Source organism: Notolepis coatsorum, assembly GCF_963971535.1.
Source record: "Notolepis coatsorum genome assembly, chromosome: 7".
Taxonomy (NCBI): Eukaryota; Metazoa; Chordata; class Actinopteri; order Aulopiformes; family Paralepididae; genus Notolepis; species Notolepis coatsorum.
Window position 1 is genome coordinate 80,574,838 of NC_140171.1, and position 72,089 is coordinate 80,646,926.

The following is a 72,089-nucleotide window of genomic DNA, read 5'->3' on the forward strand; positions in this document are numbered from 1 at the left end:
GGGACGGTCAGGTTGATGGAGGAGGCAGACCTGAGGGACCGGGTGGGAATGTTGATGTGAAGGAGGTCGGACAGGTATGGAGCGGCGAGGTTGTGGATGGCCTTGAATGTATGGAGGAGGATCTTGTAGTCTATGCTGTGTTTAATGGGAAGCCAGTGTAGTTGGCGTAGGACGGGGGTGATGTGACTGATGACAGGGGTTCTGGTGATTATACGGGCAGCACTGTCAATCACACCATTCTGATTGACAAGCTAAAAGCAATTGGTTTTGATTATCAGTGAGCTGGATACAATCCTACCTGGAGGGGAGGGAACAGATGGTGGAAGTAAACGGTACCCTATCCCCCCCCCTCACAGTGAGCTGTGGTGTTCCACAAGGAAGCATACTAGGACCGCTACTATTCCTAATTTATGCAAATGACATGTCGTCAGCTTGTGACTGCAACTTGTTCCTGTTTGCGGACGACTCAGCCCTGCTGGTCTCTGACAAGAACAAGTTACAGGTTGAAAAAGCCCTCAGCTCGGAACTAGGCAAAATCTGCATATGGCTCGCCGACAACAAACTATCATTACACATGGGCAAAACAGAGTCCATTCTCTTCGGTTCAAATAACAAACTCAGCAAGACCGACGGCTTCTCGGTTGCAGTGGGTGACAATATTATCACAAGGAAAGATGAAATTACCTACCTGGGTTCCATCCTAGAGGCTAATCTTTCCTGTGACAAAATGGCATCCAATGTAATAAAAAAAGTCAACCAACGAACGCGATTCTTGTACCGGATCTCCTCTCTGGTAAACAAGAATACCCTGAAGACTCTAGCAGGAGCACTCATTCAAGGGTACTACGACTATGCTTGCACCTCATGGTACCAAAGCACCTCAAAGGCACTAAAAAACAAATTACAAACATCTCAAAACAAGCTAGTCAGACTACTGCTTGACCTAACTCCTAGAACCCACCTCACCCCTGCCCACTTTGACAACCTAGGATGGCTTAGAGTAGACGACAGAGTATAGCAACTTGCAATGGGCCTGGTCTACAAGATACACTACGCGACCAAGGTACCCATGTACATGTCAAAATACTTCCCAAAGGTCAGTGAATACCATGATCACAACACCAGAGGGAGCTCCACAAATCATGTAAAACCCAGATTCGGCTCAAACAAGGGACTAAACACGTTTCGCAATTATGCCACATCAATGTGGAACGCCCTACCTAAAGCTGTAAAGGAATGTGAATCACTACCCACTTTCAAAAACACTCTCAAAAAACACCTACGTGAGACTGCAATTCGAAACTGGCCCCTACAAATGTCCTAACCTAGTTGTACAGTAAATGACCAAGTAAGGCTTTGTCAGTATTCCAATGTACAGTGTAAAATGTGTGTGTGTCCCCTACCCAACCCCCCCCCCCCCACCTCCTATGTACAGCCCTCACCCAACCCCACCCCACCCACCCAACCTCCTCCAATGTACAGTTTCTACGCCAAATGTATATACACTCTTTTTCTGGACACTTTTGTATCACAAACAGTACTGTATTTGCAAATCTGATATGTCATAAATGTATAGATGTAGCAGTACTGTCTATGTATGTCATATATGTTACCCTCCCTCATCTTTCTCTGCCGAAGACTTTGCGATCTTCTTTGAGGAAAAAGTGGAGAACATCCGCAGCTCCTTCTCCCAACCCCCACCCATTCCAAATGCTGAATCGAGAACCTCATCCTTCACTCTGTCATCTTTCTCTCCCATTACAGAAGCCGAGACCCTGACACTGGTAACGTCGAACCGTCCGACTACATGCCAGCTGGACCGGCTACCTTCCCCACTCCTCCAGTCCATAGCACCAGACATCCTCCCATTCCTAACTGCAACCATCAACTCCTCACTCAACTCGGGGGTGGTCCCCACCTCCCTAAAACAAGCCAGAGTCACGCCCCTCATAAAAAAACCATCCCTGAACCCTACCGTCATAGGCAACTACCGTCCTGTCTCTCTTCTCTCCTTCCTTTCTAAAACACTTGAACGTGCTGTATCCAACCAACTTACTGCTTATCTCTTACAGAATGACCTCCTAGACCCTAATCAGTCAGGCTTCAGGACTGGTCACTCCACAGAGACAGCCCTCATTGCGGTCACAGAGGCACTTCACTTAGCAAAAGCGAAAGGCCTCTCCTCTGTCCTGATTCTCCTAGATCTATCTGCAGCCTTCGACACAGTCAACCACCAGATCCTCCTCGCGGCCCTCGCAGGAATGGGAGTGGCTGGCTCTGCGCTGACATGGTTGTCATCATACCTCAATGACCGCTCCTACCAAGTGTCATGGAGAGGGACCCTGTCGGCCACCCGCCCCCTGCGGACGGGTGTCCCCCAGGGCTCGGTTTTAGGACCCCTTCTCTTCTCCCTCTACACTAAATCACTGGGTAACATTATCACGTCTCATGGCTTCTCCTACCACTGTTATGCCGACGATACTCAACTCTTCCTCTCCTTCCCTCCCTCAGATATCCACGTCTCTGAGCGGATCTCGGCCTGTCTGTCCGACATCTCCGCCTGGATGACGACCAACCACCTCAAACTGAACCTAAGCAAAACAGAATTGCTCCACCTGCCGGCCAAATCCTCCCCCCTGACCGACCTTTCCATCACAGTCGAGAATGCAGCTGTGACCGCGTCCCCGACCGCCAAGAACCTTGGTGTTGTCCTCGACGACCAGTTGAACTTCTCTGCTCACATCGCAGCGACTACCAGAACCTGCCGATTCCTCCTGAGCAACGTCAGAAGGATACGCCCCTTCCTGACAAAAGAAGCCACCCAACTCCTCGTCCAATCAACAGTCATCTCCCGCCTCGACTACTGCAACGCACTGCTCGCTGGCCTCCCGGCCACTGCCACTAAGCCTCTTCAACTCATTCAGAACGCAGCGGCCCGCCTGATCTCAAACCTACCGAAGTCGGCCCATGTCACCCCACTTCTTAGGGACCTGCACTGGCTCCCCATTGCTGCACGAATCCGCTTCAAGGCCCTTGACCTAGCATACCGTGCGGCAAATGGAACTGCTCCCGCCTACCTCCGGTCAATGGTCTCTAACTACACACCCTCAAGACCCCTACGCTCTGCATCTTCTGGCCGCCTCAGACCTACTCCTATCCAAGCTCCGGGAGGGTCATCAAAGAGAAGTCGCCTATTCTCAGTCCTTGCCCCACAATGGTGGAATGAACTACCCACCCCAGTTAGGACAGCCGAAACACGTCCAATCTTTCGCCGTCGACTAAAGACTCACTTCTTCAACCATTATCTGAATTAAAAAAAAAAAAAAAAAAAAAAAAAATCTAACCCTAACTAACCATACTGTCATGCACTTGTCCTAATAAACTAACCTACACTGTAGCACTCAACACTTTGATGAACATTGTTACTCAGCTGATAGAGTTGTGCTCTTCCTGATGGCTTGTCGTACAGAACTTGTAAGTCGCTTTGGATAAAAGCGTCAGCTAAATGACTAAATGTAAATGTAAATGTAAATGATGAATTGAAAATGGGGGACCCTGATGTAAACAAGACGAAAGTCTTTCTCTGGTCTGCATCCCCTTAACAATTGTATGTATTGAGCTGTACTGTACTGTACCCATTCTGCAATCTGTTAATAAACTTTTCAATCAATCAATCAATCAAGCGTTCTGGACCAGTTGGAGCTCATGGAGGAGTTTGTGGGGGAGACCAAAGAGAAGGGAGTTGCAGTAATCCAAGCGGGAAGTGATGAGGGAGTGGACCAGGATTGCTGCGCTGTTGGGAGTGAGTGAAGGGCGGAGGCGGTTGATGTTGCGAAGGTGGAAGTAGGCGGACCGGATGATGTTATTGATGTGGGAATGGAATGATAGGGTGCTATCGAGGACGACACCCAGACTCTTGACCTGGGGGGAAGGGGAAACCAAGGAGTTGTCTATGGTGAGGGTGAAACTGGGGTGCTTGGTGAGTGTGGACTTGGAGCCTCTGTTTTATCACTGTTTAGTTTGAGGAAATTTGAAGTGAACCAGGATTTGATTTCCTGTAAACAGGCACAGAGGGAAGAGGGAGGGAGGGTGGAAGTGGGTTTGGAGGAAACATAGAGCTGGGTGTCGTCCGCGTAACAGTGGAAATTGATGTTGTATTTACGGAAAATCCGACCAAGTGGGAGGAGGTAGATGATGAAGAGGATAGGGCCAAGGACAGAGCCCTGGGGAACACCGGAGGAGAGGGGGGATGGATGGGATGTGAATGATTTTAACTGAATGAACTGAGTACGACCAGAGAGATATGAATGGAACCAGTCTAGGGATGTGTGGGAGATTCCAATGGAGGCTAGTCAGTTAAGGAGGGTGGAGTGAGATATGGTGTCAAATGCGGCGCTTAGATCGAGGAGGATGAGGATGGATAATAGTCCGGAGTCAGCTGCCATCAGTAGGTCATTTGTGATTTTGAGGAGGGCTGTTTCTGTGCTGTGACGGGGGCGAAAACCAGATTGGAACTGTTCATAGAGGTTATTGTTGGAGAGGTGAGCATGAATCTGAGAAGCCACTACTTTTTCCAGAATTTTTTAGAGAAATGGCAGGTTGGAGATGGGGCGGAGGTTATTGAAAATGTTGGGGTCTAAACCAGGTTTCTTTAGAATCGGTGTTACAGCAGCGGATTTGAGAGATGATGGGACAGAACCAGAGGTGAGGGAGGAATGGATGATTGCAGTTATAAGGGGCAGGAGAGAGGGGAGGGAGGCTATGACCAGGGAGGAGGGCAGGGGGTCAAGTTGGCAGGTGGATGGCTTGGATTTACGGATGTGTTTTGATATATCGGCAGCAGAGGGGAGATGGAAGCAGGAGAGAGGTGCAGAGAGGGTGGGGTGTGGAGCTAGGGGATATGGACAACTGGACATGTGTAGAATAACTACTTTCCAAAAGAATAGATTGTCCAATACGTCGGATTCCAATAGGCTGTACTTTATATAGAACCTTCAGCGCACGTTACATTACAGTTGAGTTCTCATCAGTTTCATTCATAAAACGCCCTCTCCCGTCGGCAACTCAATCACCTAAAAGGACGCAGCTGTTAGCAGGTGCAATGCATCCTGGGACTTGTATTTCTACTAACGTGGCGACTAATAATAGTATAAATAATAGTATCTCTGACTAGAATAAACAAACACTCTTCCACTTCCACTTCTTCTTTCAAAGGTAAACAATAATCGATATTAACATATATGAAATATAACTCATAATCATTAACCTGGCCTATTAAGTTACAACATTCTCCCCCCTGATAAGGCTGAGCCCAAACGTTCTGACATTCGGATTTTAATTAATGGGTTCGAACGTTCGGTGAAAAAAAAATAAAGGAGGCGTACGGGGTTGAGGCGATGTGAAGCGGCGCGTCTCCCGCGGCGCTCGGCTCAACCAGTATGGTCTGCCGGGCTGTAGCTGGATACTATTGTCTCAACCAGAGCTCTCAACCAATACAATAGAACAATTTTGATTGACAGGCGATTCTGCCAATTACGTCACACCGCTTGCACCCGCCTCTGCTGTTACCACCAATCGGCAAGCGTTTATTCGTTTTTTACTTCCGGCAATGCCGCCATTGATCTGCTTGCGAGAAGCACAACAGACTTACCGTAGCTAATACGTTAGCTCCCCGCCGAGGAAGTAAAAGTCGTAACAAGGTTTACGTAGGTGAACCTGCGGAAGGATCATTAATGAATACCAGCCTTTTTCGGCCACGGAGCGCGAGCTTCATGGCGGGAGGTGGTTGCGTTGGAAACAACTCTGGCCGAGGGCGGACGGGCGGCAGGCGTGTTGGGAGCCCGGGGGGACTCCGCCAGTGTCTCTCTGTCTCTCTGCCGTCCCCCGTTCCGAGGTAGACGGTGGACAGATCTGTTGAGGAGCTGAGGTGCGCGCCTCTCTCCCCTTCCCGTCGACCAAGAGTGAATACCTGTTATTGAACGTGTAACACTAACTATATAACGTTAATGCCACAAAACGAATGCCTTTGTTTATCTAGCCCCTTACGTGACTGCGGTGTGCAAGGGCTATTGTTTATCATAAGTAGTAACTTTGATGCAGTAGCTTGTTTATTTTCTTCTGAGTGCTTTGTTTAATTACATGTTTACATGAACAGCCACCACTGTAAACAACATGTTTTTCACCAATAGACTATGCAATGCCGCCATCCGTAGGGTCTATAATAATAAAAGAAAAAGAAAAAAAGTATTATAAAAAAAAGAAAAAAAAATTATTAGAAAAAAGAAGAAAAAAAACGTTTGAACGTTCGTTCGATAAACCCTGGCGAACGTTCGAACCCTAAAAACAGGGTTCGGGGACAGCCTTACCCCCCGATGAACTGCTAGTTCATCCTAGACCTCTAAACAATATAATAACTGAATAGGTCTCCTCAACAAAGTTCCTGAGGTAGTGCGAACTGTGCACAACCTCACAAGTCCATCTCGGCCTGGGAACAGTTCCTTGATTCTTCCCAGCTTCCAGGTTTGTCTGGGAGTGTTATCTTCTCCGATGAGTACAATGTCACCCTCTTTCAGAGGGGTGGGTGACGGCGTGTCACAGCGATGTGCTGATTTCAGATCCAGCAAGTAATCCTTACGCCATCTATTCCAGAAGCTGGTTGCGAGTCTCTGCCTGTACTTCCATCTTCGGTTGAGCTCTTTACACTTAGGATTTGAGCGTTGTGCGTCAACTGGGAATGTCTTGGGCGGCAGAGACGTGAGTCTTTTACCCACCAGGAAGTGGGCTGGGGTCAGCGGCTGTGGTTCATCCACTTCATTGTGCACAAAGATCAGAGGCCTAGAGTTCAGGATAGCCTCAACCTCCGTTAGGACTGTGCACATCTCTTCAAAGTTGAGTGAAGCTCTTCCAAGCACCTTCCTTAGGCATGTTTTTACGGATCTGACGAGCCTCTCCCAGAATCCGCCCCACCATGCAGCTCGCTCGGCTATGAACTTCCAGGTGATGCCCTTTTCTGAGAAGAACTCCAACAGCTGTGGGTCTTTGATGGCCTTCCACAGCTCCTTCAAGTCCAGCTCAGCTCTCTTGAATGTTCTTGCGTTGTCCGAGTAGATAACTTTACATATTCCTCTTCTGGCAATGAATCTTTTCAGAGCTAACAGGAATTTCTCTGTCGACTGATCTGAGACCAGTTCCAGGTTTACCGCCCTGGTCACAGCACAGGTGAACAGTGCAATGTATGACTTCGTCACCGATCCATTTGCCTTCACATAAAGCGGTCCTGCAAAATCCACACCTGTGACTTCGAAGGGTGGGGATTCAGTTATTCTGTCTCTTGGTAAAGGTGCAGTGATCTGACATCCAGCCTTTGCCTTGAATCTCTTGCAGACAGTGCATCTTGCTAAAACACGCTTGACTAGCTGTCTAGCACGCAAGATCCAGTATCTTTCTCTTAGTTGTACTAAGGTGTCCCTCACTCCTGAATGCATTATCTTTTCATGACAGGACTGTATCAGCATTTCTGAGTATCTTTGTTTTCCGGGCAGAATCCACGGGTGCTGCTCTCGGAAGGTGAAGTTGGACTGTTGCAGTCTTCCTCCCACGCTGAGCAGTTCATATTCATCCAGGAATGGTTGGAGTTCCTTTATTTTACAGTCATTCGTCAGATTCTTTCCTGTCTTCAGTAATTTGATCTCCTGACTGAAACTTTGTTGTTGTCTTGTCTTGATCCAGTACCTTTCTGCCTCAAAGAGCTCGTCAGCAGTCAGCTCTCCTTGTGTCTTTGTCTTCTTTTAAGCATTGGTTATGAATCTCTTGATCCAGGCCGTCACTCTTAAGACCCTTCTCAGTTTGCTATATCTTGCCAGCTCCAATACTGGTTCAGAGAGATCTGCGTCATTTGCAGTAAGCTGTACTGTGACCTAGTGATGGCACTTGAGTTCTGTGTGAACTTCTTCTGGAACCTGGCCCTCATCAGTCTCCTCTGACTGATCAGGTGACTGGTCAGGTGTTGTCAGAACTTCAGGTCTGTACCACCATAGCTTGTTCTGTATCAGGTTTCCCACAGTCTGTCCTCTGGTAGGGAGGTCAGCTGGATTTACCTTCCCTTTTATGTGTGACCATGACTCTGGGTTGGTCAAGGACTGGATCTCTGTCACTCTGTTTGAGACAAACTGTTTCCACTTGTGAGCGGAGCTGCAAATCCAGTGCAGCGTAATCATAGAGTCTGTCCACATTGTGATCTGTTTGTGTTCCATTTTCAAAGTCTTCATCAAGTGGCTGGCTAGTCTTGCCCCAATTACAGCTCCCATGAGCTCCAGGCGCGGCAGTGTCATTTTCTTGAGAGGGGCTACCCTGGACTTGGATGCCACTAAGCTCGTTCTAAGTTCTCCATCTTGGTTTTCGCCCTGCAGGTAGGCCACAGCACTGTAAGCCCTTTCACTGGCGTCACAGAACACATGTAGTTTCAGTAGGTGGCTGTTCTCTGTCTGCAGGTCTATTCTGTACCATGTTGGGATAGCGAGCTGGTGTAGCTGGGGGAGCTCCGAACACCACTGTTGCCATTCTCGAGTCAGATCAGGTGGTAGCTCCTCATCCCAGGAGAGTCCTCTCTCCCACATTTCTTGAAACATGCACTTGACTCGGACTGTGAAAGGAGTCAGACCGGTGGGGGTCTCTTTGTGTTCTCCTTCTGTTTTAGAATGCTCACCAGTGGCCTTAAGTCAAATGTGAAGTCATCAGTTTCTGGCCTCCATACCAAGCTGAGCACTTTCAGTACTGCTCCGTGTGTCTCTGGCGCCACCGTGAGGTCAGTTTTGCTCTTCTCCCATTTTCCATCAATTCAGGAGAGTTTGTCATCCACTTGCAGAGGTCCATGCCTGCGGTCAACAGCATTTGTTTAGCAGTTGTCGTCACAGTGTAAGCTTCTTCAACGTTGTGTGAACTTGCAATAAAATCATAGACATAAAGTGATTCTCTCAATGTCTCTACAACGGATGGATGTTCTGTCTCATACTGTTTCAGGTGTTTCCTGATTGTAGCAGCGAGTAAGAATGGACTTGGGGAAGCGCCAAAGACCACTCTGGTCATCCTTAACACTCGTGGCTCTTCCTCCTCTTCTCCCTTTGGTGGGCCAGTGAGCCACAAGAACCTCACAGCATCTCTGTCCCTTTCTGCGAGGGATATTTGCAGGAAGGCCTTCTTGATGTCTGCCATGAAGGCGATCGCATGTTGCCTGAACTTAATCAGGACGTTGAGGAGGTCTGGGTTCAGGTTGGGTCCTGTGAATAAGCAGTCATTGAGGGATGGATGGCCATTTTCATGAGATGAAGCATCAAACACTACTCTCAGTTACGTTGTCACCTTGTCCTCTCTGAGTACTGCGTGGTGAGGTAAGTAGTATTTCACACTGTCTGTCCATGCATCATCCTTCGGCACGTCCTCTGCTATGTTCTGTTGTAAATAGTCCTCCACTACTTCATGATACCTGCTGTAAAAGGTAACATCTTTCTTTAGTCTTTTCTTCAGACCATCAAACCTTTTCTTAGCGATTCTGTAATTGTCTTGGAGTTCTGTTCCTTCTGCCTTCCATGGCAACTCCACTTGGTATCGCCCATCTTTAAAGGTTGTTGTTCTCTCGAACATCTGTTGAGCTTCTTCTTCTGCTGGGTTCTGTGTTTTCTCGCCTGTTATACCCAGAGACTCAATTTCCCAGAATGCCTTTAGTTGATTGGAGACAAGTGTGTCTTCATCAATGGGGATGAACATGCATGCTGCCTCAGCTACACTTGACATGGACACCGGCCCCTGCACAGACCATCCAAAGGTGCTCTCCACTGCAACCAAAGTCTCTGTCAGCCTCTCCACTTTGCCTGATACTATTTGCCAATAATAGTATGCTCCTATCAGGATGGAGAGCTCTGGATCACTTTAATTTCCTGGGAAGTCTGCCAGTCTCAGACCCTTTTTCTTGAGCTCATGTTGAACCTGGTCACCAGGCACCTTCATCACTGCTGAGCACAACTATGGGGTCTCTATAGCCTCTATTTCGATTTTTTGCTGGGTGTCCCAGACATTCCTCAAGGTGACCTTCACTGTGTTGTACTGTGACATTGTAGGGACAGAGGATCCAAACGTGTGAAGAGTGAGTTTCTCTTGTCTCATTACTGGTAACTTTAGGCTCTTCACAAGGTTTTCATGGATGAAGCTCCTCTGACTCCCTTCATCTAGTAAGCAACAAGCTATTACCCTGCCTCCTGGGCCTTCCACCCATGCCCTGGCAGTTTGTAACAGCACAGTGTTCTGTCCATCTGGTTTCATCTTCACTGAATGAGGAATGACTGAGGAAACAACAGCCTCTTCCGAAACAGGGGGTTTCTGCTCCTCGCTTTTCTTGCCAGTGCACACAGCAATGTGATGTCTTCTTCCACAGGTTGCCAGGAGACCTGCTTTTTACAGAATTTGGCTATGTGTTTCTGTCCTAAACACACAAAACATGTTCCCATTCGCATTAGCCTGTCTTTACGTTCAATAACGTTGTTGTCTGGCCAATGTTCTGCTTTGTGATCAGCACTGTCACAGAACAAACAGTTGTACACCTGGCTGGCTGTATGCAGTGTAGCAGTAGATTGCATGCTGGGTCTTTTTGATCTCACTTCACTGAATGAGTAGGCCTGTTTCCATGGCTTGCTCTCTTCTTTCTGATGGTTGGATGTTGTTGTCATTTGCAGTGCTCTTTCTCTGCTCTGAACCTCCCTCTGTAGGAATGTGACTATTTCAGAAACTTTCCATTCGTCATCTACTCCCCTCTGACGACTATATTCAAGAGCTATGCTATCTGGAATCATCTGCAGTAAAATTGGGCATAGCAGGCTTCCGTAGGTTTCTGACACTACACCCAGTGACTCCAAGCTCCTCATTTGAATTTCACATTCATCATATAGCTGCCTCAATGCATTCACGTCAGAGGCTTTCTTCACAGGAGTAAGATTCAGTAGTTTTGACATGTGAGCACTGATCAGTTGATCTTTCCTTCCAAATCTATTTTGCAATAAAGTGACCGCATTGTCATAGTTATCATCTGTTAATGTCAGTCCTGCTATTGCCTTTGCAGCTGGTCCAGTGAGATAGGTTTTCAGGTAAGTAAACTTCTCTCTTTTACACAGTCCATCATTATTGTGAATAGCAGTTTCATACTGGCTCCAGAATTCCTGCCATTTACTGACATCTCCATTATATTTCTCAATTACCAATCTTGGTAGCTTTACTGACTGTCTCTGTGATCTTGCTTCAGTATCACTCACCCGCCGGGCCTCTGCTGTCAGTTCCTTTTGGTTCCTTATTACCCGTTGGATAATGATGCGCTCCTTGCACGTCTCCGTTGATTCAATCTCCGCGTCCAAATCAAAGTTAGCTGCTCTATTTCCCGGTTTATTTCAAGCAAACTGTCCTCCTTCGATGCCAGTACATCCAACATAGTTGTCAAGTCTTCAACACTCGGAGCCTCCTTTCCAATCTCAGCGTCAATCTGATTTAAAATACGTGTAGTACCACCTCTGATGGCACCGCGCTTCCGTTTCTGTCTCTCTATTTCACTCCGACGTTCTATTTCTCGTTCATCCATTCTATTGTTATTATATCCAAATGATCTAAATGATCTAAAGGTCCCTGGTTTCGGCACCAAAAATGTAGAATAACTACTTTCCAAAAGAATAGATTGTCGGATTCCAATAGGCTGTACTTTATATAGAACCTTCAGCGCACGTTACATTACAGTTGAGTTCTCATCAGTTTCATTCATAAAACGCCCTCTCCCATCAGCAACTCAATCACTTAAAAGGACGCAGCTGTTAGCAGGTGCAATGCATCCTGGGACTTGTATTTCTACTAACGTGGCGACTAATGTAAATAATAGTATCTCTGACTAGAATAAACACTCTTCCACTTCCACTTCTTCTTTCAAAGGTAAACAATAATCGATATTAACATATATGAAATATAACTCATAATCATTAACCTGGCCTATTAAGTTACAACAACATGAGAGAGGTCAGTTGCTGGTGGATATTGGCTATTTTTAAATTAAAAAATTACATCAGGGAGTTACAATGTTCAGTGGAGTAGAAGTGTGAGGGAAGGGAGTCAGGGGGGCGGAGTGAGTTGTTGGCCACTGACAACAGGGCCCTGGTGTTCCCAGCACCAACAGTGATTTTGTCTGCAAAATATTGCGATTTGGCTGAGGAGAGGGCGTCTTTGTAGTGGAGGATATGGGTATGGTGCATCTGTTTGTGAACAGTGAGTCTGGTTTTTCTGGAAAGCCGCTCCAGCTGACGTCCTTTGGCTTTCAGCAGACGTAGGTGAGGGGAGAACCAGGGGGCAGAGTGGGGGAATGACACAGTCCTGGTTTTGAGGGGGGCAAGTGAGCAGTGGCGTCGCGTGGGTAAAATAACAGGGGAAGCCAAAAAAAAATTATTAAAAAAAGAATTATTAAATATTTTTATTATTATCTTTTTTTCTTTTTTTCTTTTCTTTTTTAAGTCAAGCAAGTCAAGTCAAGTCAAGAGTTTTAATTGTCACGGCATACAAATATACAATGAAATGCGGGTGGTCTTGCCCGCGTCGATGTGCAATACAGTGGTACAACATATAATAGAATCCAATAAAAATACAGTGGTACAACATATAATAGAATCCAATAAAAAAACAACATTGTGCAATAAACAGGTAACAGGTAACATGGTGTGACATCTCGGTATCTGTACATAGTATTTACAGAGCATATCACCATGTACACTACAGTATAGCTCAGCGGCCAGTCAAACTTTATTTTTATTTATTTAACAGATTGCAGAATGGGTACAGTACAGTACGGCTCAATACACACAATTGTATAAGGGGATGCAGACCAGGGAAAGACGTTTGTCTTGTTTACATCAGGGTCATTAATACTGCTGGAGCATCGGTTAATTTTTGGTCCGATTTTTCCTTGCACGATTTTGCGCGCCGCGTGGGAGCAAATTCGAGACACATATTCGGTTGCAAAAAGGTGTCCCACGGTCTCCTCTATGGCCAGTGGTGCAGTGCTGGGCAACCGCGGTCAAACGGCGTTTGGGCTTCGAAGTGCGCGCATCCTATTATTATGCAAAGTCTAGGTGATAAGTGCCTAGACTTTGCATAATAATAGGATACCGTTTGGCCTCCGCCCATATTACGACTGCACCCCTGTCTATGGCCGTGAATATCTTCACGCGGATCGGAATCACGGCGCTCCCGTGGGACACTTTTCCGTTTTGGCGAGTTTATTCCACACTTTCGGCTTTCCTTTTCTAAGCATTTTCGGGGCTACATGTGAATGAGTAAAAGTTGCGGGACGCCCCGATGTTTCCACGATAGAAAGCTCGCATGGATCCCATAATAGGCTCACTTAATACAGCGTTTTTAAAATCACGCGACATTTTCAGGGTCGCGAGCCGACTTTTTCCCCTCGTTTTCGATGATGGAAGTGATTTAGGAAAAGCTTCGGCACGCCGAGAGGTACCCGTTGATGGAGGATCGGGGCAATATTCGGCCCGTGGGAGCAGTCACGGGTTAATACAATTTTCAGAGTGCAGAGGGGAGGTGTGCAGAGGGGATGCCAGACTAATTATTCTGCTCACAGCCCCGTTTTAAACTTTTAAGGTGTGGCAGTCAGCTCGAATCTGATTGGCTAGTATCGGTTTTGGACTCTACATACATGAATCACATGGTTGAGGCTGGAGAAAGACACCTACCCCCTGCCTCTCCTCTAGCTGCAGTGAGCATAGTGAGTCTGACAGTGTGTTAGAGACAGTGAGAAGGAGAAGAGGGAGACATTTAAAAAAAAAAATTAAAAAAAAATTATAACACATATGCACAGATGACAAATAATGTAAACTATATTAAAAAAAATTATATATATATATATATATTTTTATTTTTTTCATATTTCATATTTGCTATTAATTCATATTTTGATAGGGAGGCCTGGCTTCCGTTGGCTTCCATAAGGATTCGCCACTGCAAGTGAGTCCAGCAGAGTTTGGAGACTGTCGTTGTAGTGGGAGACAAGCTGATCCGGGGTGCATGGGGGGATGGTGATGGGGAAACTGTCGATGCCTGTGGTGAGATCTGCTAAATTAATGTTTTTGATGTTGCGGAAGGACATAATACGTGACTGTTTGGTTTGGGATAGTGTCAGACTTAAATTAAATGAAACAACCATGTGGTCAGAGATGGGGAGATCGACAGCAGAACAGTTGAGAGGGGTGACACCTGAGCAACAGACCAAGTCCAAAATATGACCTTTAGAATGGGTTGGGAAATCTATGTGTTGTTTGAGACCAAAACTGTCCAGGCAAGAGATGAAGTCCTTAGTGACAGCATGATTCGTGTTGTCCATGTGAATATTTAAATCACCCAACAGAATTATGTTGGATGAGAGTGAACAGATGTGGGTGAGAAATGTGTTGAATTCATCAATGAAATCTTTGTTTGGTTTGGGTGGGCGGTAGATATTTACTAAAATAGTTGGTGTAGGTCCATTTAACTGTAGAGCTACAGACTCAAATAAATGAGACACTGGTAGTGTAACAGATGAGACCTTCCAAGTCTCGCGGTAGATTAGCACGAGACCTCCCCCTCTGCCGGTGAGACGGGGTTGGCAGGTGTAAACAAACCCAGGTGGAGTAGACTCGTTCAGCTGAGAGAAGTCATTGGGATGTTGCCAAACAGAAAAAGTCATACTTGCGGTCGAGGAGGAGGTCCTGCAGTAATTGTCCCTTGCCAGTGAGGGAGCGGATGTTAAATAATCCAAGTTTGACGTCAGAGTGCTGGTTGGAGAAGCTAACGTTAGCCGACCTGGCTAGGCTAGCTAACGCGCTGTGGTCCACCTTCCTGCGAGTGTTTCTCAGAGGGTGGCGGCGGGTGGAGGTCCAGATGGAGTTTATTGCAGTGGAGTCATCGATGTGGTAGCTTCGTCCGGCACTGCGATGGATGTACCTCCGACGAGGAGAGTGAGCAATGTCCGGGAAATGGTACAGTATCGGCGGGGGAGCAGACCGGTGTAATCGGAGTTGGTGGAGCTCCGTACTCAGGGTTGACGCTGGATATATTAAGAAGGACAGGACAGTCCACAAGAGCACAGAGCTCACAGCGAGGTTGTAAATCAACATGATGAACAGGCAGATGTTACGTTCCGAACAGCAGTAGCAGTGACCGGGTGAGTAGAACGCCAACACGCTTTTGGTAACGTTTGAGCAGTCTAACACACAATACTGACAAACGGATCAATTTGACAGTAATTCCAGAGTAGAGACCAATGGTACCACGTTCGCCAATAATAGGTGATCTGTTGCAAACTATGCAGATAATCATAAAAACATTAAAAATATAGTCGTATTTAATATCATTATAATTATTTAATTTCGAGGATGTCTGTAGAATCGAAGTGAACACAATCCCCAAGGATTTCTCCCAAATGAAGCTGTTAAAAACATGTGCAAACACCTGTCTGTCTGACTTACGACTGCCTTTTCGAGTTCGTAAATCCTGTTTGTAGCTACGATCGAATTTACAAAAAGAAGCCGTTCGAGAATGCCAAAAAAGTTTGTAAAATCGAGTTACGAAGAAATGTATTAATTTTCTCGTAAGTCCGTTCAAGAATGAGGTCCATTGTCTTCATCAGACTCTGCAATATGGAGGATTTGACAATTTACCTATCTCAAACCCTGCCCTCTTTTTTATCCTCCAATCACAACTGTCATAACAAAGTTGTGGAAGGAAGGAAGCAACAGTTGTGATTGGAAGATCAGGAAAATAAGGCAGGGCTTGATATAGGACAACAAGGGTCGTTTCACTTGCTCAAGGGCACCTCGACTGTAGTGCCCCTCAATGAATCAGAATCACTTTTATTCGCCAGTGTATATAGATACACATATACTATACAGAAGAGACACTAGGATTTGACATGGTCATCTCAGCGCAGAGACACTCTGTCAGAACGACACCCGGCATATACAGACGATACGGCACAAGACTATAGCATAATACAACGCAATCTAACCATGACAAATGCACTGAAAAGGCGGCTGGGTGACGCAGCAGACTAAGCGCTCGTCACCAACGCGAGAGACACTGGTATCGAATCCGGCTGTCAGCGTTGCCTCCGGCTTGGCCGGCCGTCATACTGGCTCAATTGGCAGATGCAGCGGGAGGGAAGCCGGTGGGGTGGTATTCTGGTCGTTGTAAACAGAGAGGGAGGAAGATGGTGAGGGTAGTGTGACCTCCCACACGTTACACCTCACCAATGAGAGTCCGCGCTGGCAGGTGAAAAGATGCTGCTGGCTGTCTCCTATGTCTCGGAGGAAGCATCTGATAGACTTCAGGGCTCCCTAGACCGACCAGTGGGGGGCACATGCGAGCAATGACCAGAGAGGGGAGGGGGGAATTGGCATAATGACTAAATTGGGATGGGAGAAAAACACAGAAAAACAGGAGGAGAAAATGCATTGAAAACATTTAATATTGCACTTAGAAATTACACTTGAATCAGGATACACAGACTATACAGCATCATATATAGAGTCATTATACAATGGCATGCAAATATCTTGATTCTGATTGGCTGAAACAGTCAAGTTAGATGTTGTTATTTCGTATAACACACTCCATGTGACCCCAGATCCCTCCCACAACCGAATAATTCTTTTTTTAATGAGTCTGAATGATTCCGCCATAGATAGACAAATGGAAGTATGAATATCTTTTGAACGAATCCTCCAAAAAAGATAGTCAACTGGAATATGTTAGTTTGTTACACATATGTTGGATTATGTAATTGGTTTGTCATGACCCATTGTGAAAAATAAATAAATTTAAAGAATGGCCGTCGATTTTTTTTTGTCAGACATTGGATCTACTATTGGATCTACTTTCTCTGTGGATGGTTTTGTGAATAAATCTCCATTATGCCTCAATTACTGTGTGTTTATTGTATAGCAATAAGGTTGGGTGAATTCGGCCATTGTATAAAAGCATTACATCACTTGAAGTTGTGTGTTATACTCATTAGATCACGCCTAGGGGGGTCTAACAACCACCCATAGGCGTGATCTAATGAGTATAACACACTCCTGCGCGTGATGTAATGCTTAACTATACCGCAGTGGTTCCCAAACCTTTTAGTCAAGCCCCCCTTCGGTAATTGGGTAAATGGGTAATTGTAAACACTATTAAGGTTCCATAGTGTTCTGATAGTGTTTATTGAGTCTCATAATAAGATAACCGCTTTATTTGGTCTCATAGTAAGATAACGATAGGTTATGACTATAACCAAGTTCTGTTAATAGTGGTGACGCTCGGCGTCACTCATGCACTATCCTCGCATATGTGCATGCGCACTGAATAAAATTCCACAATGTACCTTTATCCCAGTATTCGTCTGACCACACCCCTCTTTAGCTTACCTTCATAGGCAGGTGTGTGGTCACCTGCTCTCCTCCTTCCCAAGCTTTCACCACAAGGTGAGATCAAGGGCTGCAGCGGCGTCGGACGCCGAGCGTCACCACTATTAACAGAACTTGGTTATAGTCATAACCTATCGTTCTGTATTCATAGTGGCTCCGCTCGGCGTCACTCATGCACAAGGGAGGCCGAGCGGGAGCCACCGGCCGACAAATACACCCCGCTGAAGGCCCCCCACAACCATCAGAACAGGGAGGGCCGAGCCCCCCCGACCCCCCCTAATGGAGGGCACCCCCCCTATTAGAGGTTTCCCGGAGGGCGACGGACCCGACCGTGCGAAGAGGCACTCAAGCAACTCAACGCACAGGGTGAGCAGACCGTGGCCTGACCCCACGACTACACACACGCACAACCCGCATGCCACCCGGGAACGAACGGAGGGAACAACCTCGTTACTGCCCCCAGAATCACGGGGTCAAGGGCAAACCCAACCCTGTGGCAAGGCCGTAGCAGCGGAGCGCGAAGGAAGGCCCAGACCCATCAAAGGGACTGGACCCCCTGGAACGGGGGCCCGGAGAAGTCCATGATGCCAGCATCAAGACCCCACCAGGTGGGCACTTAGTGACCCCGCCTCCCACATCGCCAGCGTATTCGGACAAAGGCCCCTCAGCCGAGCGGGCCCTGTCCCCCCAATAGTACACCGCCTGGCACACTGACCCTGCAGAACAGGCAGTCAGCATGGCCGTAAGCACACAAAAAGGTTAACCAATGGAAGCAGGCAGCGCACCGGGGAAAACCAGGCAACAGGCTGTAACCTGAGCCTGGAGCACTGCGGACGAGACAGGCGCCAAAGGAGTCAGCTGAAAACAGCCGCTCCGGCGGAAGGGGCGTATGCTGGCGTTGTTGCATGACCAAGCCTCCATTTAAAAAAAACCCACCCAGAGGGGTTGAGGCAGAGAAGGCTGACACGATTGGCAGACGTCATGAACGTGCAGGGGCACCCTCAACCGGGTAACCCGGGAGTTGACACTGCTCCAACACACCAGGGAATCAACCACCTTGGTGTTACCCAATGCGGTGGTTGTTCCTATAACCCCTCAAGAAAAAACTCCAAAACACACCTGCGGGTATACACCGGCTATACCGCAGTACAAGTGTTTCAGTTTTCAAAAAAGGGTTAACCCAGGCCTACGGGTCGACGAAACATTACTTCGGACCGGGCCCGGCGATACGGGAAGCACAGGGTCACCAGAGGAGGTCAAAGACCACCCCAACAGGCCCCTCTTCGCCATGCGTGAGAGAGGAGCGAAAATAATGGAGAACCAGCCCCAAGCACACCATACTTGGTATTCCCAGGCGGTCTCCCAACCAAGTACTAACCAGGACCAACCTGCGTAGCGGCCGAGATCTGACGAGATCGAGCGTGTACAGGTTGGCATGGCCGTAAGCCATTACGACAGTGCAGAGTACAAAATGTACCCAACCAGGGTCTCCATAGCGCTTAACCCTGTGACACACGGACAGACCTGGCATTTTCCCCCTGAAAAAGCCCAAGTCCCTCAGGGTACCAGAACAGCAGATCTGCATCCCCGGCGGACAACGGGTTTAACTGATCCGGACCAGCGTGACCAGAACCAGTCCCGTGCCCTAACCACGCCGACATGCCTACTCCAGGAGAAGGGGCAGATATGCGTGTTGATCTTAAACATGAAAAGAAGGCGCCACCCAGACGTTCGGTGCGAACCGCGCCCGGTGGCCCACCCCCAGGGCGTGAGACCCCTCTACATATGTTCAGATCCATTCCGTCATCATCCCCCAGATATGAACGAGAATCCGTCGACAACCAAAACAGGTCGTCGGAAGAGGAAAAACCTCCATCCCAGTTGCTTTATAAAAACGCTGTTTTAACCTCAAGCAACCAAGGCGTGCCAGTCATTCGCCTGATTACAGAACACCCCGAGCTAGCACTATACGTGCGTCGGGACACAACCACATCAATGAACAGGCTATTTAGACCTGTCATTGAATCCCCAAGGCACCCAGGGGAACGACAAGAGGGGTGTGGTGCTTCCTAACTCCAACTCTTCTTAATAGAAAAGAAGGAAGCACCAACAGCATGTATCCCAGTCTACACAGCCGGGGGTAAAAATCTTTCACATTTTTACATCCCACCACCCTCCCATAGGGAGGAGACGGAAATCCCCAGAGAGACTTCCCACGCGAGCTGTACAGATTGAAAAGAATATATTGCACCTTGAGCCATGTAAAAGTTTGGTTTTAGGGCTCTCCGGGGAGGAGGCACTGAACCCATACACACTCAATAATCGAATCGAATCGAATACACACACAATAGAGTAGGACGTTAACGCCGCCATTGTAGTAGTGGGTGATTTCAATAGCGCCAATCTGAGAAAGGTTTTGCCTGACTTCTATCAGCATGTGACTTATAACACCAGAGGCGGTAACATTTTAGATCACTGTTACTCGCAATTCAAGGGTGGATACAAGGCTCATTCTGCTAGTGGCTTTGGGAAGTCTGATCATGCGGCCATCTTTCTTTCTCCAAAGTACAAACAAAGAATCAAGAGCACACCTGTAGTCTCGCGAGAGGTGCAGAAATGGGATGTGACGTCAGAGGAGACGCTCCAAGCTGCGTTTGAGTGCACAGACTGGGGGGTGTTCCGCGACACAGATAACATTAATGTCTACACGGAGACAGTGCTGGACTTTGTTCGTACTTTGGTGGAAGAAACAATCCCCACTACCACAATTAAAGTTTACCCAAATCAAAAACCCTGGGTAGACAAATCCGTCCGTGAAGCTCTGAAAGCGCGCACCAAAGCATACAACGATGGCCTGGTGGCAGGCAACATGAATGACCACAAGGTGGCGCGATACAACGTAAGGAGGACAGTAATAGAGGCAAAATGGCGCTACAGGGATACAATTTAACTGAACAGGCCGACTCCAGAGCTATGTGGCAGGGGCTCAAAACGATGACGGACTACAAAGGCACCTCCCTCAAACTGAACAGTGACATCTCCTTAGCAAATTACCTCAATACCTTCTATGCGAGGTTTGATGCTGGTAATAACAACACCAGCCCACAAGCCACGGCAATGGGGGGGGGGGGTCTGCTGCTGATGGAGACTCAGTGTTCAGGGTAACAGAGCATGAGGTGAGGCGGACCTTTAAAAAAGTGAATATCAGGAAGGCAGCAGGACCGGACGGCATCCCCGGCCGCGTCCTAAAATCTGTGCCGACCAACTGGCCCCGGTATTCACTGACATATTTAACCTGTCCTTAGCACAGGCTGTCATCCCCACCTGCCTGAAGAAGTCCACTATTATCCCTGTACCCAAGAAATCCAAGCCTGCTTGCCTCAACGACTACCGCCCTGTAGCTCTCACCTCCATAGCCATGAAGTGCTTTGAGAAGCTAGTAAAGGGCTACATCTGCTCCTCCCTCCCCATCAACATGGACCCCCTGCAATTTGCATACCGCCCCAACAGGTCCACGGAGGACGCCATAGCCCATGTGCTGCACACAGCAGCATCACACCTGGACAAGAGGAAGGGGAACTATGTGAGAATGCTATTCATCGACTACAGCTCGGCATTCAATACCATAGTCCCCTCCAAACTCATAGCCAAGCTCAGGGACCTGGGCCTGAATTATGACCTCTGCCAGTGGGTCTTGGACTTCCTGACGGGCAGACCCCAGGTGGTGAGAGCAGGCAACTGCACCTCCTCATCCATCACCCTCAACATAGGGGCCCCCCAGGGCTGTGTTCTGAGTCCCCTCCTCTACTCCCTGTACACACGACTGTGTGGCTCAGCGGAGTAGCAACACAATCATCAAATTTGCTGACGACACAGTGGTGGTGGGCCTGATCTCTGCAAACGACGAGAGGGCCTACCTGGATGAGGTCAAGGTCCTGGCGGGATGGTGCCAGGAAAACAGCCTCTCCCTGAACGTCAGCAAAACAAAGGAGATGATTGTGGACTTCAGAAGCTCGGGGGTCAAGGACTACAGCCCCCTCAGCATCGACGGGGCACCGGTTGAGAGAGTGAACAGCTTTAAGTACCTCAGAGCCTACATATCCGAGGACTTAACATGGACCACACACATTGACAGTGTTGTGAAGAAGGCACGACAACGCCTCTACTTCCTCAGGCGCCTAAAGAAGTTCCAAGTCAGTCAGAAGATCCTTAAGAACTTCTACTCATGTACAATAGAGAGCATCCTGACTGGCAACATCACCTCCTGGTTTGGGAATAGCACTGCACAAGACCGAAGCAGACTACAAAGAGTGACGCGTTCAGCCGAACGCACAATTGGAGGGGGGCTCCCCACCCTCCAGAACATTTACAACAAGCGGTGCAGGGGCAAGGCTAAGAGAATCATTAAGGACTCCAGTCACCCGAACAACTGCCTCTTTGAACTGCTGCGGTCAGGCAAGCGATACCGGAGTCTCAAGGCGAGCACAGAAAGACTCAGAAGAAGCTTCTATCCCCAGGCCATCAGGCTGCTCAACGAACAATGAACACTACACAACAACCATCAAACGCACATAGCACACACATCCACACGCACACACTCACTTTAAACAAACACACTGTAGCACCCACTCCCCACACTTTATAGCACACACTCACTGTAACTGAGGGGTACAATTCCCTGACTGTATTGATAAGTATGGTATCATTAAACCACTACCGCTTTATGTACTTTAACTACTGGCCATACAGTACACGATATCTAAATATGATGAACACTTTCCACAATGAAATCGGTTCCAGTCAAAGGTAATAATCAAATATTTAATGGAGCAAAAGGTACATAGAATATTTATCTTACATTTATCATTTGAATGCACTTGTAAGGCAAATGAGTACTCGTAGGCAAATCAACACTGAATGTCCAATCTCTGGTTACGCAGGAAGCAAGTATACAACCTGGCTCTTAGGGAATTATATCTATGGTACACTTAATGATATAGCGGGATATTCTGGAGGGGGTCCTCCCGGTTGTAAGCCGGTAGGGGGGGTAGGAGAGCCGTCGGTAGTAGCCCGTCTGGTCAACGATATCTATGGAGACTTCAAGTACAGAAGACAGTGCAATAGACTCTTGATCCGCAGATGAATACACCTTGGTTCTCTTGTAGGCTGTAGCTCCACAATGAAGAAGAAGCTAGGCGACCTCAGTCTCTCTGAGCGCCGACTCAACTTGACTCCTCTCGGGGGTAAATCCAACACTCACAGGCGTCTGCGATTATCCGCTCCACAAATCACAGTACCAAAGCAAATATATATTCCAGCCGCATAGGGCTCAGCAGTCGTCGGGTAGGTAATCCAGTGTACATGTCCCTCGGTCCTCGCCTAGATCTCCTCGGATGAAAGCGCCATGTGGTCGGCCCAACCTGGATAAGACTCTAGATAACACGAGGAAGCGTTGGAGATGCTGGTCACTTTAGAACTCTAACCGCACGATGCACCATACACAATAGACTATTATTAACTTAATAGAAATACGTCGCACTCGACGGTACAGTGCCAAACTCTGACAATTCAGTTATTAATTCGCACGAGGTCTCGATGCTATTCTAAGGCCAAACAGGCCATACTTCACTGCACGTCGTATCGTGGGTGAGGCTTCACGTTCTGTTACTAAGTTGGGAAGAAGGGTAAGGGACTTCTACATTTACTTGCGCCATATTTATATGCACGGTGAACAAATAGTGCCACTCTCATTTCGGTAGCCGTATCCCTGAGCGGAGCCGGGGCTAGTACGGACATGTCTCGTCGGTACCTTTGAACTTGACGCCAGGGGCTGGTCCCCTGGCGCCTGGTCCTTTGTCCAATAAGAGAATGAACTATTATGGGCTATAGTAGGCTAAAGGGATATTCCGTGCATATGTACAAGGAATATACAAGGGATATCAAACGACATACAAATACTATTCAATATATATCCATAAATAAATATATATATTCGATTTAATCTGATCCTTCGTAACAGCCGCCCCCTAATTAGTCCCACCTAATTAGCTAAACAGAGACAGATTAACCGCACTGTCCACTACTCAATGTCCGCTGTGAGGGTCAGTCAGTTCACAAAGTCATGGGGTCATGGTCGTCATCGATAGTATCGGGGAGCCTTGGCAGTTCTATTAGCCTCGCCACGGGTCGGGTGTAGGTCCGCCCTTGGACGAGCACTTCAGCTGCTCGGACCTTTCCATCGGCACCGGTGATCACTTTGCTTACGCGGCCAGCCGGCCACATAGCTCGGGGTAATGACTGGTCGATAATCATGACGACTGTTCCTTCTGTCAAATTGTCTCTCTCTTTCACCCATTTCTGGCGGGTCTGTAGAGACGGTAGGTAGTGGAGTAGGAAGCTGTTCCAAAACTTGTCAGCCAATACTTGACTGTACCTCCACATTCTTCGGCCGTTCGCTTCTTCAGGCCTGTACATTGTCTGGGGTAGCGCGGGGTCCAGCCGCCCCATCAAGAGTGTGTTGGGGGTGACTGGGTCGACATCTGCTACATCACTTGAGACGTAACCGAGGGGCTTTGAGTTCAATACTCCCTCGATCTCCGTGAGGACTGTCATTAAGACTTCTTCCGCCACGGTCTGGGCCCCAAGCACGGCGTACAGGGCTGTCTTTATAGAACGTACTTCTTGTTCCCAAGTTCCACCGAAGTGAGGTGCGTTCGGGGGATTAAACTGGAAGTCAATCTGGGATGGAGCGAGGTGGGTCTTAAGTTCTGGGCCCATAGCTTGGAAGCTCTCTCTCAGCTCTCTTTCTCCGCCTTTGAAGTTTGTCCCGTGATCAGACAATAATGTAGACGGTTTTCCTTTCCGCGATGTGAATCTTTGGAAGGCCATAAGGAATGAGTCTGTGCTCATGGTTGGAAGGAGTTCGATATGTATCGCTCTGGTGGTCATGCATTTGAATACAATACCCCACCGCTTCTCGGTTCCTCTTCCTTTCTTTATATACAGCGGGCCGAAACAGTCCATACCGGTGGAGTGAAAAGGCTTGTCGCCGAGTCGGAGGCGACAGGGAGGTAGGTCAGCCATCCGGGGTATACTGGGCTGGGCTCGCCACTTACGACAGTCTAGACAGGTTCGCTGAAAGCGCCGCACTGCTTCTCTCCCTTGCAGTATCCAATAACGACGTCTGTTCAAGACTATCGGGTACTTGACGTCATCCGGTAAGTCTGGGGCTCTCCGCAGACGACCACCCACTCTGATGAGACTATGGGCGTCGCTCTCGGGGGCTAGGTGGAGCAGTCTGCTGTCTGATGGGACGGGCTTTGCTCCCTGTAGACAGTCTAGCTCATCGGGGAACGAGTCTCTCTGGGGTCGTTGTAGTAGAAGAAGTTCTGCTTCTTCGTAGTCAGCTGCTGAAATGTCAGTCGTGGGCTGAACCTCTGGGTGGTGCCACAGAAATGTCTTTAGCTGCGCACTCTGTAGGGTGAGGCAATCGTCTATGTCGGGGTCTGTGGAGACGAGTGTGTTCAATCCACAGAACATAGGTTTCTTGTTTTCGGCCTCCTCTTTACTCGCCTCCCGTGGGGTGGGTGTAGGCCACTCTTCTTCGGGGAGCTTGAGAAACTCTGGTCCGTCACTGTAGAGGTTGTGACGGGTGAGGTCATCCAGGGACATTCCCCGGGTGATGACGTCAGCTGGGTTGTGTTTGGTGTCCACATACCTCCAGCTCGCTACTTCTGTTAACTCTTGAATCTCGGTGACTCTGACTCCCACGAAGACCTTGTATCTGCACGAATCAGACCGGATCCATGTGAGTACTGTCGTGGAGTCTGACCACAAGATTGTTCTTTGCACCGGGATGGTGAGTTCACGTTGGATTAACGTGGCGAGTTGCGCTCCTGCTAGGGCTGCGCAGAGCTCTAGACGCGGGATAGATTGTTGCTTTCGTGGGGCTATTCTTGAGCGAGCCAGGATGAAAGCAGTATGTATTTCTCCTCCCTCCTCTCGGGCACGCAAGTAGGCCACCGAACCGTAGGCTACTTCGGAGGCGTCGCTGAATACGTGCAGGTCCATCTTGCATGTCTCTGGCCTCACTGTGGGTGGGAAGTAGCTGCGGCGTATGTTAACACCTGGGAGTGAGCGGAGTTCCGTCTCCCACTCTCTCCATGTGGATGCAAGGTGTTCGGGTATGGGATCGTCCCAGCCCTGGTCCTTGTCCCATAGCGCTCTTACAATCATCTTTGCCCTGGTGGTGTAAGGTAGAATACATCCCAACGGGTCATATTGTCTGGCGAGTGTTCTGTATACACTCCGTCTGGTGGTCGGTATTGCCGTCGACCTTCCCTGCTCCTTGGTCAGGGGTTTGTGTCTATAATGGAGCGAGTCTGTTTTGAAGCGCCAGACTAGTCCTAGTGTCATTTCTTGGGCTTCTCCTGGGATGGTCGACATCTAGGTCTCGCTGCTCGCTGCCTTGTCCTCGGGGGAGAGGCTGCGCAATACTTGCGGGTCGCTGCTGGCCCACTGCCTGAGATCAAAGCCGCCTTTGATCAGGGAGGCGCGGAGCTTGAGTAGAAGAGCCTCGGCTTCTTCTGGCGTCGAGACGCTTTGTAAACAGTTGTCCACGTAGAAACTATTTGTCACACTTTGTCGGACCTCTTCATCTGCTGCTGGGTCCTCTGCGACGTGTTTTTGTAGTGCAAACGTAGCATAGCATGGGCTGCATGTGGTTCCGAAAGGGAGGACTTCCCATTGATAGATGGCTGGGTGCTCATCTCCGATCCTCTCTCTCCATAGGAACCGCAGCAGGGGCTTGTCCTCCTCCACTAGTCTCACCTGCAGGAACATCCCTTTGATGTCGCCGCTGATAGCCACCTTGTCCTGGCGGAAGCGTAGTAGCACGCCTAGTAGAGAGGGGCCGAGTGTTGGGCCGGGCAAGAGCTCTTTATTCAGATTTTGTGATCCGATCTGGTAGCTGCAGTTAAACACAATACGATCCTTGCCGTTGTGGTGGACCTTGTGGTGCGGCACGTACCATGATTCGGTCGTCTGATCGGCCTCTTTAATGTCAATTTTCTTTATGTGTCCCGCTGTGATTAGCTTGTTAATCTCAGCGCGGTACACAGTCTCTTGAGCGGGGTCTTTGGCTAGGCGCCGCTCTGTGTTCAATAGATACCGCTCCGTCGCTTCTTTTGTGGCGTGAAAGGTGGGCATTCCCTCTCGCCTCAGGAGTGGAGTTGCGTATCTCATCACTCCGTTGACTGTGACTCTCTTTGTCCCTTGCTCGAGGAGGGCTATAGCGTAAATATCTTCCTTAGAACGAATGTCTTTCTTTTCGTTCTTAAAGGGCATTGTCTCTAGTGTCCATAGCCTCTCGACATGCTGCAGGAGAGTGGTGTCTTCTTCTGTCACTCTGGAGTGGAGGCAGCTAGTGGCTGCTGTTCGGTTAAGAGACTTGGCGAGGGGGCCTTGTAATGTCCATCCTAGGCGGGTCTCGACTGCTGCAGGACAACCTCTGGGTCCTGTATGGACCCGGTCTATCGGGACTATGAGGTCTGCATGGTCGGAGCCTATCAGCAGGGTCGGGGTGGCACCGTCTATGAGCGGGATAGGTAGTTGACGCAGGTGCACATATTTATCCATCAGCTTGGCGATGGGGTAGGTGTACTGCGATAGTCCTATTTCTTGGCTGGTGAAAGCATTAGTAATCCTATACCGTCTCTCTGGCTGCCCGCTTGCTGCGATAGTGAAGGAGACATTCTCGCGCTTTATCGTCTTTAGATCTCTTCTTATTGTCCGAATCGTCATCTGGTTTTCGCTCCCCCGCAGCCCCAGCTGGGCCGCAGCGGACGCGAGGAGAAGGGTCTTCTCTGACCCGTCATCAAGGACGGCGTAAGTGTCCATGACCTTATCTTGGTAACTCAGTGTTACGCGGACCACCTTTAAGAGCACCTGGGCGCCCCCGCTGCTAGCGGGGTCAATGTACATAACACTTGCCTTTGTGCTGCTGGATGGTGCAGGCTTTCTTCTGTTACTGTCGTGTAGGACATCTAGGTGGGCTCCGTCACACCGACTACACCTCTTCTTTAGGCGGCACTCGGCTGCCATGTGACTGCGCGCACATCGGTAACAGCGCCTGTTGGACTTTATCCAGTGACTCACTTCTTCAGCGGTCATCTTCTTGAACAGGTCACATTGTGACAACCAGTGTTCCTTTTCGCAGTACGGGCACACCATCTTCCACTTCTCTTTCATCGAGGGGGTACTGTGGTTCTTGCTGCTCGGTACTGATTCTGATTGGTGCATGACAGTCACCAATCTTCGGCCATCGTTTGCTCTCCTAGGTCCCTCTCTGGAGCTTGGTGTGCTCCGCACGAACGTATCCAACCGTAGGCTGCTGACTTCTCTCGCCAGGAAGTCGGCTAGGTCTAGGAGGGATGGCTCGGGACCGTTAGGATCACGGTGGTCTCTTTGCCGCCTGAAGCGCTCCTGTCGGGCGGGCGGCAGCTTCTCTAGAATCCTCTCGACATTCGAGTTTGCGTATAGTTCGTGCATACCCTTTTCTCGTTGCGCCCCCAGCATCCCTACCAGGGATTGTACTTTGATAGACAGGTCGTCTAGTGAGCGATTGTCTGTTGCTGGGGGTAGGCGGTCAATATGCCTTATCTCTTGTATTACGTAATCCCATATACGTCCATATCTTTGGTCTAGTGCTGCTAGAGCCGCGGTGTATGGGGTCGTAGAGGTGGCATAAGCTAGCGCTATGTTGTGCGCTCTGGGCACTTTCAGGTGCTTCAATAGGATAGCATACTTGTGGCGTTCATCAGCTACATCCACCATCATTGTCTCTAAGCACATCCGTAGCTCCGTGTACTGTGCTCGGTTCTCATGGGTGAAGTCTGGAAACGTCGGTGTGCCAATGTATGACGCCGTGGATGGCTGGCACATCGGTGAGCGTTGGAAGAGAGGCCTCCTAGGCGAGTCTCCTCTTATGCCTCTCGGTGGGCTGGTACCGGCAGGGTACCATGGCCCGCTGGTCCAGGTGCTATTCCTCGGGACTGGTCGTGCGTCATGCTCACCCGTGAATAGAGTCGGGGATCTGTAGCGCAGAGCCGCGGGGGTATAGCCTGGGCTGTACTGGACCTCCTGGTCCTGTGGAGTACTGTGCTGCTGTCGGGCTTGACTCTCCTCCTCTCCCTCTTCTTCCTCTGTCAGGTCATCTAGATCCTGTAGTCGTCTATTTAGCCTCTCCGCGGTGTACGCCGTTCCTTCCTTGTAGCTGGGTCTCACTGGGACCGGTCGGGGAAGGGGTTCGGAGGGGGGTATAGGCTCTCTCTGGTGGTCGAGTTCAGGGTCGCTTGATCGGTTAGGGGAGGGTGCCCTTGACCCGTGTCTTGACGAGGCCCTGGAACCCCTTGTGGAGGGAGGGGGTGTTGCCCTGGCGATCAGCTGCTCCATTAGCTGCGCTTGTAGTCTGTCGCGCTCGGCTTCGCGCTTGGTGAGATCTGCTTCTCTTTGGGCACCGGCAGCGGCACGCTGGGTGTCGGCCCGGTCTCTTGCCATATTCTCTTCCGTCTGAAGGCGTCTCATCTCCAGACGTATACGCTCTTCGTCGCTCCGTTGCTGCGCTTTAATGCGTTCTCTTTCCATGGAAGAATGTTCGCGCTCACTAAGCGTCTGTGCTTGGAGCCGATCGCGCTCTGTGGAGGCTGCTAGGCTGGCGAGGAACGCCTGTGCCAGCATCTTGTCCGCCTCGCTGGGGGAAGACGCTGGTTGAGGTGATCCGCTCCTGGCAGTACTCGTTGGGGATGCGTTCTCCTGCGGGGAGTCCTGGAGCTCTATCTCCTCGGCGCTCTCCTCATCTTGTTCCGTGCAGAGTTCCATCTCTGGAGGGTTGTCTTCCTCCCGGAGCTCTCCGGGGACTACTTCTTCGGTCTTGGCGGGGGGTAAAGTCGTGTCAGTTCCCTCCTGGTCCCCACCGTGAGCTTGGTCAGTTACATTAGAACCCACTAGGGCCTCTGTGGTCGGGGTATCCTGGTTGATAGGGTCAGACATAATTTTACTTTCTACTTTTACCGCGTTTACCGTTTGTAGAAGGCTAGGTAGTATACTGGCAGCGTAATCCTCTAAGTACTGAGGTGGCTGCCGTCTACGCTGCGGGCGTTCTACTTTAGGAGGACCGTTTCGTGGAGTGTTCATCATAGGCCATTTCAATATTAATACCACTATATTAATATTACACTAATTACCCTCTGGCTCGAAGGACCAATTGTAACTGAGGGGTACAATTCCCTGACTGTATTGATAAGTATGGTATCATTAAACCACTACCGCTTTATGTACTTTAACTACTGGCCATACAGTACACGATATCTAAATATGATGAACACTTTCCACAATGAAATCGGTTCCAGTCAAAGGTAATAATCAAATATTTAATGGAGCAAAAGGTACATAGAATATTTATCTTACATTTATCATTTGAATGCACTTGTAAGGCAAATGAGTACTCGTAGGCAAATCAACACTGAATGTCCAATCTCTGGTTACGCAGGAAGCAAGTATACAACCTGGCTCTTAGGGAATTATATCTATGGTACACTTAATGATATAGCGGGATATTCTGGAGGGGGTCCTCCCGGTTGTAAGCCGGTAGGGGGGGTAGGAGAGCCGTCGGTAGTAGCCCGTCTGGTCAACGATATCTATGGAGACTTCAAGTACAGAAGACAGTGCAATAGACTCTTGATCCGCAGATGAATACACCTTGGTTCTCTTGTAGGCTGTAGCTCCACAATGAAGAAGAAGCTAGGCGACCTCAGTCTCTCTGAGCGCCGACTCAACTTGACTCCTCTCGGGGGTAAATCCAACACTCACAGGCGTCGGCGATTATCCGCTCCACAAATCACAGTACCAAAGCAAATATATATTCCAGCCGCATAGGGCTCAGCAGTCGTCGGGTAGGTAATCCAGTGTACATGTCCCTCGGTCCTCACCTAGATCTCCTCGGATGAAAGCGCCATGTGGTCGGCCCAACCTGGATAAGACTCTAGATAACACGAGGAAGCGTTGGAGATGCTGGTCACTTTAGAACTCTAACCGCACGATGCACCATACACAATAGACTATTATTAACTTAATAGAAATACGTCGCACTCGACGGTACAGTGCCAAACTCTGACAATTCAGTTATTAATTCGCACGAGGTCTCGATGCTATTCTAAGGCCAAACAGGCCATACTTCACCGCACGTCGTATCGTGGGTGAGGCTTCACGTTCTGTTACTAAGTTGGGAAGAAGGGTAAGGGACTTCTACATTTACTTGCGCCATATTTATATGCACGGTGAACAAATAGTGCCACTCTCATTTCGGTAGCCGTATCCCTGAGCGGAGCCGGGGCTAGTACGGACATGTCTCGTCGGTACCTTTGAACTTGACGCCAGGGGCTGGTCCCCTGGCGCCTGGTCCTTTGTCCAATAAGAGAATGAACTATTATGGGCTATAGTAGGCTAAAGGGATATTCCGTGCATATGTACAAGGAATATACAAGGGATATCAAACGACATACAAATACTATTCAATATATATCCATAAATAAATATATATATTCGATTTAATCTGATCCTTCGTAACACTCACTTTAAACAAACACACTATAGCACCCACTCCCCACACTTTATATTTATTGATAAAGGATTGCACTACAACTCGTACACCTTACTGTAAATTGTGTGTAAATTGTGTGTAAATTGTACCTCATCCCATTTCTGCTTTGCACTATATAGTATTGTATATTAGTACACTGCATAGTATTGTATATTATATGGTAACTCAGTTATGTCTATTCTGCATCGAACATTGTACATATGTCTATACTGAACACTGTGACCTCATTTTCTACTTCTAATTTACATGCTATACTATGTTATTGATACTTATCTTGTCTAGCACAGTCTCTGGAGCGTAACAGTAAGAAGCATTTTGTATAAACGTATTCTGTACTTCTGTATGACAACTATTAAAGAAACTTGAAACTTGAGGACTCCTTCTTGAGGTTCCACTCACCTTGACAATCTGAGGAGGAGGCTCTGTACTCTGAGGAGGCTCCCTCACATGGAAGGAGAGTCCCAACTCACAGAAGGCCCGAATAGGAGCTTCGTGAGGAGGAGCCCTGACCACCCCCCGAAACAGATCCATCATATGGACCTGAACAGCACACGGAAGTCCTACCAACAGAGACGCGCACAGTGACGTACTCTGTGGCGGGGGAATTTCTGCGGTGCACACGCCCAATATTCCAGGCCGTGGGACCAGGAAACTCCCCCCTCCCTCACCCTGTAACGTGCCGAACCGCAACGTGACAGGAACCTTGAAGGACAGGTGGGTTTACCCCTGACCAACAGAAAAAAGGGGGAGGAAAGGTTACCAGTTCACCCCTTTACGACCCCACACCCATGATACGATGTAATGACAAAAAGAGTATGACGCAGTCATAGTCAGCCCCATGAAGCGTCTAACAGCTTCACACAGCGCATGTGCCAACCTGCTATCTGATTTTTACTAAGGAAAAAACACAGAACAGAGAGGGCCCTCGCAAGAGCCCCGGTACCAGACTTACACATGTGCTTCTGTGGCCAGCCCAACCCAGTTGTAGGTCACACGACACACACAACCCATTATCACCTACAAAAAATGGCAAAAACACTCTACAGAGAAACGCCGTTTTTCATAATGAGAGAATACACAATTCTCGATTAGTATCGGCCACAGGCCTTGCTAAGCACACACGAAAAAGTGACCAAACAATCTTTTCTGTAGGAAAATAAAGTTTCTCAAGCGGTTAGCACAACCCCAACAACTAAGCTAAGGGTTACATCGTATCCCTACCACACAGTGACACAATATAGTGTAACAACATGTCTGAGAGGAGGATGAAGAAGTCCCCAGGGAACCGGGGGGAAACACAACCCTCCTACTTTACCCTTAATACGGCCAGTTAAACATGTAAACCTGTTAATATGTGAACACACTGTTCATTGTCATTACAGGCTGAGAAAAGAATCATTCTTTACTCATATGTCACTAAGCATAGCTTTATAGGTTAGTTTAACCCCCTTAGTTGTGAGTACACGGTACATGAACACACAATGTGTCTCAACACAACAAACCAGATCATTTTCACATCTGTAACAATAACCCGATTTGCATGTAGACAAGTAGTGACAAGACAATTCACACATAACTCGCGTCGTATCCTAAATGTAGTGCAGCAACACTCGTTTTGGAAAACATCGTTATTTACAAAACATTTAGAAGGGAAAGCAAGAAGAAGTGTTCAAGGTCTGGTCAGGACCTTGCCTACCGGGAGCGCAGATCAAGCGAATCGCAGTCTCTAACATGGCACCGAAGTAAACACAGCCTCCTGTGTTTGACGACACGGGCAGCTCGCTGCTCCAACCCGCCGCTACGGTGCTCCTTGTTGACGCAGTCCTCGCCGGCCTGGCTCAGGGCAGGTTCGACGAACATCCTCTGTCAAAGATGACGTCGTAGTCAAGAGTGTTTAAAACATGTTATAGTCACAGCACGTTCAACAGTGTAGCATTAAGCTAACGGCCGCTCTCGGCCGATAGCAGCAAGCTAACGTTACCTAGCCTAGTAACACAACAGGCTTGGTAAACACAGCAAGCTAGCGCCGCAGCTAACAGCTGACTGGCTACACAGTAGGCCACAACTAGCACGCAAGCTAAGCAGCTATCACCTGAACTCGTACACAACGATACAACAAGTCACACTCAGACAGGCCGCCGTTCTGAAACCCTCCTCACCTTTTAAGAGAGAAGAGAAACGAGATATTAACACAGTTTTACAACGGTGATTTTACCAACATCCGACGGAGCCAGCACAAGTCCCATAGCTGTAGCTGACTTGAACACAGATCTTCCGCTAACGAACATCCATGCCCATATTTCCTTGTGAGGGTATACTCTCATTTGTATATGAAAGACGGGGCCTACACGGTGACAGAGAAACATCCACTCGTCCAGAAAACACAGGGATCACCAGTGTTACTGGTCGTGGCCCACTAGTTAACTATAATGGGCTTCAGACCAAGGTCCTCCACCGTTGCCTAAGAGGCTGAACAAATGACCCTAATCTGGGGCCGGTTTTCGTAAACATTGTCAGCTAACCCCCATAGCACTAACAGACAAGCGGCGCTCGCAAGCAACATTACTCACCAACAGTGATGCCACAGATTACTTGTAAAAGTAATCCGATTACTGATTACTGATTACTCCTTTAAAAAGTAATCCAAGTTACTTTACTGATTACTTGATTATCAGAGTAACTTAGTTACTTTGAAAGTAACTAGGTTACGAAGTCGTCGTCGTTCCCCCAACAGTTTTTTTTAAACGCTTTATTGAAAGTGCATAAATTGTTTTTAACTTGTTTCTCTGCACATAACGTAAATTGTTAAACTAGTGCTTCAGCTTCTGTACCATCAAGTATGGTAAAGCAACAGTCTATGATGCTCACAGCATTAGAGCAGCCAGCCAGTGGTTTTACAAAACCAGTGTATCCATTCACATCTAACAAATGCAGGCTGAACTATTCAATTATATCAACTGTAACTATTAAATTGTTTTTATAAATGTCTCTCTATAAACATACAATCAGTCTCTCTTTAACATGTAAATTAACTGTAAATCTGGCAAATAAGAGCTTTTGCTCTGCCACCATCAAATATACATTAATCAATAGGGAAAGAAACAATCTCTCTCTTTTGCTGTTTGGCTGGCCTCCGAGTCCTCCTGTACCTAGTCGAAGCGTCGGTTAGTGTTGTGATTCCAGATGCTTTCAATGCAATTGGATGTGCTGTTTTTAGCGGTAGACAGTATTTTGACTGAGGCTACGTTTAGACGAGCGTTTTGGGGTGGAAGTCTGAACAGAAACCGCAAAAGTCTTCTTGCGGTTTCACTTCGTTTAGACAAGCGTTTTGGGGTGGAATTCTCAGACGAATGCAGACGAGGCTGTAACAACGGCGCCCTGCTGTCACACGATTGGCGCATATGTCACATGACGTGCTGTGAAGACCCGCCCTACTCTGCCTCTGATTCGCAGACTGTGGATGGGGAATGTGATTGGGCCAAAGCAGAGTCACTCACAGACAGAGAGTCCAGTCACGCCGCGGGACACATTCTTGTGTAACCCTTTCACTGCCACACCACGTCACTCACAAATAAGAAAAACAGCTCAAAATGTATTTTTGACGAAATAGTAACGCACAGCCACTTGGACAAGTAACTGCAATCAGATTACTGGCTTTTAAAGATTAACGCGTTAGATTACTATTTTCGGGGAAAAGTTATCAGATTACAATAACGCGTTACTTAGTAACGCGTTACCGGCATCACTGCTCACCAACCTGGAACCCACCGCTTCTCACAACAGTCGGTGCGTCACTACAGTCCAGCTGCACCGTCGGAGGGTTTCACCGCGTCCAGCCGCAGCAAGGAGGACTGTTGTTGGGAGGCATGTAGCGGCGTGCTCCCAATACGAAAACCGGTGGAGGTTTTTAGAATGATCACCATCTTCCAGACACTCCAGTGACGAAGACAATATCGCAGTATTTTCTCGAAAAAAGTGAGAGAGAAAATAAAGATATGATGTCAACGTATCTCTTGTTTTCCAACTCTTCTCCTACTATCACATCACGTCAAGTGGGGATCTACCGAAGGCACTTCCTTGTGGTGAAAGCGAGAAGGAGGAGAGCAGGTGACCACACACCTGCTTATGAAGGTAAGCTAACGAGGGGTGTGGTCAGACGAATACTGGGATAAAGGTACATTGTGGAATTTTATTCAGTGCGCGTGCACAAATATGCGAGGATAGTGCATGAGTGACGCCGAGCGGAGCCACTATGAATACAGAACCATCTTGCTTTGGGCTTTGTAACGTGAGCAATGTTAATGATACCTGGAATGCATGTTATGGGTGTGTCAGCTTTTCTTTTAGTTCCTTGGATAGCTAACATAGTGTCAGCTAACTAGTGATAGGTGATATAACTGATTGTATGTGACAGTAACCAAGCAACAGTGTTTGTTTACAGCTCTCGTGTTGTAACACAATGTATTTAAACCTGAATACATTTTGTTGCGCTCCACTGGTAATCTCTCATAGCCAGACCTCTCTTCACACAGCATTAGCGCTGTGCCAGCATTCCACTTGACTAGTAGGAACAACCACAGATACAAATACATTCCAAAGAATGTTCCTAGATACCAAGAACATGCAAATTGACCTTGTAGAAGTGGAGCAATCTTCCATTTACTTGGGCATCTACTTTTAGGCCGATTTTCTGAAAATATGGCTGCAGCAACCTGTTAAGGTTCGGTTGGTCTCATATGGCACGTTTTGCACTCGCACACACGTCGCAGCACTTTACTCGCGCGCACGTCGCAGTACTTTGTGCTTGTCTACCTGGTCGAAGCTGCATTTTTCGAGGACCATCCAACGAACAGGTCGAAAAGTACCTTGCAGAAAAAAAGCTAATCTACGAATTCCAATCTGGCTTCAGAACATCTCATTCCACTGACACATGCCTTCTCTCTTTGAACGACCACATCAAACACAAGGTGGACACGGGAAAATACTGCGGCATGGTCATGCTGGACCTCCAACAGGCTTTCGACACTGCCAATCACTCCATTGTGATTTATAAGCTAAAAGCAATTGGTTTTGATTAGGGATGTCCGATATTATTGGCCTACCGATATTGGCATTAAAATGTAATATCGGAAATTATCGGTATCGGCTTTAAAAAAAGTATTTTTTTATAATTTTTTTTTTTTTACATTTATTTAACCTTTACTTACCCAGGCAAGCAAGTAAGAACACATTCTTATTTTATTTATTGTGAAAAGTATGCATAATGTTGTGTTTTTGGGGGGGGTGGAAACCCTGCATATATCGGTATCGGTTGATATCGGTATCGGAAATTAAGAGTTGGACAATATCGGTATATCGGATATTGGTAAAAAAGCCAATATCGAACATCCCTAGTTTTGATAGTTCATCAGTGAGCTGGATGCAATCCTACCTGAAGGGGAGAGAACAGATGGTGGAGGTGAACGGTACACTGACCCCCCCTCCCAGTGAGCTGTGGTGTTCCACAAGGAAGCATACTAGGACCTTTACTGTTCCTAATTTATGGAATTGACATGTCATCAGCTTGTGACTGCAACTTGTTCCTGTTCGCGGATGACTCTGCCCTGCTGGTCTCTGACAGGGACAAGTTGCAGGTCGAAATAGCCCTCAGCTCTGAACTCTGTAGAATCTGCACCTGGCTCGCTGATAACAAACCATTCCGTAAAACGGAATCCATTCTCTTTGGATAAAATAGCAAACTCAACAAGGCCAACGGCTTCTCTGTTACAGTGGGTGACAATATTGTCACAAGGAAAGATGAAATTATTAGAGGCAAATCTTTCCAGAATGTTACCTTTCAAAAGAGACCAGACTCATGCATGTGCTATAAGTATAAAGTATAAAGCTTTGCAAAAAAGTATGCAAATCACTTTAGTTTTCTGCAAAATGGGGGGTAAGCTTAAGGTAATGTTTAGTTAAGAGAATAGAACCTGCATTATCATATACTCCAGAATAAACATTTCATTGACCGTGTTTCCAGCGTCTACTCCTCATGGACCTGACGAAACGTTATAAATTAAACGTTTATTCTGGAGCATATGAGTGTGCTATTCTCTTTATTGTGATTATACAATGATCTGGAATATGTTGGACTATATAGCATTGCCCCACCTCTACGATCCAAGCATATACACCGGCTTTTTAAGATGCCAAATGTGCGCTTGATCACACCCCGCATTCTGATGTAAACCCGATTGTACGCCGCCTCTCCAACGTTGGCAGGATTACACACCGGAGTCATCAGCCATGGCTGGAGTTGGTAGCTGCCGTCACCTATACAAAAGCACATACTTGGTGGCGGCTGGGTGGCGCAGCGGACATTGCGCTCGTCACCAACGCAAGAGACACCGGGTTCAAATCCGGCTGTCGGCGTTGCCTCCGGCTTGGGCCGGCCGTCATACTGGCTCAATTGGCAGAGCCAGCGGGTGGAAGTCGATGGGTGGTAATCTGGACGTTGTGGACAGCAACTCCTACAGGTCGGTTGGGGGACGCCTGCACAGCAGAGACAGGAAATAGCGGGGGTAGTGTGAGCCTCCCACACGTTACACGCGCTGGCAGGTGAAAAGATGTGACAGGCTGCCTACTCGTGTACCGGAGGGGACACGTGATGCAAGGCTTCTATCCTCCCTACAACCGACCAGTGGGGGGCATATGCGAGCAACGTTCAAGACAGGGGAGGGGAGAATTGGAAAAAAGCGAATTGGGATGGGAGAATAATAGAAAATAAGGAGAAAAAGTGGATAAAAAACAAACAAAAGCACATACTTTTCCCTGACACATTTGCAATCAATATTACAGCACAAAGGTTTTCAGTACCCAGTAACCAGCGATTGTCATGCATGTCTTGCATCATTCCGTATAGACTGCTGTTCCTAAAAATGTAGCTGCCATGCACAGACCCAGGGAATTTGGCAACCACATTCGTTATTATATTACTGGCATTGCACACTGAATACGTTTGCTTCCTATTTATAAAAACATGTTCGTCTTCGCTTGGTGGTACAATTGTAACGTGAGTGCAATCAATAGCGCCGACAACATTGGGGAAGCCGACAATGTTAAATAACAATATTTAAATAATAAATACGATTTCATGGGATCTCTGGGTGGCTGGCTCAATATCATCCTTGATTTCATCGAGTAGATCTAGAATTGCTTGAGCAGGCAACCTGTGTCTCCGGGTGATTTCGGTCTCGCAAGTGATATTCTCATTAGAATTATTCTTTCACAAGCATGCCTGGCATTATGATGCCTTCGCCTGGCAACAATTACTGCTGCCATCACCTGAGACACTGGCAATAACACCCCTTTATAAATGCACTTAGTTACCACCAAATCTCTGAAAACTTAAATAGCGTCGCTTTAACTACGCATAGCAATTAGCGACGATCTTTGTGAATTGGAGTGTTTTTGCGATGAGGTAAATTTGCATAGAAAGTGGCACATGTTCCGCCCATATTACCTCATTTAACCTGATAAGCTGTAAGCCGTATTTCGCCTAAAGGTACATGCCTAAGTAAATGGAAGATTGCTCCACTTCTGCAAGGTCAATTTGCATGTTCTTGGTATCTAGGAACATCTAGGGACCTGGGGGTATTTATTTCCAGTGTCAGAAATATTGTGTCTGTTACTAGGCTTGAGTAAATTGTAATGAAGAAAAGAAGAATATAAATTATGATTTATGATTTTTGCATCTTTGATCAAAAATGTATACGGGTAGGAGAAAATGCTCACTGAGCTCATTTACTACTGCAACGCACTGCTCGCTGGCCTCCCGGCCACTGCCACTAAGCCTCTTCAACTCATTCAGAACGCAGCGGCCCGCCTGATCTCAAACCTACCGAAGTCGGCCCATGTCACCCCACTTCTTAGGGACCTGCACTGGCTCCCCATTGCTGCACGAATCCGCTTCAAGGCCCTCGACCTAGCATACCGTGCAGCAAAGGGAACTGCTCCCGCCTACCTCCGGTCAATGGTCTCTAACTACACACCCTCAAGACCCCTACGCTCTGCATCTTCTGGCCGCCTCAGACCTACTCTTATCCAAGCTCCGGGAGGGTCATCAAAGAGAAGTCGCCTATTCTCAATCCTTGCCCCACAATGGTGGAATGAACTACCCACCCCAGTTAGGACAGCCGCAACACGTCCAATCTTTCGCCGTCGACTAAAGACACACTTCTTCAACAATTATCTGAATAAAAAAAAAAAAAAAACTAACCATACTGTCATGCACTTGTCCTAATAAACTAACCTACACTGTAGCACTCAACACTTTGATGAACATTGTTACTCAGCTGATAGAGTTGTGCCCTTCCTGATGGCTTGTCGTACAGAACTTGTAAGTCGCTTTGGATAAAAGCGTCAGCTAAATGACTAAATGTAAATGTATTACCACCTTAGTGAGATCATGTGTAAAAAGAAAAAAAAAAAAAAAAAAACGAAGCAAATGAACCGCGGGAAGATGATTAAACAGAAGGATTTGTAGATACAGTAATTAATGATAATCGATTTTAATTATAAATTCATATTTGACCTTGAACTTGACCTTGACCTTATTAACATCCAAGGGCCCACATGTGGACGATTCTTTGCCGACCTCTAGTGGCTCGGGTGTGCATTTCTATGAATACAATATATAGATAGAATTAAAACCCTATTTGTTGCCTGTCGATTGCCTTTTCAGGTGACAAAATCCGTTTAGCGGTTCTCGAGTTACATGCCGATATGTGAGCCGTGCCCCAAAGTACGCAAAAGTACACATTACCACCCCGACTCCCGGGGCTCTAGCTCCGTCAATCATTTGGCGATCTTAAAAATCTTTGCACAGGGTTGTAGCCAATGAGTGTGGCTTTCCAATGATACCCCATGATATGATAATTGGGGATCTAATACGGTCTCTATTGATCGATTTAAGTTAAAGAAAAGCAGGGTCCCCCTATAGGGGGACGTTAAGGCTTAACAATACCTGCAAATAGCACCGGCGCACAGAGACACAATGCTGATGGAAACGCAGTTAGCCCCGCATTTCACCCTTTGCGCTTGCTTTGTGAATATCAAACTGTTTCAGAACTATTTGCACAGGCATAGCATCAGAAAAAGCAGCGCAATCCCTTTGTGAATTCGCCCCTCAGTTTTCACAGTTTGTCTGTAAACATGTGTGGTATTGTAGCAAGGGACTGGTTTTAATGTCCTAGAGACAATCACTGCTTTGTAAGCCACATAAGGCAAGCCACATGAAAATGCATTCTGTCAGTATTATATGATGTTTGAATAGCAGTTATGTTATGCACAGATCAATGGGTTTTACATAAGTAATTAACAAGTGAACTATAAGTAATTAATATCTCCTAGCCTCAAAATTACATGTCATAAGCAATGAGCAATTTATCATTCCTATGAATCAATACCATGTTGATGAAGATTACAAAAAGAATAGACAGCAAACTTGATTAGAAATGGGGTAGTTTAATGACCCGAGGGGAGGACACTCCATGTGTACTGAATTAGCAGCCGAGTGACTCCCAGAGCATTAGTATGCAGCAGCTTCAAGACAATTGAATCCTGCACAGGTCATGCAGGAGACACCTGACATAGAAGCTAGACAGGTGGTAACCGTGAAATGTAAGAATAAAAGGACATGTGACAAAGTCACTCACTGACTGACATGCATGTACACAGACACACTGACTTAGCTGTCCATCGTGTTCGATGATGGCGCTTGCTCCAGGGATGGGGGGGGTGTGGGGTTCAGCGCCGCTGTCACTGGTGCCACTTCTCGTGGGCGTCCGATCCTTGAGCCGCACACCTGTCACGTTTTAGACTCGGATACGGGAAAGTTGTAATAAGATATTTAAAGATAAAAGAGATGAACACTTTTGAGGGTATTTATTATAAAAAGTGAATAAGCAAGGTACAATTGAAATCAAGTTGGTACAACTTGTCATTGTAGTCCAGTCCATCCAGCAGTCTCGTCCGTGGAGTCCAGTCAGTCCGTCCAGTCAGTGTCCAGTATAAGTCAAAGCAGAGAAGCAGTCCTCCTTCCCTGTCAGGGTGCTCTTTATTAGCGATCCCATAGTCCAGTGTGTATGTGGTCTCTGTCTTGAGTGCATGTTGTTGGTCAGCCTGTATGTCAGGCGTGCATGAGTGCGTGGTACGCACTTTTACGTGCACATATGACAAACTGACAAACTTGACAAACCTTGACAAACTTGACAAACCTGACAAACTTTACCCAGTATGTCACCTGCAAAACCAGGGGAGACAAAACACCGGACCTCCTGTATGCTAATGTGAGGAGGCTTTCAGTGCGACTTCCCTGCCCCCCCTTGGCCAGTCAGACCACAACCTAGTGAGGCTTGTAAGAGAGACAGCCACCGACCACCAGGTCTGTCCCACAGTGGTCTGACAACGTCGAGGAGGAGCTACGGGAGTGTTTCAGGTCGACAGACTTGGGCCATGTTTGAGAGGGTCCATGGAGATGACATTGATGGACTATCCCACTGCATCACAGACTACATCAGGTTCTGTGAGGAGAGCATCGTACCCACAAAGAAGGTACGCTGCTTTTCAAACAATAAACCCTGGATTAGCAAGGATATTAAACACCTGCTAAACAGGGAAAAGAGGGCCTTCATGGCAGGGGACACTGAGCAAGCAGGGGCAAGGCTAAGAGAATCATTAAGGACTCCAGTCACCCGAACAACTGCCTCTTTGAACTGCTGCGGTCAGGCAAGCGATACCGGAGTCTCAAGGTGAGCACAGAAAGACTCAGAAGAAGCTTCTATCCCCAGGCCATCAGGCTGCTCAACGAACAATGAACACTACACAACAACCATCAAACGCACATAGCACACACATCCACACGCACACACTCACTTTAAACAAACACACTGTAGCACCCACTCCCCACACTTTATAGCACACACTCACTTTAAACAAACACACTGTAGCACCCACTCCCCACACTTTATATTTATTGATAAAGGATTGCACTACAACTCGTACACCTTACTGTAAATTGTACCTAAATTGTACCTCATCCCATTTCTGCTTTGCACAGCCGCGGATATATAGGCGAGGCGGCTGAGGCAGCCACCTTAGGGCCCGCGGGGGTCTAGGGCCCGGGCCCGGCCCGGGACTGAATGGAGTTGCCGTTCGTTCGTGGGACTGGATGACAGACTGCATTGCGCCATGCCCCGGGGCCCGGGTCCTATGTTCCCCGGGCCCCCTATGTTTCCCATGTTCCAAAAGGGTTCTATGTTCCCCGGGCCGCCTATGTTCCCCCTATGTTTCCCCGGTAGCGATAAAGGCTCGCCCCAGGCTCGCCACAGCAGTGGATGGATTTAAAAGATAGGGCACTTTTATAGATAATTTATTTGTATCGCAACGCAGTCATGGATCTAGTCGTGCCACGTAGCATTATGTCGAATAAATTCAAATAGAATAAACAAGTCTAAAACAAAGACTTTTAAACGAAGTTTAGCCTATTAAATCATTTTATAAGCGTTCGTTTATTTGTGGTCTGCGTGAGAACACTGAAGCAACCATCTGCAGAACACCAGCCCAGCCCTCCCCTCCCCTCCCCTCCCCTCCCCTCTCCTCTCCTCTCCTCTCCTCTCCTCTCCTCTCCTCTCCTCTCCTCTCCTCTCCTCTCCTCTCCTCTCCTCTCCTCTCCTCTCCTCTCCTGTCCTCTCCTCTCCTCTCCTCTCCTCTCCCCTCCTTCCCCTCTCCTCTCCTCTCCTCTCCTCTCCTCTCCTCTCCTCTCCTCTCCTCTCCTCTCCTCTCCTCTCCTCTCCTCTCCTCTCCTCTCCTCTCCTCTCCCCTCCCCTCCCCTCCCCTCCTTCCCCTCTCCTCTCCTCTCCTCTCCTCTCCTCTCCTCTCCTCTCCTGTCCTCTCCTCTCCTCTCCTCTCCTCTCCTCTCCTCTCCTCTCCTCTCCTCTCTCCTCTCCTCTCCTCTCCTCTCCTCTCCTGTCCTCTCCTCTCCTCTCCTCTCCTCTCCTCTCCTCTCCTCTCCTCTCCTCTCCTCTCCTCTCCTCTCCTCTCCTCTCCTCTCCTCTCCTCTCCTCTCCTCTCCTCTCGCTGTCAGGCCCTCCTATTCTTCCCGATTGTAGCCTAAAATAAATTAAAGAATGATGATTGCTGGGAAATGTTGTCTCTCCTGTTGTGCCTCCAGTGCAAAATCTGACTTGTTACTGGAGGACAACAACATTACCCAGCAATCAATGCGTCATTGCGTCATGAGACAATTTACCTGGTGCGGAAATTAAAACGAACAGCAGACGTCTGTCTCTTACAGCGAGTGAAATCATCAGTGAGTGAAAGTGAATGATCCATTATATTCCGCAACCATGCCGCCTAAGCCTTACAAACATAAATGTGGCCGTCAAAAAAGAACAGACAAAAAAGGATCATCAGTCCGTAACTTCCTCGTTCACTGAGGTGTGTACTGCCATGCTGTTATTCCTGACGTTACCTGTGACTGTGGCTACAGCCGAACGATCCTTCTCCAAGTTAAAACTTATTAAGACCTACCTGCGGAGCTCCATGGGTCAGGAGAGACTGAGTGGGCTTGCAATCCTGTCCATTGAAAACACCAGAGCCCAGGAGTTGGACATTAAAGACATTGTGGAGGATTTTGCACAACGCAAGGCTCGTCGTATGCCATTCAAATAGGTGAGTATTAAACAAACTGCCCTTTTCTCTATAATAGTATTTATTATCTGTCTGCTTTATATACCACCGCGGCCTCACGGCCAGCGTGGGGACAGAGAGAGCTGGGCTGGTGTTCTGCAGATGGTGATGGTTGCTTCAGTTCTCACACAGACCGCAAATAAACGAATGCTTATAAAATGATTTAATAGGTTAAACTTCGTTTAAAAGTCTTTGTTTTAGACTTGTTTATTCTATATGAATTTTGTCTACATAATGCTACGTGGCACGACTAGATCCGTGACTCCGTTGCGATACAAATGAATTATCTATAAAAGGCTTTTAAATCCACTGTTGTGGCGAGCCTGGGCCTGCTTTATATACCGCTGCGGCAGTGCAGAGAACACTCTCCGTGGTGCTGAAACGTTTTTCCTGTTTTATTCCACTATTCCAGGAATTTCCAGAATTGTGTGTGAGAGATATTGGGATCATAGGAGAGAGAGATGGGAGAGAGACCTGCATGACCAAGCTTGGCTTCACAGTAGAAGAGAGAAGACAAAAGCGATTTGATCACTTTATTTTTTTATGACCCTCCATGCTCCGTGACTTTCCTTATTGAAGCGTTCTTATTAATGTCCGTGTTGCGCACACGTGGGAGGAGGGAGGGATGTCCCGGTGCCGGGTCAGGTGGGGGGGGGGGGGGGGGGACCCAAGCTGGCCCGAGCTTTCAAGAGCTGTCAATCTCGCCTCAGGGCCCGTGGGGCATTCCAACCGCCACTGGCTTTGCACTATATAGTATTGTATATTAGTACACTGCATAGTATTGTATATTATATGGTAACTCAGTTACGTCTATTCTGCATCGAACATTGTACATATGTCTATACTGAACACTGTGACCTCATTTTCTACTTATAATTTACATGCTATACTATGTTATTTGATACTTATCTTGTCTAGCACAGTCTCTGGAGCGTAACAGTAAGAAGCATTTTGTATAAAAGTATTCTGTACTTCTGTATGACAACTATTAAAGAAACTTGAAACTTGAACTTGAAGCCAGGCTGTCCAAAGGGAGCTCAAAAAAGGGCAGCCAAGGACAGCTACAAGGACAGGCTGGAGGGCAGACTACAGGCCAACAACACCAAGGAGGTGTGGGCGGGTGTCCGGAAGATTACTGGGTTCAAACAGCAGGGCACGGCTGTTGAGGGCCCCCAAGAGCGTGCAAACAAGTTCAACACGTTCTTCAACCGATTCGACCAGCATGGCCCCTCAAAGCATGAGCTGGCAGCACCGCTCCAACATCTCTTCAACCTCTCCCTGAGGCTGGAGAGGGTGCCCCAGGTCTGGAAAACCTCCTGCCTCATCCCGGTGCCCAAGAAGGGACGACCCAGCACCCTCAACGACTACAGGCCAGTCACTCTGACGTCACACGTCATGAAGACGTTTGAGAGACTGGTCCTGCAACACCTCAAGCCCCTGGTGTGTGACCCCCTCGACCCCCTACAGTTTGCATACCAGGCAAACATCGGGGTGGAGGACGCCATCATCTATATGCTCCACAGAGCGTACACGCACCTGGAGAAGCCGCGCAGCTCAGTGATGATTATGTTCTTTGATTTCTCCAGCGCCTTCAACACCATCCAGCCGTCACTGCTAGCGGAGAAGCTCTCTGCGATGCAGCTGGAGCACGGCTTGGTGGCCTGGATCAAGGACTCCCTCACTGAGGTACGTCAGACTAAAGGACTGTCAGTCTGACGTACTGGTGAGCAACACCGGCGCCCCCCAAGGAACTGTGCTGTCACCATTCCTCTTCACCCTCTATACCTCAGACTTCTGCCGCAACTCAAGTGGGTGCCACCTGTAGAAGTTCTCCGACAACTCCTCCATCGTAAGCTACATCACCGACGATGATGAGGAGGAGTACAGAGCCCTGGTGGAGAGCTTTGTGGGGTGGAGCGACAGCAACCACCTCCAACTCAACACCAGTAAGACCAAGGAGCTGGTGGTGGACTTCGGAGGGACAAGAAGAGGCCCCACCCGATTCCCATCACCATCCGAGGGGAGGAGGTGGAGGTGGTGGACTCATATAAGTTCCTTGGGGTACACCTGAACAATAAACTGGACTGGTCGGATAACACAGAGGCCCTCTACAGGAAGGGACAGAGCAGGCTGTTCTTCCTGAGGAGACTCAGGTCCTTCAACGTGTGCAATAGACTGCTGCAGTCATTTTACCAGTCTGTAGTGGCCAGCGTCCTCTTCTATGCTGTGGCATGCTGGGGAGGCTACATCAACTCAAGGGACACCAACAAGCTCAACAAGCTGGTGAGGAAGGCTAGCTCTGTGGTGGGAGTCGAGCTACCTAGACTAGAGGTGATGGCAGAGAGGGGGATGAGAAGGAAGCTGGCTGCCATCCTGGAGAACCCCTACCACGACGAGCTAGTCAAGATGAGAAGCACGTTCAGCCACAGACTCATACCCCCCCCGACACTCAACTAACCGCCTCGGACAGTCCTTCATACCAGCGGCCATCAGGCTCCACAACAGTGGGCAGCGACTGCTGCCAGACATTGATCTAGAAATAATAGGAACCCAAGGAGGACAATAACACTACCTTAGGCATACTGCACCTTATGTGGATACTGTGATACTGTGAATACTGTATATTTCAGTTAGTTAGATAGTAAATTATAACACTACCTTATGCATACTGCACCTTATGTGACACTGTGAATACTGTGAATATATATTTCAGTTAGTTAGATAGTAAATTATATTGACCTATTTGTTTACACTGCTTGTGTTGTTTTTACTACCTGTACCCCCCCCCCCCTTCCCCCATGCTCCTATGATGCCTGAATTTCCCCAAGGGGATCAATAAAGGAATATCTTATCTTATCTTATCTTATATGTGCGTGTGACTGCCTTTTTGATAACAATCTGTGATTGATGGAGAGTGTGGTATTTGGCCAGTATATGACCGGGGTTTTATAATCCCTTGGCTAGTCTTATATTAGTGACTTGTGGCATTTTGTGACAATGAGTTGAATTATTTGATCTGGGCTAATCTGGTGAGATGCATCACCAATAGACGGTGGGCCGTACCTTGCTAGAGGCTTCCGTTAGTGAAATGATTGGTCTGGTTTTAGAGAGTATATGATATTGTAATATGAACTACATAATATACTATATTAACACATTTCCGTTTGTTGGCAACGGTTTTTGGGTCATACCTTTATGAAAGTTATTGTTTTGATAAGCTAAAAACGACCTACGTTTGTGAAAAGGGGCCTTGCTGCGGAACCAATCAAAACACGTAACAATGTCAAGTGACTTGATTTCTCCCAATGACATTCCTCCAACTCAGGAACTAGGAAGTAAATGTCTCGTCTGTTGACAACAGTGGATTTAGCTCTCAATCGGTAAGCTCTTAATTCATATACATTACTATTGAAATGCATTTTTACTTAACTTTACAGCATTATTCAAACGTGATAGGAAGTTATGAGTCATCAGCAGTTTATATGCAGTCCGTTTTGCCTTCAGATTACAAATGGTGTAGCCAGCTCACATAGACTAACGTTACATTAGCATTGCAACTTTCTCAGATAGCAATCTAACATTACGTTAGTGGAAATCAAACAACTCTAACCCAATACTAATAAGTTGTTTCACATTCTTGTTGGGTGTTACACTATGAATGACGGTATAGCGGTCTGTGTTGTTGCCCGTGACGTTAGAAGTTTGAGGTGACGTTGTCACAACAGTTACATATGTACAAAATATACTGTCTCATAAATATACTCTTCCAATATATAAATATACATATAAATATATTGTTTTAGATGCTGTTGTCACTATGAATTAAAAGTGGGGGGCCCTGATGTAAACAAGACAAACGTCTTTCTCTGGTCTGCATCCCCTTAACAATTGTTTGATATTGGATGGTCCCTGTGCTGTTGTTTTTCTTGTACAGAAATACTGTGTAATCTCTGTAACATCTGAAATGGTACTTTGCCTCTGCAGCAACCAGATCCACCCCACGTATATGGAGGAGCAGGTGCTCATCTTTGGGGGCCTCTGCTGCATCACACAGCCTATAAGAGACGAAGATCATAGTGGTAGATCGACCTAACCACCTCCAATGTACAGTTCCCCCACCCCACCTACCATACCTCCTCCAATGTACAGTTTGTACATCAAATGTATATACTCTCTTTTCTGGACTCTTTGTATCATAAACAGTACTGTATTTGCAAATCTGGTATGTCATAATTAAATGTATAGATGTAGCAGTACTGTCTATCTGTATGTCATATATGTTATGATGAATTGAAAATGGGGGACCCTGATGTAAACAAGATGAAAGTCTTTCTCTGGTCTGCATCCCCTTAACAATTATGTTTATTGAGCTGTACTGTACTGTAACCATTCTGCAATCTGTTAATAACGTTTTCAATCAATCAATCAACATTTATAACACAATAACAAGTGTGAAAATAACATGTTATTTATTTGAACAGTCAGAAAAAATAAATAGCGCACATCCTCCGTTTGTTGGTGCTGAGCCAAACTGTAAAAAGTAAAACAGTAATACATAAGAACAAAGCGGGGCTCGCAACTCACTTGTAGTTCCAAGGTGATTTTAATAAACAAAAAAGGCAGTAGATGCAATGTAGGTTCTCAAGCATGCCATTGACTGTCCCTTTGAACCTAAACATCTTCTCTTCTGCACTTCTCCACTCAGCTCCAGTCGGCAGGATGGGAAGGCAGAGGAAGAGGGTGGTGACCGGTGAAGCTGCTCCCCTCCAGAGGAAAGAGGAGAATCCTGCTGCCTTGCACCGCAAGGAGAAGAAGAAGAAGGTTGACATGGGCAAAGTGTTCATCAACATCTCCATCGGCCTATGCATCTTCAGCCTCGTCTGGTTCTTCTATGCCCTCTACATGCGCTCTGCCCTAGCTAAACAGGTGGTGACAATCCACCCCTCACCTCCTGTGCTTGATGCCAACAGCACCATGTCTGGGAAAATGTATGCCGCAATTCATATCTTACAAGAGATGCATTGATGTATGTGCAGGCTATTCTGCCTCCGTCTGATCAGTATGTAAAAATCACAAAGTTAGGGATATGGATGGGAATATATTTCACTGATTAAAAGAAAAACCAAAAAAAGAAGCAAAACTCATTCTGTCTCTAGTATTATTTGTTCACGCCAACTGTTTTGGAGATGAGGGTGGAAGGGAAGAAAAACTAAAAATGGTAAAGAGCAAGAATAGTTTGGTTTTCCATTATTGTTGATTAATCATCAATTGTAATGCATAATCTTTACATCTCTTACTTAATTTCTCCATTCAATCCCCAAGTTCCTCTATTCTCAACACTTTTTTTGTTTGTTCATGGTCCGAGTGGATGTAAGAATATTACAATATCACGATGCTGGAAGAAAGTTGGAGCAGCGTGAGGCTGAAGTTGCATTTTCTTTTTCTCAATTCCTGACTATTGTGGTGGTACAGTGTCTTCAACACCCATGGGGGTAATTTGGCAGTATGTTTTTATGGGGGGGGGGGGGGCATTCATTCTGTGTTTATTGTGTCATACTGGGGAATAATATTAATATTATTATGTCCTATTGGGGACATAATTTTAAATTCTGAGCAATTCAATCGTTTTTTTTATAGAGAGGACGTCTGACATTGATTGAAAACGGTTAACAGACTGCAGAATGGGTACAATACAGTACGGCTCAATACACACAATTGTTAAGGGGATGCAGACCAGAGAAAGACTTTCGTGAGAGACCAACAAAGTGAGGTATGTAATACATTTAGAAACAAATTGTGGTCGGATAGATCTAACGTTAATATCACGTTAACCATCTAATGGCTAGCAAGCTCACCTGACGTCGGTATGGCTTAATACAGTGCGAAATACAATCTTATAGTAACAAAACAATACACAAGTTGAACATAGTTTTGAACGTTTTATTAGAATAGTATTTAGGTCGGATAGATCTAACGTTAATATCACGTTAACCATCTAATGGCTAGCAAGCTCATCTGTGACGTCGGTATGGCTTAATACAGTGCGAAATACAATCTTATAGTAACAAAACAATACACAAGTTGAACATAGTTTTGAACGTTTTATTAGAATAGTATTTACTGTCTCATGTTGCAATGTATAATCCAGCTAGCGTTCCAGTCAGATCCATTCTCCGTTGACATGTTGGGGTCCTTAATTCCCGTTTCTGTATCCTTATTGGTTTATCAGCTAGAGGTGTCCAACGATATGCATGAGCAAACATTTAATTTAAATGTAAGATTACGAAAAACGATGACCACAAAACGGCTGCCCAACAAACGTATTTTGACTCAACATAATAACTAGATATCACACACAAATAATTGTGTAGTCTCTCAACGCAGATCAATCAAGTTCACTTTAGACACACTCGGCCTGCCATCTACAAAGGTTCTAATGGATTTAAGTGGATGCAATGATTGTGCCTATAGCCTTTTGATCTGGTCTGGAGCTTTGCCAGATGCAGCAGTGTCCAGCTTGGTTTATTGTGTGTGTGGAGTGAGAGAGAGAGAAAGTGAAGGGGGAGGGATGTGCTAGTGTGTCTCTGGAGCTCTTGCTCTGGATGTGCTGTGTAATTTAGCATTGTCTATTGTCTTAATTCAGTATTATTTATCACACCCGTCCGGAGATGGCGCAAGGGAAGTCAGATACCTGGGGGATGCCAGCCGCCCGCTGGTGTCGTTGTATGCGCCTCTCAGATCTTCTGTCTTGGTTGGTTTGGTGTATTTGGGAAACTGCAGTGGCACAAGTGACTTGCCATGCTGATCTGTCGAGTGCCAGAGTTTCAAGCTGCGTGGTGTTTGCACACTTTGGAGGTCCCTGGTATAGTCCTTAACACTTTGCATGCCACGCCCGAGATTATTCGGGTTATTACCCCCCGGGTTGAATGCCCGATCACGAGAATATTCGGTTGTTCTTTTTTTTTTTGATCAGAAATCATATTTCATCAACCGAGTCTACCGTTGGAAATTCAGCTACCTCAGGCGCTCAGATGTGAAAAAAGCGCCCCCTATCGTCTCCCAGGTGGTGATTCACCCTTTTGGATTGAACTCAATGAAAATGAATGAGAAAATAAAAACCTGCACTCCACATTTTACTTCTCACTCACGCAGCCGGCGTCTACCAGCTTCATGCTGGACTCTCAGAGCAGCAGGGAATATGTGTTTTACAGTATACACGGTCGATCAATAAAAGGAGCGATTTTTTCAGGAATTGGAATAAACCATTTGGATACCATCTGATCTCAGGTAAGGAATCTATGTTACCAGTATTAGGATAATCAGACTCGTTTTCACAGAGATATAAGCTTTTATGTGATTATGTGATATAGCTGATTGACTGTGCGAGCGGTCAGTAACTAGGAGAATCGATTTTCAACTCGCCACACGAGCGTGCATGCGCACACATATACTATCGATAATCTAGCGTTTATTTGAAAACTATTCATAAATAGGCCGAACAATGACAACGTTCTAGAATATTCCAGAAAAGGCGATTATCATGGAATGTCTTATTTTCCCCGTGAAAACGAGTGATTTAAAAAATGCTAGAAAACGGAAATGAAGCGATAAAAAAACAATCTGCTACAACAATGTTGACTGGAAAATGAGTCTTTGATAAGCGATTAGACACATAATTTAAAACATAGATTAGGCTAAAAATCTCTTTTTTTTCTCTTTTCTTTTTCTCTTTTTTCTGTAAGGTTCCAACATATAAGTGTTAGTAGAAGGTTCAAATAAATATGCCAATTGAGGTATATTTTTCATTTTATTTTTATTACATTAAAGGGAAGGCGCTAGACCACGAGTGACATTCTATTAAATTAGAATGGAAGTTTTAGATCCTATGGCAATTAGCATAGGAAAGTTAAGGTTAAAAGGCTCACTTTGGGCTAACCGGTGGTGTAAGGGAGGGAGTTATACGCGAAGGTTGTGTCTAAGGAACACAGCCCTGTACGACTCTCTGAGGGAGGGGGATTTAGGGTTTATTTGTATATATGTATGTTTTTAAGCTCGGCTCTCAACGGGACCTCAATAGTTGGATGTATATCCATTGTGAATTCGCACTCCAGAAGCATTACCAACAATTACACAACAACATGTATAGATTATGGCTAGTTTGAATATAATGATCTGGAATACTGGGGGAATAAATAATCAACATAAACGCAAAAGCGTGCTCACACTGATGAAAAACAAACAGGTTGACGTGGCTCTTCTAAGCGAAACGCACATTTTAGTGGAAGACAAAGCTACGTTAGCGGACAACATATATCATAACATTAGTCACTCTTCCTTTGGAACGAGATCCCGTGGAGTTGCTATAGTCGTGAAACGGAAGTTGAATATTGAATTGAAGGAAGTATGGTCTGATACAGATGGTCGGATAACCATAGCTAAAATTGTATACAGGAATAGGAAAATAGCGTTGGTAGCGGTATATGCCCCAAATTTGTACGAAGCTAACTTCTACGCTTACCAGAACAATGTTAAACCTTCCTGAATACTCATTTATAATTGGTGCAGATTTTAATGCCATTTGGGATCCTGGGATGGATAAATCTTATCCCACCTTTTCCAACGACCAGAAAAATTCATCTAATGCGTTAAAGGATTGGTCTAAGAATACAGGTGTAAATTATCTATGGCGATCACTCAACCCTACGACCCGAAAGTACTCTTGTCGATCTGCAAGACATAACACACTTTCCAGAATAGATTATGTTTTTGCATCCCCGAGACTATTTGATAACTATGACGTGGAAATGGTACCCAATGCATCAGATCACTGTTATTTACTCCTAAAAAGATAATTTGGTATACTGTCATCCCGAGCACCAAGATGGCGATTTAACTTGATATTGCTGAAAAACAAGGAATTCATTACACAATTCAAAGAAGCTCTTTCTGTATTCCTACTGGAGAATGCGAAATCGGTACAGGACCCCAGAATATTATGGATGTCGGTAAAGGGATTGATCAAGGATTTTACCGGGTACTTTTCCTCCAAAATACGCAAGAATCGTTGCTCAAAACTGGCAGAGCTGGAAACGCTTTACTCTACGTTATTTTCCTCTTTACAATACAACTACTCGGTTCGACTGGAAACTCAAATTAATGTGTTAAAAAAAGAGATTAATGCCATTTATAAACAACAATCTGAAGTTAAAATACGTAGCACAAGACAACAGCATTACTTTCATGGTTCTAAACCAAGTCACCTACTAGCTATGCAGTTAAGAGTCAACGCAAAATTTGCAGATATAACTACCATTAAGGCACAGCAAGGACTTGTTACAGACCCTAAAAAAAATCAACGAGACATTCAAAGAGTTCTACTCCAACTTGTATAAATCAGAAACGGCCTTCGATCAAAACAAAATGGACACATATCTTAATCAAATTAACCTTCCTAAACTATCAGAGGATGACGCTAAACAGTTAGAAACACCCATCACACTAGATGAACTTAGGGAGGCCATATCTGAAATGCAAAGTGGTAGGGCTCCTGGAAGAGACGGTATCCCACCAGAAATGTACCTCTCATGTTGGGATGTAATTGGACCCCTATTACTTAATATGATTTCATATTCAATCAAGGAGGGGAACATCCATAAGAACGACAATATTGCACTCATAACAGTCCTCCTTAAAAAAGACAAAGACCCCACCGATTGCGGTAGTTATAGACCCTTAAGCCTCCTCGGAACCGATATCAAGCTGTACTCCAAGGTATTAGCCATCAGACTTCAAAAGCATATGACGTCTTTAGTTCATCCTGATCAGACTGGCTTCATAAGAGGCCGATTGATCACGGATAATATAAGATGGTTACTACATGTGCTAGATGCCAGCAAGGATGACACCACACCTAAGGCGATGCTGTCCCTGGATGCGATGAAAGCCTTTGATAGGTTGGAATGGTCTTATCTATGGGCAGTATTAGAAAGGATGGGGTTAGGAAAAGGATTCATTGATATAATTAAAGTATTATACAAAGACCCATCGGCCATGATTACAACAGGTATAATCACCTCCGAAATCTTTCCGGTATCACGCTCTTCCAGACAGGGTTGCCCTCTTAGCCCCGGACTATTCGCTTTATAATTAGAGCCTTTAGCACAATATATAAGACAATCCCAATCCATAGAACCAATCGCAATCAAGGGCACGTAATATTGTTCATGCAAAACCCTAACACCTCAATGCCTCATCTTCTCAAGTTGATTGATGACTTTGGCAATCTATCGGGATTTAGGATAAATTGGCCAAAGTCGGCTTTCCTTCCACTTAATGCCCCTGCAAAAAATATACTCCTTCCAGAATAAATACCAATGGTTAAACACTTCAGATGTTTAGGAGTCGAAGCATTCCCTACTATAAGCCAAACGGTGAAGTACAATTACATAAAAATCCAAGATAAGATCAAATACGACTTTGACAGGTGGTCCAAACTTAAAAACTCAGTACAGGCACGGGTATCAATAGTTAAGATGGATGTCCTACCTAGAATCAACTTCATTAGCTCAATGCTACCGTTACCCCCTCCAGATGGTTACTGGAAAAAATTACACTCTACCGCATACAAATTTATTTGGAATAACAAACCTCCACGTATAAAAAGATCCACCGCACAGAGAAACAAAGCCGACGGAGGTATGGCATTTCCAGATTTTTACCACTATTTTAAGGCGTACACTTTAAGACCACTGACAACCTGGTTTGATTCCCAAGCATCTGTATCCTGGAGAAACTTAGAAGTAAATATTGTAGCACCACATAGACTGCAGGACATAGTATACACCAAATTATCAATTAAGCAATGTGAATTGAAATTTGGCCCCATTATTACTCATGCAATCCGGATATGGCGTGAAACACAAAAAAAATATTCTAACCTACATAAATGGCATAGTCATACTCCCCTATTCAATAACAATGCACCCCTGATTGGAAAACGACCTATAAGATACCCTAAATGGGAAAAGCAGGGCATACACACATTAGGAGATGTTTTCAACAAACAGGGTTTTTGTAGATATAAAGACATACATAAAAAATGTAATCTCACCAGTTCCACACATAATTTTTACGCACAGTTATTGGTATGTTTGAAGGCTCATGGAGTCCCATTAAGGATACCAATTGAGCACCACAGATATCACAAATTCTTCTATGAAAGAGAGACATCGAGAGGTTTTGTATCTGATTTTTATCATCAATTACTAACGTCCTCGTATGGAATCCTCCCCCTAGACTCAGTCTGGAGGAGGGATATGCCAGACCTGGAAATAAATTTTGATTGGCAAGAAGTCTGGGCAAACGTTCGAATTGCGTCACGTAACCCGGACCATCAACAAATTAATCTTAACTATATTCATAGGACATACCTGACTCCTATAAGATTGAACAGAATGGGACTTAAACAAGACTCCAGATGCTCCTTATGTACAAATGGGGATGAGGGTACATGTATGCACATGTACTGGGATTGCCCACCAGTTAAGATATTCTGGAAAGAAGTGTCCCAGCAATTATCAAATTTCTTAATTCTGAATATACCTGTACACCCCTCTGTATTGCTGTTGAATGATGTTTTTGAGTTTGCAGTCCCTATACAGCTAAAGAGATTAGTTTTATCTGGTATCACAGCGGCTAAAAAGCTGATAGCATCACGATGGTTTCAACCGGAAAAAATTTGTCTGAAGGTTTGGGTTCTTACATATCTCGATGTGATTTATCTAGAAATATCTACAGCAAGAATTTTAGGTGTCAGTGAAACCAAAATTGCAATGTGGTTAGAAGTGGTGGAAAGAATAAAAGCTAGCATATGAATTGTAGTGCCTGGTTAGGAGCGAATGATAATGGATGGATTATCCAAGTGGGGGTCCGGGGGGGGGGGGGAGCGAGCGAGAGCATATGTATGTAGGGCAGGGCTATTCAACTAAATTGTTCAGGGGGCCACATTGTCAGAAACCCAAGGGGCCAGGGGCCGGACTGCCACGGCGCCTCCCCGTGCTATGAATATATGTACACTTGACACAACACGCAACTACATTTTCACAACTTTTATTTAAAGGGGAACTATTTTACTATTTCTTTCACTATTTGGGCACTTTTACACAATTCCTGTGGGTTTATGGAACACCTCTGTAATATATATTTTTTTTAATTCATTGTTTTGTATTTCTAATCAAGTACTCAAAAACACGTTTTGAGCCTGGGCTCCAACCACTGTGGGAACTGTGTGGAAACTCAGCTGATTATCATGCAGCAGTGTCTCTCTGACATCACAAATCAGCACATTTTCAGATGACTCAGTTCAGTGAGGGTGAATATTGTGAGAGGAGAATTGGAAGAATGCGCCAATATGAGAATTAGAGACATAGATCATATTAATATAAGTCCACATAGCTAGGAAACAATGCTAAACACTGAAAAAGGCCATTTATAAGATCCCCTTTAACTATATTGCAAAAGTAGTATACTTTAAAAAAAAAAGTGCTTCATTTATGTGCAACAACTGCAACATCTCCTCTTCAACATTTCAATATAAAAATAAAATAAAAAACAAACAAGTGCATGATGTGCATATGAACATTCTAACATCAACACTTGAACAAAAAAACACATTTATAGTGCAGCTGAGCTTATGAAAAAGTGCTTCATGTCTGTGCAACAACAGCAAATCACAGCATCTTATTAGCACTTATTGTCGACTCTTAACTCTCAAACATCAGGGGGGTGGGGGGCAGACAGGCCTAGCCTACATACACACATCTAATGAGAGCGATTGCACTTCTTTGACTGGGCAATGGCAGAGAAAGAGGGTTCATAGGAAGTGAGGGCTACCCGCAAACAGTGATGCAAATGCTCATTTGTCAAGGAGGCATGGTTGCTTGTTTTAATGGCATTCATGTGAGAGAAACTGGATTCACAGGTGTATGTTGAGCCAAACATTGTTAGCACAGATATTGCCAGTGTTTTTATTTTGGGGAATGTCTTGACATGAATACACTTTATCCAAAATGTTGTGGTGGATTCATTCTCAAGTGCCTGCTTCAGAGCAGATGATGCTTGCATGTCAATTATTTCAAGTTGCAGGAGACCTTCATCAATGTGAAGTGATGCAAGGAACTCTTGTCCTTTTGTGGAAATAGCAGCTACATTGGCAAATGGGTTGCTCACAAAATGCATCAATTATCTGGACATGTCAAATTCATCAAATCAACTTGCAAAGTTTTCACTCAATTTATCAATGAAATCTGTCATTAATTGAGTGACTTTTGGCTCAATTGTGCGTGTTAACGTTGACAAAAAAATAAAAGTAAAAAAAAAAAAAAAAAAAAAAATATTATCATGTAATCTTTGGCGGGCCGGTCAGAATCATCCCGCGGGCCGGATCTGGCCCGCGGGCCGCCAGTTTAATAGCCCTGATGTAGGGTATTAGATAGCAAGTATTAGGTGTATATCTCGTATACTACAATTATTTAAATGGTGATTTCATTGGATGTTTACTGTTAATTAATGCTTGTATATCTAATTTTATGTTATGTTTAAAAAATTATAAAAAAATAAAACACAAAAAAAAGATTAGGCGATATTAACGTTAACATTGAAGTGGCCTTGGGCATTCAAGGGGGTAAAAAGGAATTAAGCTTGGGCAGTCAAAGTGTTAAAGCGTCTCTTTTGGCCTCCAGCACCCAGCCACTTTGCATCTCTCAGTTGGCCATAGAGGACTGGATGGTGTGCCCTATCCAGCGAAGATGTTTTTTGGCCACAGCTGCGGAGTGATTGAGTTGGTGTTGTTGAGGATGTCTGTGTGGGGGACTCGATCTTCCCAGGTCAGGCCGAGGATCCTATGGGGTCCAGGATTCTGCTCCATAGAGCAGAGTGGAGAGACATACTGCGATGTAAACTGAGTGACCCAGCACTGTACAAATATGGACAATAATTGAATATAATGTGAATATATGTGTACTGTGGATATACAGTAAGTGTATATGTATTGTGGCAGATCTCAACCCCCCCTCTCATGGATATGTGAAGGATGGGAGATACTTTTGCCATGGAAGGAGTAGAGTCAATTAGGTAGCTGATTAGTACTGATAGAACACACCTGCGCATCATTAGTCCACCCACATCTCATGTGCACACACCCAGACCCACACACTACAAAGCCACTAGGTTAGTTAGGAGTAAGTTGAGCGGAGGTGAGGTTGGAGTTGTTGTTTAGTGAGAGAGAGAGATTGTATTATTCAGAGTTGTGAAGGTGAGAGGTAGTGAGAGGAGAGGTGAAGGCGAGTAGGTGTTCTTTGTGTACTGGACCCTGGACTGGCTGAGAAACCCCCTTGTGGTCTGACCCTGGACTGGACGACTACCCTGAATAGTGAACAATCCCTTTTTCTGTCGGCAAGCCTGTTTTGTGTTTTTGACCCTTGGACTGAATCACAACCATTCTTTTGCTTTTTCCCACTGGATTCTGCCCTGAATTCAATAAATACTTGTATTGATTGATATTGCTCTTGTGTGGCCACCAAATTAGTTTGTATTTGAACCGCGGCGAGTCTGAACCCCACCAGGCTCGTCACAGTATGTATGCGTAGCAGGGTGGATTATCCCTGCTTCGTGGGAACGGGTGTGCACAGTCACTGGGTAGCGAGACACAGTAGAGCTCTGTCTGACTGCACCTTCGTCTTTGGGCCTGGAGCGTCAAACTGGGGGCCGGCAGTGGGAGTGGATGGGGCCCGGGATTTACCAACCTGGTCTGGTACTCTGGTCTTCCTCGCCTTTCCGGGGCGGTCAGCAGTACTCCCCAACTCGCTCTCACTTCCCCCAATACCTCCGTTAACCCTCCCACACCTAGTGACTGAATTGCAAATAAGTAACTTAGTTCCTCCCGCAAGCAGTAGCCTCCCTCGGTGACATTAGAAACCTTAATAGCTGAAAGGGGGAAGTTGGGTAGGAAGGGGTTAAATGTGTTAACGTTACCCGCACCAAAAGGGTTAATATTAGGCTCAGGAATTGACACGCACACAATACTCCCATCTACATTCTTTACTGTTATTTGTACTGTTCAGCTACAAATATTTAATAGCAATGGGTGGTTCTATGTTTACTTCAGTCGTAATTCAATATCTTGCAACACTTATATAATACACCCACACCGTATAGAACCAGGTATTGCCGACCCAAATATAATAGACTTCAATGTGCTTGACTCGTCACCCACGTCTGTGTTAGTACCAGTGATAATACCTCTCTAAGGCTTTACTTATATAGTAGTGATAATACCTCTCTAAGGCTTTACTTATATAGTAACATTTCGGTTACCTCCAAGAGGGAAAGGGTTAAGTAGATGGGAAAGTAATATTAAAGAACATACACGTTATCACACTCAAACAAAATGAAAAAGGTGGCTCCACTTTACCAAACAAAAGTCCTATACTAATGCCGGCATGTAATGTTTATGGGGTACCCCTATGACCTGTAGTTAGCAACCATTAGCTTCGCCCGTAGGCCGCGACAGACTGTGTACTGTGCAATAGGATCTTGGTCACCGAAGCGCCAGTGTACTCAACCAAGATGGCGGCCTCGCCGCACCACCACTAGTCCGGGTGGTAAGATGGCGTCGAACGCTCTCGTCCCAGGAGCTAGCAAGCTGTGTTAGGCAGAGGGGGCAGTAGCGGGCTGGAGGCGCGTGCTGGGTGATGGCGACCTCTGCTGGACGGGACGAACTCCTGTGCTAGGCTGCCGACTGCCGGTGCTGAGAAGATGTTGACTGCCGGCGCGGACAGGCTGCTGGCTGCCGGTGCTGGGTTGACGCGCTTTAATAATCTGGGGGCTACCTTAACTGAAGGTACTCTGTGGGTCCTAGACAGCCCTCCTGCTAGCCGAAACATGCAACAACGCACGGTGCCTCTAACCACCAGTTATCTTCAGGCAACGCTTGCCGGGCACCTCGCTGGAGGGGATAACGTTAACATAAGCCACTTGGATATACCACTTTCTTCTAGGATAACTCGCTGTATCACTAGGGTTATTCCGTGGGGATATTCAACACGCTACTACGCTTATATTTCGACTATAACCCGTAATATACTCAAGTTCACATAAAGTTCACATAAATGATCATGGCGCTGCAACGAACGGCTGCCTCTCTGATCGCTCCGTCGAGACTGTGCTTTCTTTTGTTAATTTTTATAGTATTAAGAGTTTTATTTGCACCTACTGTTGGTGCATTATACGTGTATGACCGTCAGTCAATCATTGACATTGGATTAAAGAAAACGTACCGATTGGATTGCTCTCTGGATCGGATTGCCGAACAACAACAATGGCCAGCGGAGATCCTTTGTTGTGGCCATGGCCAAAGCCAGGAGACGCCACGACGAAGAGGGAAGAGAGCCGGAGTCCGGAACAGACTGAGGTCCAAACGACACAGAACCACATTGCCCAGCATATTGTTGGCCAATGTGCAATCGATAGGGAATAAACTGGACGACATCAGAGCACGGATCCAATTCCAGAGGGACATTCGGGATTGTAACGTCCTCTGTTTCACAGAAACTTGGCTGAGTCCAGATGTCCCGAATCACGCAATAGAACCGGCAGACCACTTCTTCGTCCTCCGCAAGGACCGGACGGCAGAAGAGTCACTAAAGAAGAAAGGAGGCGGCATTGCCTTCATGATAAACAAGGAGTGGTGCGATGTAGGCAACGCAAAGGAACTGTCTAACCACTGCTCCCCAGACCTGGAGTTTATCACGATAAAATGTCGACCCTTCTTCCTCCCAAGAGAGTTAACGTCCATCATCCTCATCGGAGTGTACATTCCACCACACGCGAACACTGGGGTCGCACTTTCAAAACTTCACGACGAGGTAAACAAACTCCAGACAGCTAATGTTGACGCTGCCATTTTGGTTCTGGGTGATTTCAACAGCGCGCGTCTTAAAAAGGTGTTGCCGAATTTCTATCAGCATGTGACCTGTCCCACCAGAGGCGAGAACATATTAGACCATGTATACTCGCAATTTAAGAATGGGTACAAGTCACAGGCTCTTAGTCCATTCGGTAAAAGCGATCACGCCGCCATCTTTCTTTTGCCAAAGTACAAACAAAGTCTCAAGCGAACGCCTGTGGTCTCGCGAGAGGTTAAGCGTTGGGCCGTGACGTCAGAGGAGTCACTCCAAGCTGCACTGAAATGCACAGACTGGAGTGTATTCCGTGATAACACAGCCAATATTAACGAATACACCGAAACGGTAATTGACTATGTCTGTACTCTGGTAGAAGAAACAATCCCCTCCACCAAAATTAAAATCTACCCAAATCAAAAGCCCTGGGTAGACAAATCCGTCCGTGAGGCTCTGAAAGTGCGCACATCAGCATACAACACCGGGCTGGTGACAGGCAACATGGAAGTACACAAGATGGCAAGATACAACGTCAGGAGAGCAGTAATAGAGGCAAAACGGCGTTACAGGGATAAAGTTGAACTTCAGTTTGAACAGGCTGACTCTAGAGGCATGTGGCAGGGCCTCAGAACAATGACAGACTACAAAGGCACCCCCCTCAAACTGAACAGTGACATCTCCTTAGCAAATGATCTCAATTCCTTCTATGCGAGGTTTGAGGCTGTGAATAACAACACCAGCCTACAAACCACGGCAATGGGGGGGGGGGGGGGTCTGCTGATGGAGACTCAGTGTTCAGGGTAACAGAGCATGAGGTGAGACGGATCTTTAAAAAAGTGAATATCAGGAAGGCAGCAGGACCGGACGGCATCCCCGGCCGCGTCCTAAAAGTCTGTGCCGACCAACTGGCCCCGGTATTCACTGACATCTTCAACCTGTCCTTGGAACAGGCTGTCATCCCCACCTGTCTGAAGAAGTCCACCATCATCCCTGTACCCAAAAAATCTACGCCCGCTTGCCTCAACGACTACCGCCCTGTAGCCCTCACCTCCATAGCCATGAAGTGCTTTGAGAAGCTAGTGAAGGGCTACATCTGTTCCTCCCTCCCCATCAACCTGGACCCTCTGCAATTTGCATATCGCCCCAACAGGTCCACGGAGGACGCCATAGCCCATGTGCTGCACCTGGGCTATGGCGTCCTCCGTGTCTGTCATTGTTCTGAGGCCCTGCCACATGCCTCTAGAGTCAGCCTGTTCAAACTGAAGTTCAACTTTATCCCTGTAACGCCGTTTTGCCTCTATTACTGCTCTCCTGACGTTGTATCTTGCCATCTTGTGTTCTTCCACCTGGGCTATACACCTGGACAAGAGGCAGGGGAACTATGTGAGAATGCTGTTCATTGACTACAGCTCAGCATTCAATACCATAGTCCCCTCCAAACTCATAGCCAAGCTCAGGGACCTGGGCTTGAACTATGACCTCTGCCAGTGGGTCTTGGACTTCCTGACGGGCAGACCCCAGGTGGTAAGAGCCGGCAACTGCACCTCCTCATCCATCACGCTCAACATAGGGGCCCCCCAGGGCTGTGTTCTGAGCCCCCTCCTCTACTCCCTGTACACACATGACTGCGTAGCACAGCGGAACAACAACACCATCATCAAATTTGCTGATGACACAGTAGTGGTGGGCCTGATCTCTGCCAACGACGAAAGGGCCTAGCTGGAAGAGGTAGAGAACCTGTCACAGTGGTGTCAGGAGAACTGCCTCTCCCTGAACGTCAGCAAAACAAAAGAGATGATTGTGGACTTCAGGAGGTCGGCGGTCAAGGACTACAGCCCCCTCAGCATCGACGGGGCACCGGTTGAGAGAGTGAACAGTTTCAAGTACCTCGGAGCCCACATATCCGAGGACTTGACATGGACCACACACATTGACAGTGTTGTGAAGAAGGCACGACAACGCCTCTACTTCCTCAGGCGCCTAAGGAAGTTCCAAGTCAGTCAGAAGATCCTTAGGAACTTCTACTCATGTACAATAGAGAGCATCCTGACCGGCAACATCACCTCCTGGTTTGCGAATAGCACTGCACAAGACCGTAGCAGACTACAAAGAGTGACACGTTCAGCTGAACGCACAATTGGAGGGGGGCTTCCCACCCTCCAGAACATTTACAACAAGCGGTGCAAGGGGAAGGCTAAGAGAATTATTAAGGACTCGAGCCACCCGAACAACTGCCTCTTTGAACTGCTGCGGTCAGGCAAGCGACACCGGAGCCTTAAGGCGAGCACAGAAAGACTCAGAAGAAGCTTCTATCCCCAGGCCATCAGGCTGCTAAACGAACAATAAACACTATGCAACAACCATCAAATGCACACAGCACACACACCCACACGCACACACTCACTCAAACAAACAACACACTGCAGCACCCACTCTCCACACTTTAGATCACACAAACACACTTTACACTTTATATTTATTGATAAAGGATTTGCACTACAACTCGTACACCTACTGTGAATTGTACCTAAATTGCACCTCGTCCCATTTCTGCCTTGCACTATATAGTATTGTATATTAGTACACTGTACAGTATTGTATATTGTATGGTAACTACGTCTATTCTGCATCGAACATTGTACATATGTCTAAACTGAACACTGTGACCTCATTTTTTACTTCTAATTTTACTATGTTATTTTATTTCATACTTATCTTGTCTTGCACAGTCTCTGGAGCGTAACAGTAAGAAGCATTTTGTATAAAAGTATTCTGTACTTCTGTATGACAAATATTAAAGAAACTTGAAACTTCAATACGTTCACCCGCGTGTTCCACTACGGGGCTCTTCCAAAGACACGACCATTCAGGTCCAAGTCCAACGTCGAAGAGGCTGGTTCTCTCCACTTCCGTTTCAGTTGACTTGCTTCTCCTCCATGCCTCTCTCGTGCGCTCCACCGGCCACCGCCGCCCCCTGTTGGTACTAGCCCCACAGGAAGAACTGGGTGAATTGAATATGATTCAACTTAGTGTTTATAATCCATATTCCAGCCGGTGAGAGAAGGAGAAACTCGTGTCATTGTTCAGGAGAATATCAATGGAAACTAGTTAACATGTCTTTGTGCACAAAGGGGAGATAAAAGGCAAGTCAGCACTTCTGAATAATAGTCGAATATTCAGGGTGCTACATATGTATGTATGTATGTATGTATGTATGTATGTATGTATGTATGTATGTATGTATGTATGTATGTATGTATGTATGTATGTATGTATGTATGTATGTATGTATGTATGTATGTATGTATGTATGTATGTATGTATGTATGTATATTTGAGATGTATAACGTTTTATATTGTCAAGATTTATTTTGGGGGTTGTATTTTTATGAATTCGTTAATACAAATTTAAAAGATATGCCTCAAAGGGACTGTCTCTGAACACAGTGGACACGACGGGTCCCCATCTACCCATTGTTTTAGGTTCTGTGGTGTTGGCAGCACATCAAGTAGCCCCTATTTGAGCTGATAAACATCAAATGTAGCCATATTATATGGTTGTGCCCGGAATGTCTTTCCTTGTCTCACAAGGTACCGTATGGTTAGAGGTAAACCCAAAATGGGTATGACCACCTAGTAATGGACAAGCAGGCCAGTCTAGTGGAGTCTGAGCTCAAGAGCTCCTCCTCCTCAGAATTTTCCCTTTTATTGTTTGTTACATAATATAAAATTACAGATTCATACCTTCAAAATAAGCCATCAATTGTAAAATTTTAGCCGATAGTTTTCAATCAATGTCCTATCAAACATTCTGGTAAAATCCTAACTACATTCAAGCACAGGAGTTTGAAAGGATTCAAGTGAATTCAGCTATCTGATGAAAAAACTACACTCCCAGAATTCAATGTGATCAATGTCACTAGACCAATTCACACCTGGAACAAAGGCCCCGTTTCTAGTCTGTCGTTCCTTTGTTATTCCAATGAATGGACCCAGCAGGAGGCCCAGGTAAACATCCTCAATACTATACAGTATAATGTTTGTCTAATAAGTAATGTTGACTGTTTGATTAGAAATATATAAGAAGTACCTGGGACGTCACATGACAGGAAATACATCCTCTATATCAGGGGTGGCCAATGTGCACCTCCTCCATCTATTGATACAAAAATAAAATTCAAATTCAATTTTTTTTTTTTTTAATGTCATTCATTCCATAAGAACGTAGAATAAACATTTACAGACCTTTTTTTTTAAATGGTCCATTTGCATGTTTTAGGGACATCTATGGATCTCAGGGAATGTATTCCCAGTGTCAGAAATATTGTGTCTGTTACTAGGCTTGAGTAAATTGTAATGACCCCAGGAGAATAATGCTGTATATTAACAATAATTTCTCCACCATTTTTCATCAGATTTGTAACACCGTTTTTTGCTAGACGTTCACAGAAAGGTAGAGAAACGAACAGCATTCTGTTTTATGACAATAACGTTCAGGTTTGTGGGAGATAATCCCGAAAAATAAGAGAAATAAAAAAGTAAATCAAGAAATCAGATGATTGACAGGGGCTGGCGTGAGCTGGGTCGAATTTTTTAAAATTCGAAAGCCCATCGAAAGTCCTTCAAAAGACTACACTCACTTTTGGCTGCGCCACTTCCTCCCGTCAATATGCGCCGGTTTCCGACTCAATGCCCTGAGATTTCTATAATCTTAAATTTCACTAATAACAGTTAAAATCATTGGTAAACAAACAATGATGATGAGGGGGATTTTCTCTCCTCGTCCTCGGAGGAGAGGTGGACCATGTACACGCTGCTCACCTCCGTCAGTGAGTGCAGCGTGGAGCAGGCGCTTCAGCTGGAGGCGCACGGCCGTGTGATCAGACTGTTGCTTCTGGCGCTCTAGTTCCTTGCCCCCAGCGAAGCCATTGCTACCAGCATGCCCTCCCCCGCAAGTAAGGCCCCTAATGCTACCGCAGCAACTGCTAGTTTAGCCCCTGCAGTTAGCATAGACCCCGGAGCTGGCACAGCCCAGGCGGCTAGCACAGGCCCTGTAGCTAACAAAGTTTCTGATGCTGGGACCGCCCCTTCGGCCGGCAAGGCTCCTGTGGTTAGCTTAGCCCCTGTAGCCAATATAGCTTCGGCAGCTACCCCCATAGCTCCTCCTGCTAGCTTAGGTCCGGCAGCTAACACAGCCCATGCTACTAGCACAGCCCCTACCGCTAGCCTAGCCCCTGTAGCTAGTGCAGCTAGCAGAACCTCTGCCCCCATAGCTCCCCCTGCTAGCATAGGCTCGGCAGCTAACACAGCCCAGGCTACTAGCACAGCCACTACCACTAGCTTAGCCACTGTAGCTAGTGCTGCTAGCAGAACCTCTACAGCTTGCATGACCTCAGCTACTAGTGTAGCCCCGTCAGCTAGCACACCCCAGGCTACTAGCACAGCCCCTACCGCTAGCCTAACCCCTGTAGCTAGTGCAGCTAGCAGAACCTCTACAGCTAGCATGACCTCAGCTGCTATTGTAGCCCCGTCAACTAGCACAGCCCAGGCTACGAGCACAGCCCCTATCACTAGCTTAGCTCCTGTAGCTAGCACTGCTAGTATCACCTCTACAGCTAGCATGACCTCAATTGCTAGTGTAGCCCCGACAGCTAGCTTAGCCTCTGCAGTAGACTCCACTGCTAGCACCTTAGTCCCCTCTACTGGTATGGCATCTGCTGCTGGCCCCGTAAACCCCCTTAGGGACAGGACAGGTGAGGCCTTGGCCACCATCGGCAAATTCCTGCACAGGGATTGCCTCTCCTCCTCATTGGAGGAGAGGAAGACCATGCTGAGACTTCTCTACTCCATCAGGGAGTGGAGTCCTGAGCTGGCCCCTGAGCTAGAGCAGCAGGGCAGGCGCTGGATCAAACATTTGTTCCGGGACCTCCGGCCCCCTGTATCCAGCCAAGCCACTACCACTAGCAATGCTTCTCCTGCTAGCATAGCCCGTACAGCTAGCACGCTCCCCTCTGTCGTGAGCATGGCTCCTGCAGCTTGCAAGTCCAGTAAGACTAGCAAGACTCTGAGGTCTATCATAACCTTTAGAGATAGCGTAGCTTCTTCAGTAGCTATCTACCTAGCTTCCCTTGCTAGCACAGGCCCTACTGCTAACAAGCCCCCAGGTCCTGCAGCTAGCACCGCACAGGCAACTAACCCAGCCTCCACAGCCAGCCTAGCCCCGGCTAGCGTAGCCCTTGCAGCTAGCACAGGTCCTGCACCTAGCACTGCACAGGCAGCTAACCCAGCCTCCACAGCCAGCCTAGTCCCCGCTAGTATAGCCCTTGCAGCTAGCACAGGTCCTGCAGCTAGCACTGCACAGGCAGCTAACCCAGCCTCCACAGCCAGCCTAGTCCCCGCTAGTATAGCCCTTGCAGCTAGCACAGGTCCTGCAGCTAGCACTGCCCAGCCAGCTAACCTAGCCTCCACTGCCAGCCTGGTCCCTGCTAGTGTAGCCCTAGCTGCCCCTGTTCCCTCTCCGGCTCCTACACCATGTCCGGCTCCTACGCCTCGCCCCGCCGCTACACTCAGTCCGGTCTCCACGTCCAGCCCAGCCTCTATGCCTGGTCCGGCTGCAACGCCCGGCTCCTCGACTGGTCCTGGCTCCTCGACTGGTCCCGGCTCCTCGTCTGGTCCCGGCTCCTCGTCTGGTCCCGGCTCCTCGTCTGGTTCCGGCTCCTCGTCTGGTCCTCGTCTACACCCGAGTCTGGTTCTACAACCGGTCCGGCCTCCACGCCCAGCCCAGCCTCTACGCCTGGTCCGGCTGCAACGCCCGGCCCCGGCTCCTCGTCTGGCCCCGCCTCAGCACCCGGTTCTGCTTCTTCGACTTTCCTTAGACTTTTTGTACACATGATCTCAAGAAGGTAGCCTACTGAACGAGCTCAGTGGCAGATTTTCATGTCTGGTAATTTCTAGCATGGTGTTATTCACTGTCAAAGATGCAAAGAAAAATCATAATTCTCCTTTGTTTCACAATTTCACAATTTAAGCAAGCCTAGTAATAGACACAATATTTCTGACACTGGCAATACATTCACTGAGGTCCATAGATGGCCCTATACCAATATGCAAATGGACCTTGTAGAAGTGGAGCAATCTTCCATTTACTTAGGTATGTATTTTAGACAGATTTTTTGAAAATAGGGCTCCGGGTTTATGAGATTAAGAGGTTAACCCTGTGAGGCCCAAATAAAAAAGACATTAGCAACTTAAAAGGCCAGAGGGTGGGACCTATAAAAACATTTACTATCCAATAGCGTAGCGTAATTGTGAGGCTGAAGAACAGGACCCATTGACTATGTACATGTGCTTACATTTAAAAGTGATTTTGTCATTTTACAACCATGGGTCGCACAGGGTACTTTTAACCCTGTGAGGCCCAAATAAAAAAGACATTAGCAACTTCAGAGGCCAGAGGGTGGGACCTATAAACACATGAAGGGTGCTGTGACTGAAAAAAAGGTTGAGAAACGCTGGTATATATGGTGTGGCTCTCTGTGGTACCACAGTAATTTGTGTGGCTCTTAGTTTCTGGTTGGCCACCCCTGCTCTATAGTGTGAGCCAGTGGTGGCTAAGCTGCTGCTAGTCTTGTGTGATGTGTTGGTGTTGCATACATATTTTATAGGGAAAACCTTTCGTGATTTATTAAGAGGTGTAAATATGATGTACTGTCAGCTGCTTAATGTTGATAGGTTTCTTATTTCCTCCTCAGGAATAATTCTCATAACTGGCACAGAGTTTGCTCATAAGTAGCTCTTAAATCATTGTACTCAGCAAGCAGGAATACTATAGTTTAAGTGTGAATTGGGGGCTGTTTCTACTGAGCAGTCCTCGTGGAGTAGTTAGCAGTTCAGTGCCTTGCTCAAGGGGACCTCTTTAAGAGACCTTGCCCCTAATCATTAAAATACATGTTATGGGAAATGGATAGTTCTTAATAGAAGTGTGATGGGGACAATAAATTAATTATCTACTATACATGGAGTACCTTTAAAAATGTATCCCATCCATGTTTTAAATATGCTGTTTTAATACTTTGATATTCATTCATAAATGTGAACGTCCAAGTGTGTGTCCTCTGTTGTTGTTATTTGCTCTTTTACAGAGAGGCAGCTTGACAATGCGGTCCTCGAATGACTCGAGGTGTCAGAAAGACAGCCTGTGTCTCCCATCATTGTCATTTAGTTGTGGATTTCAAGTGCGGCCTCTTTCTGTTTCTGTCAGTCTCTAGGAAAGGGCCAATCAATGTGGATAGCCCTCCATGGAGCACTCACAGGACAGCCTTGTGATAGCCTGTGAAATGAAGGACCTCTCTATCTCTCCATCGGCCTCCAGAAACACAGAGAGAGAGAGGAGGGGGAGGGTGGATGGCCCCCAGAAACACAGAAAGAGAGGAGGGGGAGGGTGGATGGCCCCACCACAATGTGTCAATCTCATCTCCTGCGACATTAAGGCACTGTTCTATTTTTCATCATAGTCTCTGCAACAGGCCAGCCTATCACCTGACACCCACAACACACCCAAGGACCCTGTTTCATCCTCCATATTTTATATAGTCCGTAGATGAGATGGACTGAAATACAGCGTCTAATGGTACGGAGATTAGGAACGCAGCAGTGTATCCGAGCTGAGAGGACTGGATTATTAACTATGTCTGTGCTTGACGTGAAGGGTGCCTTCTTTTGATATGTTCGATCTTCAAAGGCTTTTTTTCTATCTTTTATTTGTGTGTGTGTGTGTGGGGGGGGGGGTTGAGCTACTGGAGCTAGGAGAGGGGGACTCGGAATCGGTACTGGGAGAATTCTGGAGCTAATGGTATCTTACATGAGGGCTGATTCCTATTGTACGATAAGTGGAGAGAAGAAGATGAAGTTGTTTGTTTTGAGAATTTCTCGCTTGCGCGTTGGAATGTATTGCAGCGGACGGCCATTTTGGATAGGCATGCCAAATTATTACAGATACAAACATTACAAAAACATGTGTAAAACACTCATTTTCCATGGGATTGTTATTGTTAAGACTTTAGGCTATGGAACCGTTGTGTTTTCTAGCTCCAATCTTTCAGCTGGAACTCAAAAACAGGCATCTGTTTGCAACAAAGACGTGAGTAAACAAAACTTTTATTTCAGTGTGTTCAAACCTCTGTAACTCTATTACATTAGCACTCAGAGTGATTCTTCCTGTTGTAGAGGAACGTTCAGAATGTTTCCTTTCAAAAGAGATCAGACTCATCATGCATGTGCTATAAGTGGTTCAAGAATAAATTACTTTGGGTATGCAATTGTGGGAAAGAGAGAAAGAGATTCTCCAACAGTGTTGGAGATGGAGTGGCCATACACTCCGTAAACCATCCCTGAGCATCACAAGACAATCTCTCAGGTGGAACCCCCAAGGGAAAAGAAAGAGAGGCTGACCACGAAACACCTGGCGCAGAGACTTGGAAGATGATGCCAAGAAGATGGGACACACCTGCATGGGGCCAGCTTGAGAGGTTGGCTCAGGATCTGGATGCTTGGAGAACCTTTGTTGATGGCCTATGCCCCAAACGGGGTAAAAGGCGTAAGTAAGTAAGTAAGTAAGTAAGTAAGTAAGTAAGTAAGTAAGTAAGTAAGTAAGTAAGTAAGTAAGTAAGTAAGTAAGTAAGTAAGTAAGTAAGTAAGTAAGTAAGTAAGTAAGTATGCAATTGTGGTACTCTCAAGAATATGTGCATAATCTTGTGTAATTTTTGCAATTGTTTATATCTAATTATTATTATTAGAAGAATTGTGGTAAACTTCATCTTGCCAGCTACACGCTAATATAATTAACTAAGTTCACATTTACTGTGAGGAGGAGAATTGGTTATACAGGAAGTTAAGGGCGGAACCTATTAGTTCAGGTGATGCGCCAGGTCCCCCTAAAATGACGGTTTCCGCCCTCTCCCCAGAGGAGATTTGGAGCAGAAGTGAACAGGTCGTGTCTTCATTCCTCTTGACCATCACTCAATTGTTTCTGGGTGTGAATGATGACATCGGCCGCAACATGATATGTGAAGGTACCCGATAGCCTTGGGACCCGTAACACAATCGACAGGCGTTTTATTCAAAACTAGCCCCATTCTTGCCCGATGGATAATACAAACTTATTGTTACCAAAAAGCATTACAATAACAGCGTTGTGATCTTATGTGTGTGTGTGTTTTCAATTAAAGAAATGATCGCTTCAAATTACTTAAAGAAAAAAGGAAGAGGAAAATTAAGAAATACATCATGTCAGATGAGGAAGCACCCAATCTCAGTTTCAGGGGTCAACAGGACAACAGAGCTTCAGCACAAATGTTGCTGTCACAAAATACAGTAGAGCAAAAAATTGCCTAATGTCATGGAATTGGACGCATTATTAGCAGCAGAATTGCCCACGAGCCGCCAAAACTGTTTATTGTTTGGGACAATTGGCCTGATGACACTCATACTGAAACAAAGCACCTACATGCAGCTTTTGGTCAAAAGGATATCATTGCATCATTTCAGACATTCCCCAATCCACACCAGGCATAGACTAACCGATGAAGCAATTGAGGTTTATGCTGCTGATGTATGCAGGCTTGTGAAAGAGGCTTTCCCAGATTTTGAGCATATTGCAGCAGAGTACATTAAACTTCGTTTCCTTGCTGGTTTTGGATCAGGAGCTCCAAATGAAGTGGTATGTGAGAGGAGTGAAAACATTCAAGGAGGCTTTTGAAGTAGCCACTCAAGCTGAGTAAGCTCACCTGCCAGGTTGGTAATGCCACTGTCCCCTTTTAATGTCACCACCAGAGAGGTTGGCACAGGTCAGTTAGTTAACTCAGTCTCTGATATTGACATACTGTATACCTCAGCAAAGCTGTCCAAGACCAATATTATCCCAAATATTATCCTGATAATTCCACTGGCTACTATGATGTTGACGACAGGAGAAGGCCACGTCAATCTCCTGCTAGACACTACAAGGATTCTCCCTTTGGTTGCAGAGTCCCCTATACAAGCACGTCTTATTTCAGGGTCATCAAGTCAACACCCATATGCAGGACTCTCAAAATAACTCCAACAACAAGGGCCAGAAGAGACTTCATCAGGGAAACTGCCGTTGAACTGCCACTGATGATGCAGGCGCTCTTCTGCTACTTTTCCAGTAGCCCCAGATGTCTGTCTCACAAAAATGCAACACTGGTGCACCGCTGAATGGTGACACTACCATGACTAAAACTGAGAAGCTAC